Genomic DNA, 68,032 nt, shown 5'->3' with positions numbered 1-68,032 from the left:
CCTTCCCCGATAGATCCAGTTCGGGATACCGAAGCCCCATAAGTAGCCAGACCCCATTCCCCCATTCAGGTCTTTCTTAAAAATCCCTCTCAAGTAATAACCCAAACTCAGTATACCCTGACCACAGAATCCTGACAAGGACTTGAACCAATAATCTCCAGACTGCTCAAAGCTGGCCTTTTGCGGCCTATCTGTTCTCTTTATAATACCCCTATATTGGCACTCAAAAAGGGACCCAACTTCTGGTGTCTAGTCCAAGATCTTTGCAAGATCAATGAGGCCATAATACCTGTACAACCTGTGGTTACTAATCCCTACACCCTTCTCTCACATATTCCCCGACACACTATATTAGACCTCAAAAATGCTTTGTTTACTATACCTCTATACCACTCCTGACCGCCCCTATCTGCCCTCACCTGGACAGATCCAGACACATATCAATCTCACAATTAACTTGGACAGTTTTAGCACAAGGGTTTAGGAGATAGCCCCTCATTTTTTGGTCAAGCCCTTCAAAGAGACCTACAAACTTTAGACCTAGGCTCTACTACCTTACTCCAAAATGTACATAATCTATTGTTATGTAGTTCCTCTTGCCATAACTGTGTACTCCACACTGCGAGAGTATGAAATGCCCTAGGCAACTGGGGTTACAAAGTCTCACTCTCCAAAGCAACAATTGCTTCCACCACTGTCAATTACATGACATTACTTCTCATTCCCGGATAATTATGATGGTGTGATCACTTATCTAGAGCCAGACATCCTGGAATGTGAAGTCAAGTGGGCCTTAGAAAGCATCACTACGAACAAAGCTAGTGGAGGTGATGGAATTCCAGTTGAGCTATTTCAAATCCTGAAAGATGATGCTGTGAAAGTGCTGCACTCAATATGCCAGCAAATTTGAAAAACTCAGCAGTGGCCACAGGACTCAAAAAGGTCAGTTTTCATTCCAATCCCAAAGAAAGGTAATGCCAAGAATGCTCAAACTACTTGCACAATTGCACTCATCTCACATGCTAGTAAAGTAATGCTCAAACTTCTCCAAGCCAGGCATCAGCAATACATGAACCGTGAACTTCCTGATGCTCAAGCTGGTTTTAGAAAAGGTAGAGGAAACAACTCAAATTGCCAACATCCACTGGATCATGGAAAAAGGAAGAGAGTTCCAGAAAAACACCTACTTCTGCTTTATTGACTATGCCAAAGCCTTTGACTGTGTGGATCAAAATAAACTGTGGAAAATTCTGAGAGAAATGGGAATACCAGACCACCTGACCTACCTCTTGAGAAATCTGTATGCAGGTCAGGAAGCAACAGTTAGAACTGGACATGGAACAACGGACTGGTTCCAAACAGGAAAAGGAGTACGTCAAGGCTGTATATCATCACCCTGCTTATTTAACTTATATGCAGAGTGCATCATGAAAAACGCTGGGCTGGAAGAAACACAAGCTGGAATCAAGATTGCCGGGAGAAATATCAATAACCTCAGATTTGCAGATGACACCACCCTTATGGCAGAAAGTGAAGAGGAACTAAAAAGCCTCTTGATGAAAGTGAAAGAGGAGAGTGAAAAAGTTGGCTTAAAGCTAAACGTTCAGAAAACAAAGATCATGGCATTTGGTCTCATCACTTCATGGGAAATAGATGGGGAAACAGTGGAAACAGTGTCAGACTTTATTCTGGGGGGCTCCAAAATCACTGCAGAGGGTGACTGCAGCCATGAAATTAAAAGACGCTTACTCCTTGAAAGAAAAGCTATGACCAACCTAGACAGGATATTCAAAAGCAGAGACATTACTTTGCCGACTAAGGTCCGTCTAGTCAAGGCTATGGTTTTTCCTGTGGTCATGTATGGATGTGAGAGTTGGACTGTGAAGAAGGCTGAGCACCAAAGAATTGATGCTTTTGAACTGTGGTGCTGGGAGGACTCTTGAGAGTCCCTTGGACTGCAAGGAGATCCAACCAGTCCATTCTGAAGATCAGCCATGGGATTTCTTTGGAGGGAATGATGCTAAAGCTGAAACTCCAATACTTTGGCCACCTCATGTGAAGAACTGACTCACTGGAAGAATTATTTAACTTATATTCAGAGTACATGCTGGGAGGGATTTGGGGCAGGAGGAGAAGGGGACAACAGAGGATGAGATGGCTGGATGGCATCACTGACTCGATGGACGTGAGTCTAAGTGAACTCCGGGAGCTGGTGATGGACAGGGAGGCCTGGCGTGCTGAAATTTATGGGGTCACAAAGAGTCGGACACGACTCAGTGACTGAACTGAACTGAACTTCTCATTCCCAAATCCAAAATCATCCTAGATCAGAGACTTTGAGTCTTGACATAGACCCCCAGGCCCCAAACCAAGGGGGCCTATTTAAACTCTTCTGAACATAGGTCCAAATTTTGCCCTCCACACAAAACCTCTCTACCAAGCTACTCAAAAAAACTTAGATGAACCCTTATTGGCCCCCACCTCTCTCCACACCCCAATTCAGACACTTATCAAACATTTACTGCAGGCCCCTTCTCTTTACTTACCTGATTATGCCAAGTCTTTTTTCCTTTTTGTACATTCTCAACAAGGACATGCCTTAGGGAGTCTGTGCCAAAAGAGGCAGGGGGAATATGGGGCCCTTTAGTTTACTGATCTAAACAACTCAATCTCATCACACTTGGATGGCCACCTTGTCCCCAGGCCTTAGCTGCAACCACCCTCTTAATACCTGAAGCCCCAAAACTAACCCAAAATGCTCCTGTAAATGTATGCTTGGCTCATTCCTTCAAAGATTTACTCTGTCATTGGGCTTTCCATTCTCTGCCCCGTCAACTACAAATCCTCCTCAACCCATCCCTTTCTTTTATGCCTTGTAAACATCTTAATCCTGTTAGCTTACTCCCTACACCAGATCCAGAAACAGAACACCTGTCTCATGACTGTGTTCAGACCTTAGATATGACACTTAATCCCTTCGAACATATAACTGATCAACCTCTTTCTGACCCCAAAGTCCCATCATGGTTCACAGATGGCAGTGCCCAGAAGCAAGCCCTATTCGGGGCTGGATATGCTATAGTCCAGGGACAGCCCGACAAAGTTATCCCCCTCACCTCATCAAGTCAGCCACACTCCCAGCTCACACATCCTCCTAACAGACTTACACAATATTTGACCCTAGCCAAAGACCAAAACATAAACATTTAAGGTGACTGCAAGTATGTCTATACCATATTACATTCTAACATTATAATCTGGGGAGAGAGGGGATTCCTCACTCAGAAGGGGATACCTATTCTCAATGCTTCTTTTATTTCTGAACTCCTCCATGCGGCTCAGCTACCAAAACAAGCTGCTGTAATACACTGCAAGGGACATCAGCAACATAGTCCTGTCTCCTTTTATAATATAGCAGATCATAAAGCAAAGTGGCAGGCTGCCTCTATTAGTCCTGTCTACTATAGCCTAGATGGATGAGCCTAACATTCGCATATTACTTTTATATTTACTTTCCCTTTTCCACTCCTCTAAAAAAGTACTTAAGACTTTCCTTTAGAACTTTATTGAGCTGAAGATGCGACTTATTTAAATAATCTGACCCAAACTTGTACCATTTGTCAGCAGACAAATCCTAACATTCACCCCCCTCCTTTCCCCACCCAACAAATTCACGGACATCTTCCTGCACAAGAGACTGGCAGGTAGATTTCACCCACATGCCACCTATAAAAAGGGTTAAATTTCTCTTAGTCTTCATAGATACATTTTCTGGATGGATTGAAGCTTTCCCGACTAACAAACGAGCCCCTACTGTGGCTCGCCTTCTTCTTAACTGAAATTCTCCTCAGGTTTGGAATGCCTTCCTTCCTCCCATCTGACAATGGGCCTGAATTCACATCCCAAATCACCCATACTACTGCAGGAGCCTTCCAGTTCCTTGGAGGTTTCTTGTTCCTTATCATCCCTGGTCTTCCGGTAAGGTTGAGAGCCAACTAAGTCCTAAAAAAAAACCCTGACCAAATTAACGATCGAACTTCATCAAGACTGGACTATACTCCCTTTAGCCCTCTTAAAGGCCCAGGCCTTAGCAAAAGAACCCTTAAATATCAGTCCATTCGAGGCCGTGGATGGGAGGCCCATAATACCTTTAGGTCTCTCGCCTCCCAGGACAGTCCCAAACTGCCTTCCCACCTTCTTTTCCTTTACTTGCCCAGATAAGAGATGCCCTTTGGCAACATATGGATAACTTACTTTCTTGACCACACCCCTATCTTCCATACCCATCCCTTCAAATAGGAGACAAAGTCTATATGACAGTGCAGTCCCATGCAGATCTAACCCCAAAATGGCCAACGATCCTACACGGTAATTCTGCTGACCCCTACCACTGCAAAAAATTAAAAGAAATCACCCCTTGGGTATACATCACCTGGCTAAAATAGGTTATGCAGCCCAGTGATAAAAATGCTTGCCAAACTAATACTTATAAAGTTTCTCACACAGGCCCTACAACTCTAAAGTTCTCACGGCTTCCACCAGCTCCAACTGGTGACGGATGAGCCTGTTGGTTTCACGGCTGCAATTATTCCTGGAACAACTTCTGGCAGATATCTGGGTCTCGAGTCCTTAAGGATCCATGCTCAAATACATTAACTATTACATCTCCACCCTGTGGCTACAGGGAACCTTTTATAAATTTTACCCCTTTGAAATCCAATTATTTTCCATAGTAATCTATCTTATACTCATGTCCCCAAATGTTAACATCTTCTTCTTATCCTCCTTTCTTCCTCTGGCCCACAGACTCCTTCAAAATCCTAACCTCAACTATTTATTCATTCCAGACCCTTAATTTAACCCATACCCTTTTCAATGCTTCTAACCCACAACTGGCTAAAGACTGCTAGATATGTTTATCTGTAACCCCTTTGGGAGATTCAGCCCTCCCCACATCCATCCTCGACTGGACCACTGGTAACATATCCCTACACCACTCATACCGTGGGGAGCCTTTATTCGTCTCATGTCTTAAATATCTTCAGTGCTGCTGCTGCTGCTAAGTTGCATCAGTCATGTCCGACTCTGTGCGACCCCACAGATGGCAGCCCACCAGGCTACTTTGTCCCTGGGTTTCTACAGGCAAAAATAAAGGAGATTGGGAGAGGGTTGCCATTTCCTTCTCCAATGCATGAAAGTGAAAAGTCAAAGTGAAGCCGCTCAGTCGTGTCCAACTCTTTGCGACCCCATGAACTGTAGAGCCTACCAGGCTTCTCCATCCATGGGACTTTCCAGGCAAGAGCACTGGAGTGGATTGCTGTTGCTATCTCCAAATATCTTCACACTAGTGACCAAATCAGAAATTCAGACATACTCTTAAAATTTTTACTCAGCAAACTTCCCTCCTTCAACAAAAAACCTAATAGGAAGCCCTGTCACCCAGAAAGTAACACTGTTATAACCAGCTCATTTTTGCATATCCAAAAATTCCCCAAACAGTTCATATGAACAACCCGTGGGCACAATCCCTAAGCCCATGAACAACCATAACTCCACCTTACTCTTTGCCACTGGAAAGGCTATATATAATGTTTCTTGTTCTGCAAGACACTCTTTAACCTTTACAGGGCAGTTTCGCTCAACATATTCCTCCACCTCTCCTATCGTTGGAGCCACCTTAGTGGGGTCTCTGAGAGTCCTTGAAAACACAATCAAAACCCTCCCTCGACTCCTCTTCATCATCAACTTCAGCTGTTGTATTAGGACACCTGGCCTATTTTTCCTGTGTGGGACGTCTACATACCTCTGTCTACCTACTAACTGGACCAGAACCTGCACCTTCATACACTCCAGTCCAAACATTTTAACAGCCCCCAATGATCAATTCTTGCCTATTCTTCTCATCCACAAGTGAATGAGCCATACATTTCATTCCCCTCTTAGCAGGCCTAAGAATAGCGGCTGGAATCGGAACCACCAGCTTAACCACCTCCATTCAAAACTATCAGACACTATCTAAAGACCTATCACACAGCCTCCATGAAATAGCTCAAGGCCTAATAACTATCCAAAATCAACTTTATTCCTTGGCAGCCATAGTATTACAAAACAGAAGGGGATTAGATCTACTCACTGCAGAGAAGAGAGGTATGCCTTTTTCTGGACGAATCTGCTGTTTCTATGCCAACCAGTCAGGTATAGTCCAAGGAGCTGCAAAAAACCTTACAGATCGAGCCTCGTGAATGAGCCAGAGATGAAGCTGCCCCTGGCAGTCATGGTTAACAAATTGGAACTGGATGCCTTGGGTTTCACCCCTTCTTGGATCATGCATTTTTATCATCCTTCTACTCACCTTTGGGACTTGTTTGCTTAATCTTTTCCAGTGATTCCAAGACTGCCTCCTAGCCATTTCCAGAGACCAAGTCAAGACTGTTCTTTTGCTTGAGACCCTAGGCTAGAATAGAAAATCAACTACAGGTCTTAGACTTCCTTCCTCCCAGACCACAAATCCCTGACCCTCATTTACCAACACAAAGAAGCCCTGAATATTAAGGACACCCACCTCTGTTTTCTCTTTTTATATATATTCCTTAGGTTTTGGAATGAAGAAAAGTTACCCAGCTCAAAACAGCCTGGAGTTAAAACTCCCCTCCAAATTCTCCCCACCATTCTATGCAAAACAAAGAACTCACTCACCCAAAGAAAAAATGGACATTAAGGTTGATTACACCCAGCGATCTCCAGAATTCCTTGTACCAGCCGTTTAACTAATTCAACAACCTTGGAGAAGAACTGGCCCCCTTGAGGCGGCAGATTTACACATATATGCCTATATACACTAACTCTTTTCTTGGATTAGTGCAGCAGCTCATTAATCTGACTGATGCCCCTTCTTACCTCATTAAAGGTGATCTGTTCCTATAAAGTGCCAGTCTCATTCTTTTTCCAAATCTTGCCTTCTCTAACTCCCTTACCCTACAAATGTAGTGTTTTTATCTCTTCCAAAAGTTTAGTCAAACTAGGGCGAATTGCTGAAAATTTTTCAGTTTCTCAGTAAATTGCTAAGTATTCATTTTCTGTTAAATGTAGTTGTTTGTTGTAAGCACAGACAAGATAATGGAGATTTGATTTTCATATACTTTGTTAAAAAAAAAGTGGATCTTGTGTTACTCAAGACTTTTATCTATTTTCAATAAATGCCACTTTTAGGACTCTTGAATATTTTTTAGTGTACAGGTAAGATTACAGGTATTAAAAAATAACAACTTGAGGGTCTTCTGCCCACGTCTGCGGGAGCCTGTTCTTGTTGACTGACCAGAGTCTGTGAATTCAATGCTTTGAGTCAGTCTGGAAAGCCTAATCCCAGCTTTCTATCCTTTGAAAACACTAACAATAATGTCCCTGCATCAGTTTTTACTGGAGCCAATCACCTGTCATGCCTGGAAGAGGGTTCATACCCAGATCACCCTTACCTCTAGTAATCATGAAGTCCACATCTATAAGAATGGGGGGGGGGGCAGTGTTCATGAGCTCAAGGAACACAATGGACACATCACAGGTGCCCACACCATCACTTGCGGGCCGACTGCAACGCCTAAGTCTGGAGTCAGAAGGATGGTGTCTAGAAGCTAATCCTGGTGATCCTGAGAATTAATCAGGCCACCACTTTTGTCAAGTGGTCCTCGATAGAGAACAAATTTCCCAGGGATAGCGGAACATGACTCATCTCCTTTTGCTACTTCAAGTCTGAAAATGACTGGTGCGTGACCAAGCACATTAAAAAGCCAATTCGCTCCACAGTCCTCAGCTTGGATTCAAATCCCCAACGACGTCATGCTGGCAGGGGATCCTGTGCATCCAAATGCAGTGTTTTCTGCCTACATTAAAGAAGTGGATGAGAAGCCAGTCAGTACGTCCTAGGTTGGCATGATGCCTTTCAGTCACCTGATGTCACAATTCAGTCGCAGTGGCACCAGCGGCTGGGTACACAGGGTCAGTGTCTTAGCCAGCAGCAGCCGCCTGGCCTGGGTCAGCTACCACCCCAACGTGCTACAACAAAAAGTGTGCAGGTCTCAACTCTGAATCCCTCCAGACAGAGTCATTTGTCTCAGAGAACAACGTCGTGGCTGCTGGTCATGACTGCTGCCCCATGCTCTTTAACTATGACGATGTGGCTGTTTGATCTTCATCTCTAGACGACCCCAAACAGAGCATCCAGCACATGTCAGCTGTGGAGCGCTTCCATGACGTGAACAAGTGGGTTACTACTGAGGACCACAACACGGCCCTGAAGATGCTGCACCAGAACAACATTATTCATTATGAGGTTGACAAGGCAGCCTGTGGCATATTTTGCGCTACTGGCACCAACGGAACCATGACCATTTGGGATTTCAAGACCTTAGGCTTCCATCCAGCATCTTCAGATAATGTGAAGCTGAGCGAGGCTCCAAACCCAGCATGAGCATGGGCAGGCTGCACCATGGCAGCTCCGCTATTGCCATCTGGAGGGGAGCCAGCACCTGGAAACACTGAAGATGCACACAGCACAACCCTCACAGTGTATTTTGTTTGAATACAACTGGGTAAAGTGTTGGTTTTTAAAAAGCAGCAGTGATTTGGGTTTTGTTTTGGGGTTGTTTTGTTTTGCAATTTCATTCCATTCTTGACAAAAGCTTCCCTTTAAGTAGTTTATTATGGAAAATTGTCAACACTAACTTGAAGGAAGGGGTGGGAAGGTACGTAAATTGCCTGCTAAAAAAATTAAAACCCTGAATATTAAATATATAATATATAAATTAATTCCTTCCACCTACTTTTCCACCTTCTGCAATTCTTTCTAGTTTAAGTGCTGACACAATCACTAAAATTAACTGTATCTGCAAAAATAACTGCCTCATTGGTATAAAACCAAAACCTAGGTATTCATGATACCTATTAGTACAGGTATTACAAATACAAAATACTGTACAGTGAGATACGTAAGGAAGATCACTATATTAAAATCCCACTGAAAATTGTAAGATTATAGAGCCCATGAGAACTGTTCATTGAGAACAGCCATTAGGGTCATTTGCAAATGGAATTTCTAACTTATAAACGGTTATTATAAGTGAGGCAATTTACAATAAACATTTTCAAGATAACATGCCCACTTATTTTTTTAAATATAGTTCTGTGGGGGAAGCACACTGATTGAAACCGCCCACCCTGGTCAGGCCTTTTAGTAACTATTTGCATGAGCTGTTTTATGACAGGAGATCCTGATAAGGAATACGGAAATAACAAGCCACCACCAACCAGAAGAGCTCGGGAAAGGTCAAAAGGAGACACCAGTTGTCCATTCACTTCCCAGAATCCCTCTTGCTAGCATCCATCTTGACTGAGCAATGAGTGTGCCACCAGCAAAGACTCTGAAATACAATGATTGGCCAAAGACCACCCAGAAACTAATCCTATCACCATAAAACCCAAGACTGCGAGCCACGCGGCAGAGCAGTTCTCCTGGGTTCCCTTACCCTACTGCTCTCCACCCGGGTGCCCTTTCCCAATAAAATCTCGTTTCGTCAGCACATGTCTCCTCGGACAATTAATTTCCGAGTGTTAGACAAGAGCCCAGTTTCAGGCCCTGGAAGGGGTTCTCCCTTCCTGCAACAGTTCCTTCCAAGTACACCCCCTCGGGACCTCTCATTGCTCTATATAAAATCTATATTTGAAGGTATGCACTGTAATTAAGACAGCCTATGACTAAGGCACCATGAAACCTATGCAGGGGAAAACAGAAAAAAAGATTCCTGTGGCCAACCAGTGACTCATCTTTTGACAACTCCCTTAATAAGAAAGGCTCTCTTTAGGATGGCTCAGAAGTAAGTCCTGCTGCTGTGGTTAGTCAATTCAGTCGTGTCCAGCTCTGTGTGACCTCATAGATGGCAACCTGCCCCATCCCTGGGATTCTCCAGGCAAGAATACTGGAGTGGGTTGCCATTTCCTTCTCCAATGCATGAAAAGTGAAAGGTGAAAATGAAGTCGCTCAGTCGTGTCTGACTCTTGGCGACCCCATGGACTTACAAATCATAGAGAAGAGAGATGAAAAGTAGCAGAGAAGATAAGTCGAGGAATCTGCCTCAAAGGCAGAGGCCACAGAAGAGTGGGTTCAGTGTTTTGTTTGAACCAATATGTGCCTCACATAACAGGAAACTGTCTGTGTGAATGCTCTGAGAGTGTGGTCTGTTTTGCAATCTGCTTATCCTTTCAAAGGATTCCTCAAGAGGCAGGTGCCCTACTGGCTTTTTAACTGTCTGAGCTGTGCTCGCACAACTTTAACTGGCCTGATCCCCAGCTGAAGGGAAAAGAGGAAAAAGAGGAAAGGAGAGGCCTCATCAGCTTTCGTGGCAACTACTAGAGTGCAGGGCTATGGCGCCTTTGGAACACAGCAGAGCATAACCATGGCCAGAGATCAACTGCTTCTGTTGTAGGAAATGGGACCCCTTCCACGGCCTGAAACTGGGCTCTTGTCTAATACTCGGAAATTAATTGTCTGAGGAGACACATGTGCTGACAAAACAGGAGATTTTATTGGGAAAAGGCCCCCGGGTGGAGACCAGTAGGGTAAGGAAACCCAGGAGAACTGCTCTGCCACGTGGCTTGCAGTCTCAAGTTTTATGGTGATGGGATTAGCTTCTGGGTGGTCTTTGGCCAATCATTCTAATTCAGAGTCTTTGCTGGTGGCACACTCGTGGCTCAGTCAAGATGGATGCTAGTGAGAGGGATTCTGGGAAATAGAAAGAAATGTGGTGTCTCCTTTTGACCTTTCCCTAACTCTTCCGGTCGGTGGTGGCTTATTAGTTCTATATTCCTTACGAGGATCTCCTGTCATAAAACAACTCATGCAAATGGTTACTAAAGGGCCTGACCGGGGTGGGTGGTTTCAGTCAGTGTGCTTCACCTAACACTTCCACAGCCACTTGTTCATCACAGATCAGTGGAGGGAAGGGGAAGAAGCCCCTGTAGGCTCCCAGTTGTGGGCTGTGTGTGGGTTGGAAAAGAAATCTCCACTGGAAAGGATGCAGAATGAAAGAAGAACAGAGTTCACTAAAGCAGTTCACTAAAGCATTTGCTCTTAGGAAGGAAAGCTAGGACAAACCTAGACAGCGTATTAAAAAGCAGAGACATCACTTTGCCAACAAAGATCCTTATAGTCAAAGTTATAGTTTTCCCAGTAGTCATGTATGAAAGAGCTGGACCATTAAGAAGGTTGAGCAAAAAAAATTTTTTAATTAAAAACAAAAAGAAGGCTGAGCATGAAAGAATTAATGCTTTCAAAATGCGGTGCTGGAGAAGACTCTTGGGAGTCCCTTGGACAACAAGATCAAACCAGTCAATCCTAAAAGAAATCAGTTCTGAATATTCATTGGAAGGACTGATACTGAAGCTGAAACTGCAATACTTTGGCCACCTGATGCGAAGAACTGAGTCACTGAAAAAGACCTGGATCCTGGGAAAGATAGAAGGCAGGAGGAGAAGGGGATGACAGAGGATGAGATGGTTGGATGGCATCACCGATTCAATGGACATGAGTGTGAGTAAGCTCCGGGAGACAGTGAAGGACAGGGAAGCCTGGCGTGCTGCAATCCAGGGGGTCACAGAGAGTCAGATATGACTCAGCAACTGAACAACGTAATAGGGTATACAATCACTGAAGAACACAGTGACGAAGTAAGTTAAAGTGATAAAGGAAGTTTATTTGGATTTGTGGCTCTGAAACATTCAGTCTCTGCTCCCTGACCTCTTCCCACCGTGGCTCATGGACCTGGAGGAGCTCTGGCTGCTGCTCCTGTCGCTGTGGTCCCTTTTCCTTCTGCTGCTTTGGGAACTGTGCCTTCCCCGGCTTCTAGACCCATGTTTGTGAGATTTCTCACCCTCGTGACTACTCCTCCTCTTCCTGTCAGCCTTCTCTTTCCTCTTGTAGGAGTGGGCCTGCACAGGGCTCCTCCTCCTCCTTTGTCGGTTATAGTAGTCATCACGGCGGTCCAGCCTCACTCTCCTCACTGAGCTCTTTCCAAAGGAGGAGCCAGTCCAAACTGGAGATAGGTAGATGTCTCCCTTTGCCTCGCAAAACTCATTGTTTGGATTTCTGAACACGTGAAGAAAGTTGCAGTGTTTTCCTCTGGGACACTGCTGTATTTCAAATAAACCTGCAAGGGCACAGGGAGGAAACAGCATTTACTGCTGGCACTTCATCCTTTTCACAAGGTACAGTGCTGGTGTACCAGTGTGATAAGACTATTTTCTCTCATGTATTTAAAATGGCTTGTCCAAACTGATTTCACAGTTCAGACTCACAGATTTCAAAAACATTCAAATGTTCTAACAAACTATCATTACAAAAGGTAAAGTTTCACAACTTAGTAAGAACATCCCACTTCCCCACTGGATGACACAACCAAACAAATTGTGACCACACTTTCCCAGAGTTTCACCATCCCACACAGTGACAGTGAAGAACTCAAGTTAATAGTGAAGAACACACTCCTTGAAGTCTAGGTGGCAGTGTGATTTGAGAGCAGAGTGGTAGTAGTAAGAGAATTACTAGTGAAATGGTAGCACTCTCTGTAGGTACAAGAACATATATTTTCCTTGTATTTTAAAATAAGATGATAAATATTAGCATACTAGTTTCAAATTTACCAAGGTCTCTTAACACAAAACATTCTTTTCAAACTAAATCTGTTTTAATAATTCCACTGGGGCTTAGTAAAATAGCAGTAAATTCCTCAAATACATAGAACAGTTAAAAGTGAAACAGATACCATCCTCCTAGACACTATATACAAAAGCTAACTAAGATAGACCCTCAACTTAAACTATAAAATTATTTTAAAATAGATGAAGTAAATTTCATCAAAATTAAGAACTGTGTCTCAAAGTACACCAGCAAAAAAGTGTACTGTATTATTTGCACAGCATACATGTGTAATACAGGGCCTCTATCTACATTATCTAAAGAACACTTACAACTCAATAATAAAACAAGTAACCCAGTAAAAAACAGACAACTGACTTCTCATTCTTTCAGAAGATTATAAACATGGTAAGTCCATAAAAAGATGTTCAACATAACTGGCCATTACAGAAAGGCAAATGAAAACCACAATGAGATAGTATGTCACACTTGACAGGATGGGTAAAATATAAAGAAAATTAACTGTATTATGGGTATATGGAAATCATATTCTGCTGGTGTAATTATAAAATAATTCAGTTGCTTTAGAAAACTGTTAAGCAGTTTTTGAAAATATTAAACCTAGAATTACCATGAAAGTGAGAGTGAAGTCACTCAGTTGTGTCTGACTCTCAGTGACCCCATGAACTGCACCCTACCAGGCTTCTCCGTCCACAGGATATTCCAGGCAAGAGTACTGGAGTGGGGTGCCATTTCCTTCTCTGTAAGAATTACCATATGATCTTGCAATTATGCTATGAATCATGTGCACAAGAGAAACATACATAAAAATCTGTAGGTGAACTTTCACAGTACCATTATATATAACAGCCAAAAGGTGGAAACAACCTAAGAGTCAATCAACTAACAAATAAAATTAAAATGTTATCAACATTATTGCTTCTGAACTGCAGTACTGGAGAAAACTCTTGACAATCCCTTGGAAAGGAAAGAGATCAAACCAGTTCATTTTAAAGAAAATCAATCCTGAATATTCACTGGAAGGACTAATGTTGAAGTTGAAGCTCTAAGACTCTGGCCACCTGATGTGTAGAGCCAACCCACTGAAAAGACCTGATGCTGGGAAACAGTGAAGGAAGGAGAAGGCGATGACAGAGGATGAGATGGTTGGATGGCACCACTGACTCAAAGCACATGAGTTTGAGCAAACTGTGGGAAATGGTGAAGGACAGGGAAGCCTGGCGTGCTGCAGTCCATGCGATTGCAAAGAGTCAAGACACAAGTTGGTGACTGAACAAGAACAACAAATCAACAGTATACCATAGAAAGCAGTATAATTCATATGCAAAAAGGACAGAGTTCTCATATATTCTATTGATACAATATGGATGTATCTTGCAAATGTGCTAAGCCACGAAGTTAAGACACAAAAGGTCAATGTTATATGATTCCATTTATGTAAAATGTCCAAAATAGGCAAATATATAGAGAAGAAACGGGGAAGCAGAGAATGGCGAGTGGCTGTTACCAGATGTCAGATTTCTTTGAAAGTGAAGAAAATGTTCCAGAATTAGAGGTGATCATCACAAAGTTGTGAACATGATAAAAAAAAAAAACAAAGACTGAACTGTGCACTTTAAAAGGGTGTGTTTTGTTTTTTGCAGAAAAGCAGAATAGCTTCTTGTTTCAGGGGAAGTCAAATGGGGTATATATGAACTGAGAAAACTACTGAACTTTAGAGAGAAAACTATTTTTACCCTTTCATGTTACAAGTCTTAAAACTTATGCTGAATTTGGTCTTTTAGTTTTCCTTCTAAAAGCTACTCCCACCCCACTTTACTATGCTTTAAAACTAGCAGCATCAATGAACAGCAAGCTGACAAAGAGCAGGCTTAGAAAAAACCGCTTTTGTGATTCAGAATTTTTAAGCTACTTTTTAAATAAGAGATTTTAAGAAGCGAATACAAAGCAAACAAAGAACAGTAATGGGAAAGAGAAGTGTTCCCCAAAGGCATTAACAGCATCTTTTTTCAACCTAAGGTACTTACATTTGGGCTAAGCCCATCTGAGAGGAATAAACTTAAAAATAAGAAGGCCAGAGAACTGCTAGACAGTCTCAGTAAAGTCCATGTATTCATGAATTAGTCTCAAGTGTCCATAAATTAGTCTGACTGGACCCTTAACACACTCCACACAGCTATTATCAATCTCTAATTTACAAAACTGTGTTTCATGGAAGGCAGAAAATATGACAGGATTACATAACAGAAAACAACAGAAGGTTCATTAACGATAAAAGATGGAGAGAAAAAAAACACTCAAGTGAGAAGAGCCAAAGAACAGAAAACATCTCTAAAATTCTAATAAGTAAAATGCAACTTCTTAACGTTGTACACAAAATGCAGAATTAAATATTAGATAACCTGATTCTGCCACCAATGCACTATGAACTCATTTTTCATAGTGTAACATGACCCACATGGCCTATTGCAGATCTAAAATGTTACGTCCTTTATATAATTTACATGTGTGGAAAGATAAGAACTGTGGAAACTGTTATTCAGTTTTTAAAAAATTCTCTTTAAAGCTTGTATTTTTCCCTGCTAAGAATCTCCTTTTATATAACTGGAACAATCAAGGGAAAAAAATCATCATGTTGTATTTTACCACAAATTGCCATTTTCCATTGGGTCACTGGGCAGAATTCACATTGAAGCTGTCGTCCTGCATACCATCGTCCATTAAACAGAGAAAGGGCTGCCTGGCATTCTTTTTCCCTTTAAACCACAAATTAACAGATGAACCTTAATGTTCTAATATATACATATAACTGCATCATCTATTAAAAAACCCTTTTGTTAATTTACCACAGGACCACCTAAAGTTACTACTGACAGTCTTTATTAGAGCTTCTAAAACTCAACATTTACTAGGCATCCTTTTTACTGTCCCTCCAAAATGTTCTGAAGGATGCAAACCAGGTCTTAATCCGATAGAGCTGATTATTAAAAATGCAGTGTTTTCATTGTTAGAAAATGTTCTTTTTCGGCTACAATTTATATTGCTCTACAGTCGTTTATGTAATCAGGTATGTAATGGCTGAAGCAAATATCAAGACAAAACAATGATACATTAATTTTTTCTTAGCTGGTAAAATATACTTAAGATCTGTATTGGCTTTAATTTCAATTTATACTTGTAAATTCTCCATTCTATTATCCTTGTTTCCAAGCTTTGTATTTTAATTACTAAATTAATAAATAATAGCTACTGAGAATCTTTTAAAACCATATAAATATACAAAAAATGTAACACATTTCCTGTATCAGCTATTGATATATACATTTTAAATGTATATAAAAGAGATACAGTCAGTGGGATAATCCCAGAAGTCAACATAAACAAAACAGATGTACCAGGAAATATGTATATATTTATGTTCAGAATACTTACGATTGATACTGAACATATACATTGCCCCTCAGATGAGGTTCCAGGTTGCAACTGACCTAAAGAGTAATGAAGTCTATTATAGAAAATAACTTAGGGGAAAAAAAAATTCAGCTATCAAATACACTTTGTCTAACAGCTATCAAATACACAAATACATTAGTATTACACAATGTGCTTACCAACAAAAATTCCCAAACTGAGATAATACTCTCAGTTTTACTAAAACTTTCTTAAAAATTAATATTTTCTTTTGCTGCACCATCGAAACATGTGAAACTTCCCCAACCAGGGATCGAACTTCTGCCTTCTGCAGCAGAAACTCAGTCTCAACAACCCAACCACCAGGATGTCCCAAAGGCATCTTTATCACACAGCAGCACTGCAGGCCTCCACTATTAGATCTCTGTAGATCAGTTTCAGTATTCAATAAATATAAAATGTTTCCATATGCATGAGACTATAGGAAAGGTAAATCAGTTATAACATAAGCCATAAAATTCAAATTTTCATTTTGACTAACATTGTAAAATATGTACAATGTTAGTTTTACTTTGTTGAAATGTTGAAGCCATTTCTTTTTATTCTTTTCTCTCTTGCTCACATCTTGGAATTCCAGACACAGATGCACATATATATTTATTTATATAACAGTAGAAACATTTTCTAACATTCATAGTAAACTTTAGATTTTTTTCCCCAAAATACTTTTCAAACTTAACCAAACTTGTTAGAGTTTATTAGAGCACACCCCTCCCCAAAAGGTGGGGGGCAGAGGGGGGAGTCGACATCAGTAATGAACTACACTGTATATAATAGTACTCCTACAGGAAGAGTGAAAGGCCTTAAAACATTGATCAAGAAAACATAAAAGTAATTAAACCAGTTATACCAAAAATCTTTTTTAAATTTCCATAACATATTTATAAATCTTTCATAGTAAAAACTTACTAATTGCTTTCCATTTATGAATTACCAGCCTGATAAGTATAAGCTTGGCAAATAACACACACATATCTCAAGAGATATCTTGGTTTGCTTCTAGACAACTGCAGTAAAATACCACAATAAAATGTGTTACCCAAATTTTTTGGTTTCTCAAAGCATGTAATAATAATGTTTACACTATACTGAAGTTTATTAAGATTGGGTGCAAAAGCATTGTTATCTAAAAAAACAAAAAACAAATGCACATACCTTAAAATACTTCATTGCTAAAAAAAAAAAAGGCTATCATCTGCACCTTCAGCAAGTCAAAATCTTTTCGGATTATTAACATCAAAGGTCACTGATCAGGAAAATCATAAGAAATACAATAAATGAAAAAGTTTGAAATTCTGCAAGAACTACAAAAATGCAGCTGCAAAAACAATGCCAGCAGATCTGCTCAATATAGAACTGCTATTTACCTTCAAATTCTAAAAAAACCTCAGTTTTATCTATGAATTGCAAAAGAAGTATGTGCGTAAAGTAGTCAGGGCTTCTGTGGTGACTCAGTGGTAAAGAAACTGCCTGTAATGCAGGAGATGTGGGTTCCAAAGGCCTGTGTAGCCAAAGCTAGGTTTTTCCAGTATTCATGTATGGAGGTAAGAGTTGGACCATAAAGAAGGCTGAACACTAAAAACCTGATGCTTTTGAACTGCGGTGTTGGAGAAGACTTTTGAGAGTCCCTTGGACTGCAAGGAGATCCAAAGGATATCAGTCCACCCAAAAGGAAATCAACTCTGAATGATCATTGGAAGGACTGATACTTAAGCTGAAGCTCTAATACTTCAGCCACCTGATGAGAACAGCTGACTCATTTGAAAAGACCCTGGTGCTGAGAAAGACTGACGGCAGGAAAAGGGGATGACAGAGGATGGTTGAATGGCACCATCGACTCAATGGACATGAGTATGAGCAAGCTTCTGGAGATGGTAATGGACAGGGAAGCCTGGAATGCTGTAGTCCATGCGGTGGCAAGGAGTAGAATATGACTGAGTAACTCAACAACAAAAGAAAAGTGAAGGTCTGGACCTCCCTGGTGGCTCAGTGGATAAGTATCTACTTCCCAGTGCATGACACTGATCCAGGAAGTTCTTGATCCCTGATCCAGGAAGATCCCACATGCCTCGGGGCAACTAAGGCTGTGCGCCACAACTACTGAGGTAACAAGCTGCAACTACGGAGCCCATGCTCAAAAGGAGAAGCCACTGCAATGAGAAGCCCACACACTGCAACTGGAAGAGTAGTCCCTGCTCACCACAATTAGAGAAAAGCCTGGATACAGTAATGAAGACCAGTACACCTTTTCCTGTCCCCGAAAAAGTCATCTTATGGTCTTTGGTAGTTCCAAAAACAAAATACTATAATGTATACTTTGGGCAGAAAGTGCAAGCTGGAACCATCACTATAATACGACCAGAAAGCTGTGTTACAAGTATGGAGATACATTCCCTACTATATGTAGTCCATAAGCAAACTCTTAAGACAGCTATCTGTATAAGACCGTATGCAGAGAACTCAAAGGCTGGAAAAGATTTGGTCCATAATGGTACTGAATGGATGAAAAGATCTCTTTTCATCAAAAGCTTAGAACCTAGCACCATGTCGGTACTTATTTACGACTGCATGTAGCACCTCTACTTTATTGGCAACAAAGCTCGGTGGAGAGGAAGAGAGAAGGAATAAAGGTTTCCTTGCAACGTGATGCAGGACCTACAGCATGGCACACATCCCACCTATGTAAACAACATATGCTCTCGCTTTCCCATCCCAGCCAGTACTTCAGAGGTAGGCAAACCAGTTCCTCCTCTCGACACACTGCTTGTGCCCACCTTAAACTGGATCACTTTCCCTACATTCTTGAACTCAGGGAGCACATCATCATAAAAATCCAGGAACTGCTGGTAGATTTCTTCTTCACTGTACTCTAGGTTTGCATCAGGGTCGTAGTCATCCCTTCCACACTGCTCCATCCCAAACGTTGTAAACATGCTTTTAATAAGCAGCGTGGGACTTGATGTTGGGAAACTGTGTTTACGTGAACACCTGCACATGAAGGGAAAAGTTCAGTAGTCCAGTGGTGAGAAATTACACATAGAGAAACTTGATTTAAAACATGAGTTAAAGGCTCAAGCAACTTAGCTGTTTCAAGTGAACTGTAAGACAACATACATCACTCAAACTTTGAATTTCAACACAACGAAACTATTAAAGGCTGACCAATAAAGTGAATCTCATTGAAATGTAAAGGTGGGAACTATTTCCAAGTTTAAATGCTATTCACTTGCTTTTTACTCAAGTTCAGGAAGTCTGTTATGTAAAAGCATATAGTAAAAGATGGTCCACTTGCATGAAAGGTCACAGTGACAGTGTGACACAAACGTACCATATGAGACACTCAGGAGAAAGGTGAGATGGTTTTATACAATCTCCGATTAAACCAATGCTTACATAATAGTGTGGTTTAAGAGTTTCCAAGGAATATCCTAGTGGTCCAGTGATTAGGATTCTAAGTGGAGCAGTTCTGATCCCTGGCTGGTGACCTAAGACCCTCCATGCTGCATAACCAAAATCAAGTTTCCAGTTAAGGGCTGTATAATGCTGATAATGTTCATGATGCCAGCAGTCTTGCTGTTCACACTACTGGCTCAACCCAGCACAGGCAAAATGTAACTGAGAGGGTGGAAAGGGACTCAAGCAGCCATAAGAGAACCTCTCTCCTGGATGACACAGCAGACATAATGTAGCCATAAGATAACCTCATAAAACATAACCTTGATATTCTTCCAATGTAGCCCTGATGCAGCAGGAGCAAGGTCTTTCATGGTGAAGCTCATAGAGGCATACTGCACAAAGCAACCTGTGACCAAGGGACTATCACTTGCTGCAAATGCACAGTGCTACAAGTGACCTCAACTGTTAAATAACCTTTCTGATGTCCATGCACAGTGATACAAATGAGTTCAACTGTTACATGACAGTGCAAAGTCACTGCTTACAGTACAAGGGGTGAAAAGGAGTGAAGCGTGGGTTAAGTATGCTTGACTTGCACCAACTTGTTAGTTTCCCCACGATGATATGTTTCAGTCTTACTGTATGCAAAAAGCTTCTTTAAAGGGTTTATTTTTCCATCTGATCCTTCACTAGGACAATCATATCTTTATTTCCCTCACTTTGTAAAGAAATGACCTCACACCCAGAGAAGCTCAGTTGAGAAATGATCAAGGAGACCTGACCTACCTTATAGTCTAGTATGGGTTTGTTATATGGCATAATATATACATACACACACACACACACACACATACACATACAAGGATACTTTCTGCAATTAATACTGGATCAAGGCTGAAGGGACTCAACTATACTTCAATAATCCATAAAATATGACCTTTATTATATAATCTGGTTTCATGTCCTAAGATAAAATGAGGAAAACTTCTTTTAGCTCAGTCAGTTCAGTCACTCAGTTATGTTCGACTTTTTGCGACCCCATGAATTGCAGGACGCCAGGCCTCCTTGTTCATCACCAACTCCTGGAGTTCACTTAGACTCACGTCCATCAAGTCAGTGATGGCATCCAGCCATCTCCTCCTCTGTCGTCCCCTTTTCCTCCTGCACCCAATCCCTCCCAGCATCAGAGTCTTCTCCAATGAGTCAACTCTTCGCATAAGGTGGCCAAAGTACTGGAGTTTCAGCTTTAGCGTCATTCCCTCCAAAGAAATCCCAGGGCTGATTTCCCTCAGAATGGACTGGTTGGATCTCCTTGCAGTCCAAGGGACTCTCAAGAGTCTTCTCCAACACCACAGTCCAAAAGCATCAAATTTTCAGCGCTCAGCTTTTTTCATAGTCCAACTCTCACATCCATACACGATCACTGAAAAAACCATAGCCTTGACTAGACAGACCTTTGTTGGCAAAGTAATGTCTCTGCTTTTGAATATGCTATCTATGTTGGTCATAACTTTCCTTCCAAGGAGTAAGCATCTTTTAATTTCATGGCTGCAGTCACCATCTGCAGTGATTTTGGAGCCCCAAAATATAAAGTCTGACACTGTTTTCCCATCTACTTCCCATGAAGTGATGGAATGAGATGCCATGAACTTTGTTTTCTGAATGTTGAGCTTTAAGCCAACTTTTTCACTCTCCTCTTTCACTTTCCTCAAGGCTTTTTAGCTCCACTTCCCTTTCTGCCATAAGGGTGGTGTCATCTGCATATCTGAGGTCACTGATATTTCTCCCGGCAATCTTGATTCCAGCTTGTGTTTCTTCTGGCCCAGGGTTTCTCATGATGTACTCTGCATATAAGTTAAATAAGCAGGGTGACAATATACAGCCTGACGTACTCCTTTTCCTATGTGGAACCAGCCTGTTGTTCCATGTCCAGTTCTAACTGTTGCCTCCTGACCTGCAGATAGGTTTCTCAAGAGGCAGCTCAGGTGCTCTGGTATTCCCATCTCTTTCAGAATTTTCCACAGTTTACTGTGATCTACACAGTCAAAGGCTTTGGCATAGTCAATAAAGGAGAACTAGATGTTTTTCTGGAACTCTTGCTTTTTCGATGATCCAGCGGATGTTGGCAAGTTGACCTCTGGTTCCTCTGCCTTTTCTAAAACCAGCTTGAACATCTGGAAATTCATGGTTCACGTATTGCTGAAGCCTGGCTTGGAGAATTTTAAGCATTACTTTACTAGCGTGTGAGATGAGGTTCCAACTATTAAAAAATAATATATTCTAGTTAAAAACTGGTCAGCTGTAGATGCCAGCAGTTCAAGGAGTGAGAACAGTGAGTTGCTTCATGGATTCAGTAGTTTAAGATGAAAAGGTATACAGAGATTATACATTTATGTACCTACCAATACAATAAATATGCCCATATTTATCATGCATACCTCTGAAATGTTGAATGTTACTCTCCAAATGACCTCCTAGATTATTCAGCTTGCAGTCTGATATATTCCAAAGTAGCTACTAACAGAATTCAAAGGATTTACCTCAGCTGACATTGTTAACTCTAAACGGAAATATTATTGGTTTAAATAAATATAGCAGTAAACAAGGACTTTAATAAACAAATTTAAAATTCTGTTCACAGGTTGTAACTCAGCTCTAGCTCCCTGGGTGTCAAATATGCATCTATGAATTTTGGAACCAATCAAGTCACTAGGTTTAGGGAAAATTCCCATTGAACCAGGAAGCATCCATACAAGCTTGAGTATATTAAAAAATGAAGTTAGGTAAGAGAAGGCAACCCTCTGTGAATCCCAAAAGCACTTTAAAAGCACACTGTCCTAACACGTGAACCATCACTGGAGTCCCAAGGATATTTTCATTTTAAAAACTTATGTATTTTGGCCATATTGCATCTCTGTTCCTACATGAGCTTTTCTCTAGCTGCTACTGGAGGCACTAGCTGTGGTGCACTGGCTTCTGATTGCTGGCTTCTCTCGTTGTAGAGCATGGGCTGCAGAGTGCCCATGTTTAGTTTCTCTGCAGCATGTGGGATCTTCCTAGACCAGGGGTCAAATTGCTGTCCCCTGCACTGCAAGGCAGATTCTTAACCACTGAACCACCCGGGAAGCCCTCAAGGATAGCTTTAAACAACCAAGGAAATATTAGTGATAGAGTAAAAACAAGGGGTGAGGCAGCTAAAAACTTGAAAGGGAACTTCAACTTTGGTTCAACTTCCCATACAAATGTGTCTCAGTTGTCTATCAAAAATAATCCACTAAAAATTTTTTTGAGGTTTAGTATATTAAACCAATGAATTACTTTTTTTATGAGATTAAACCTACAGTTAGTTGCATTCTAACAGTTACAAAAAGGAGTAAAATCCTTCATCTTAGTTTCTGATTCCTCAAAGGGACTCTTTCACTGCTTACCAGTCTTTATGAATACCTTCATAAATACTATCAGCAAATATAATCCCAACTATAGAATATAAAAGCAGTTAAATATTCTATATGAATGGTTCTCAATCCCAGACACTTTAAAATATCCAAGACTTACACATAATTTGAGATGACCCTGAAGAACATGCTTTTAAAGTTTTTCAATGCCACATGGCAATTAAGTCTATGTGACACAACCAAGTGTAACCCCTGCTCATAGTAACTACAGAAAGCCTGTGAGCAGCAACAAATAAAAGACCCATTGCAGCCAAAAATAAAAATTAAAGAAAAAAAAAGTTTTTCAGATGATCCTGATGTAATTCACCATTCAGGATTATTATTTTTAGAAACGTTTAAAGGTGAAGACAAGTTTAGGTGAAAAATAAAAATCTTTTTTGAAGGAAAAAACACATCAAGGATAATATTATGAATAAATATATAAAAGAATGAGAGTTTCATGGATTTTTCTATTCATTTTTGTTTTGGGGATTAATAGAATGTTATGAGATGGCACTAGTGGTAAAGAACTGCCAATGCAGCAGATGAGGGTTCAATCCCTGGGTCTATAATATCCCCTGCAGTACGGCAAGGCAAACCACCTCAGTCTTCTTGCCTGACAATCCCATGGACAAGAGGAGCCTGATGGTCTCACAAACCAGATACAACTTGGTGACTAAACTAAAAACAACAAAGATGATGATGAGATCTTCTCCTCATGAAAGTGAAGTCACTCAGTCATATCTGACTCTCTGCAACGCCTTGGACTGTATCCCCCCAGTCTCCTCCATCCATAGAATTTTCCAGGCAATCCACTAGAGTGGGTTGCCATTTCCTTCTCCAGGGTATCTTCCTGACCCAGGGATCAAACTCAGGTTTTCTGCATTGCAGGCAGACCTTTACCATCTGAGCCACCAGGGAATCCTCTCCCCAGTATATTATATATTACAACACACATACAAAAAAACCCCCCACATATTGTAATAATTATACTCCTCAGTATATAAACTAAAATAGTTAATTTGCTGAATTATTTACTACAAATATATGTACTGAATTATTTACTACAAATATATGTATTATTCTATTAATGTCCCCCTTACCTGTTGTTTTAATAACTCTTGGTCAACCAGAATCTTAATACAGTAAGTGGATAATTCTGGAAATAACAATTTGTAAGTTTTACATTGTGTGCTGTTCTGAGCAATGTAATGAAATACTATGCTATCTTGTGCTGTCCTGTCAGGAACTCCATCCAGTGACAACCACCTGCTGTAAGAATCAACATCAAACCACCATTACAGTTTAAGGATCACCAAAGCAGATGATTTTCCTTATGACAACATCATAAGAAGGCTAACTGAAGCGTAAGACATTCACCTCACTTCTTTTCATCATGTTACAACTGTTTCATATCATTATTGTTATTAATACTACTGTATTTTAGTATTATTAGCGTACTAGCACAGAAGCCCAATTATTAGTATTACTAACATTAATAAATACAGTTACTAAGTTAGTAGTAATATTCTTACTGTGCCTATTTTAAAAATTGTCTTTGTTATAGGTATGCATGTGTAGGAAAAAATGGTATACAGTGAGTTTGGTGACTCAGGCATGGAGGGTGCTTGAAACACATTCCCTATAGACAGGGGTGAATTACTCTGGGCTGTTTACTGATATGAGTCAAATCATAAAAATCACAAGGACATGGAATACAAATGTTCAAATATTTGTTAAATGATTGAAGAGATCAACAGTTAGATTTCCACATGCTCTGACTCAGAAAGACTGACCCCCAAAGAAATGTGGAACAAGAATGGCTCAGAGAACAATGGGAACATTGATCATAATGAAAATATAACCAGACACTGACTGCTTGACCTGTGCTTGCGCTCTTCTCTGTACTTTTCATGTAGTCACTCACATCAGTCTCATAACCCCCTTATAAGAGTGATGCTATTTTTAATCTGTTTTATAGATAAGGAAACTAAGGCACAGAAAACTCAATTTCCCCAAAATGACAATCACTGAAGCTAGTTTTTGAACCCAGAGCTCTATTCCTGAGGCTGACTATAATAAGAGTTGTTAATGAGTCTACTTTATGTCTATTTACTCTGATTTTGTCCTGCACACTCATTTAAAGCAAAGCAGATTTTAAAAGCTCACTTTGTAGAAGTGATTTCCACTGGAAAAACAAAGGCAGGATTTTACGGTTCCTTGAAAGAGTACAAATGTTCTATATTGCCCTTTATGTGTCCATATGGACAAATGGAAGCACAGGGTAGAAAACAAAAAAAGACCTTTTTAAGGGATGGGAGGAAGGTAAAGGAAGCATCATCTGAGAAGTAGGTTAAGTCCAACAAACAGTAGCATACAGTGAACTGGAAAAGCACCAAGAAAAAAATAGATGCCCTATGATTTATAATTAAAACTAAAGATGTGTCTGTCCCAAAAGAGAATTCAAGAACTTCAATGTTTTGACTCTCTTTAATTCTGACACAATAAAACAAATTTATTTACCTATCTCCAAATCTGCAAGCTCCTGTTTTACTGTAGAATGGACAATTAGCTCGATCTCTCTCCATTATTCTTATTTCCACGGGTGGTTCTGGGTTATGCCATGTGGCACCACTTTCCAACTGTTGAAAATAACCATGACTTTATTGGTGGTTTTAAAAATCCATCAGAATTAAAGATTTAAAGTGTACCTAGAATATTTTATTTAAAAATAAAAGAATTTCTATAAGAATATACATTTAAGTTGTACCACACAACTGACACTCTACAAACAACTGTCATGAGACAGGGGCTATGTGTCTCTCATGGCTCTTTGGCACTGCCCAACATCAGGTACTGCCCTGACTACCAGTATTTGTCATCTAGGTTTCCCTTCTGTCCATCCATTCTGATAAGGGTCTAAGAACTTGTTCAGGGAACCACCCCTTTGATTTACTCTGATTCAAATTAAAGCATCCATTTGGGGCTAAAAATGTATGAGGCTGGCTACACATACTTAAAGGACTATAAACAAGTCCAGTCCACGGGGGTGATTTTTGCTTTTGTTCATCAGCTCATTTTTGTTGTTGTATAAATCACAGAGCCTCAGATGTGAATCCCACATTCAGACAGGATCTAAGAAACTTAACCACAAAATTAACATTACTGGCAATATTGTTTTTAAAGAAGTGTTCTTTGGTCTCAAAATTTTAATGAAAGTTTAAAAAAATACCTCATTTTCAGCCTGTTTCAGCATCTTCTGCACAGCTTCCTACAAATGCAAACATGGGATGAATAAAAATCTGAAAATCCAGTAAGTCACAACTAGTTTCTGCGTAAATTAAGATTTAAAAAACCCTATACATGCAAGGCTTCAGGTTCTTATTTGTCTTCTACAGCACAGATCTTCTGAAAAGCTTTCAAAAGAATATAGGTGGAAATTTTTATATAAATAGAAAAAGGAATAAAGCATTATAGAAGGACTTTTAAAATACCCCTATAAATTTCAGAAACAAGTTATTATGTTTACTCATACACACTACATACTAGTTTTTAACATGAGGTATCTGAGTATTATAAAATACAGTGCTAGACACTACATCATAACATTTGATAAAAGCTAAAACTATTACATGAAAAGTAGCATTGCAGATGTATGAGAGACTTCAAACTTTTTCATAAGGAAAAGTAAGTTCTCCAAAACTTTAATACATTTCTAAGTAACTGACATCTGAATATATTTTAATCACATTAGACTTCTCTAATTACATAAAAGAATTATGCAAAATAATTACATAACAGACATAATAAATCTAGATGGCATTTAAGCGTCCTCTATGCTTGACAGGAAATTGTGTCTCAGCTGGTAAGGAATCCACCTGCAATGTAAGAAACTTGGGTTTGATCCCTGGGTTAAGAAGATTCACTGGAGAAGGGAAAGGCTACCCACTCCAGCATTCTGGCCTGGAGAATTTCATGGACTATATAGTCCATGGGGTCCCACAGAGTCAGACACAACTGAGTGACTTTCACTTTCATTTGGGCTTCCCTGGTGGCTCACAGAGTAAAGCATCTGCCTGCAATGTGGGACACCTGGGTTCGATCCCTAGGTCGGGAAGATCTCCTGGAGAAGGAAATGGCAACCCACTCCACTATTCTTGCCTGGAGAATCCCACAGATGGAGCAGCCTTGCAGGGTACAGTCCACCAGGTCACAAAGAGTCAGACATGACTGAGCAACTTCACTTCACTTCTTCACTTTATGCTTGACCAGAACATTTGTTGACCCTCTAAGTATCCTAACTCAGTAACTGATGTTGCCATTTTCTTTGTTTACTCATTAAAACTCCTGAGAGCATTACTTAGACTCTCACTTTGCCTTCCACACAACTCCCCTCAGTTAACCATGAGATACCCCAGATTTGTGTACTTATCTTTGTAAAGCACAATCCTCATACTGGACATGTGTGCTCAATCATATCAGACTCCGTGGGACCCCATGGACTGTAGCATGCCAGACTCCTCCTGTCCATGTGATTTCCCAGGCAAGAATACTGGAGTGGGTTGCCATATCCTCCTCCAGGGGATCTTCCTGCCCAAGAATAAATGCCCAGGTCTCGCACATTGGCACCCTGGTTCTTTGTCACTGAGCTACAAGGAAGAGCCTCATACAAATCACAAATACATCATATCCTACTTGAAACAGCAGCCTTATCTTGACTCTATCCTTTTTGGTCACTGTTCCCTACCCCCAATTCTTTAAATAAAAATGATGAACAATTTATTAAACGTTAAGACAATAAATTTCCATTATACTAACATGAAGTCCGAACTCCTTCGAATCCAGGAGGCTTTAAATGATCTGACCCTGTCTAGCCCTCTGACCTGCTGCCTTCCTCTGCCACTCTGTCCTTTGGTCTCTGGGATTTAAAGACCATCACCTCCATTCAACTCCATACTCGAGTCCTTCTCTAACCCGAAACCTTTCCCCCTGAGATCTCTGCACCCAAAAAACAGCTGAAAACACTGGCTTCTCAGAGAAAATTTCCATGATGATTTATCTAAGTATACCATTATTCCCAACACTCTATCACATCATCTTGTTCTATTTCTTTGCAACACTTAACCTCACTGCAAATTCTCTTTCTCAGTAACATCATATAGCTCCCCTATCTAGCAAAGTAACAGCAGGGACTTTATCTTTTTCACTTTGCTTTTCCTCTCATTTTATCCTTCTCATTTCACTTTATCTTTTCACTTTGCTCTTACCATCAACAAGACGACTATCAACAAGACAACTGTCCAGCATGCAGCAGAATGTATTTCTTAAATCTTCTTAAAATCTATAGTTTGTCCTCTGTATCTCCAGGTTCCACAGTTCAAAATATTTTAGAAAAACCCTACAAATTTCAAAAAAGCAAAACCTGATTTTGCCGTGTACTGGCACCTATTTTTGTACCTTTTACACTATACTGGGTATTATAAAAATCTAAAGATGATTTGAAGTATTAGGGATGACTATACTATATGCTTTCTGCTTAATGTCTTCTATATTTCCTTAAAAAAGAAAAAAATCCATTTAAAAAAGCCATAACTTTTGTCTGAACCCTGGACAGCTCAAGTGAAAAATGCTCTACAGTTAAAATGAGAATGGATTCTTCCCTATAAACAAATTAAAAAGCTCCAAACATCCTGTCGCCTGAAAACCCAGTGTCTTATACCTCATATCTGCTCCAAAAAGTAGTACTCAAAGTGGTTAAAATTTGCACTGGAATCAATGGCCTGAGATACAAAAAACAAAGGTTGTAAAGACTAGTTCTACCCCATTATGACCCAGAGACAAGCAAATCCATTTTTCCCACTAAAAGATGGTTAAAACTCAATATTATGTAATTCAGGATTAGAAATACAACGGAAAAAAAATCTACTTAATTCATTCAAGCAAAGTTGGGCTGTGAATTTTTCAAATATAGCATTAAAGACAGGATGTCAAATGTATTAAGTCAATTGCTTGAGCTACACATTAATCAAGTAAAGATTTAATAATAGTAACAAAAAAATCTACTAACTCTTAAATATTCAATAACTGCTTTCTTAAAATTAAATACTTCTTGGTGGCAGGACATAAGGAATGAAATAAACATGACAAACATATATAAAATCTCTTTAAAATGAGTCAACACACGTGACAGAACCTGAGAATCACATCATTCACTGGAAAGATACAAAGGCTGTCTGCTTCTATGTAAAATTTCATTAGAGCACAGTCACAGCTATATGTTTACATTCTGCCATGGCTGCTTTATAACACATGTAATGGGCTGCACACACTGAAACTTTCACTACTTCTCTTCTAAACAAAAAGTTTCTGGCCATTATACACTGTGTTTCACACTGGGTAAAGGTGAAGAAAAACATTAAATTAAGATAGTCTTAACTGCTATTGCATGAACATAAAGAAAAACATTTTAAGAAAACTCTCTAGTGTGTGTCTGTACAAATATATATATATATATATATTTGTCATATATATATATGACTTTTAAACAGCAAACAAAAACTTCCCTCATGTTCCATTTCTTAGGAATTTGCTTCCCAATGCAGGGAACATCCATCCCTGGTCCAGAAAAATCCCACATGCCACAGGGCAACTAAGCCTGCAACCCGCAACTATGAGCCCAGGCCTTACACTGCAACTGCTGAAACTTGTGTGCTAGAGAGAGAGTGACCACCGCCACAGATACTGAGGCCTTGTAACCTACTACAGATGGGGCTCTGCAATTAGAGAAGACAATGAAGAACAGCCCCTCCACACCACAACCAGACAGAGCACAAGCTCAGCAATGAAGACCCAATGCACCCCAAAATAAGTAAACCAAAATAAATAAATAAATAAATAACAAAACCTCCAAGCCCTCACATGGCTTACAGCTTCAAATCCATCATATTTATGTTAAATTAACATTTATGTTAAATTGCTTCAGTTGTGTCCAACTCTTTGCAGCCCTACGAACTATAGCTTGCCAGGCTCCTCTGTCCATGGGATTCTCCAGCAAGAATACTGGAGTAGGGTGCTATTTCTTCCTCCAGGGTCTTCCATGTAATTATCCTCTAATGACAGGAATCACCTCTTCTTCTCTTTTCCCCTGCTGTTTCTGCTCCTCCTCTTCTCTCTCTCTTCTCTGATGTTCTTCCCATTTTTCCTTTAAGTTTGTCTTTAAAGAGAAAAGAGAGATCTAATTTTAAAAACCTTTACCACACAGGAAAAGTAAATTTTAAAAATTAAGTATATATTAGTCAAACAAAGAATCCAGCTTTTTAAAGGTTTTTCTACTGTTATTCTTGTTCAAGACACGTATTTGTTAATGTGAAAAAATCTTTAATTAGAAGTTATTTTAACTGTTTAGCTAGCTGATTAATTTGACTAAAAGCATACCTCTTGTTCTTCCTCCTGTTTCCTAGCTGTCTCTTCCTTTTCTTTCTTTATTCTGAATTCCTCTTGTGCCTTCTGCTCCCTTAATAACCATTCATCATGTAAGTTTTGCCTATTGATATAATTATGAAATCAAAAGAACTGGCATAATTCTACAAATACACACACATTTACATTGCATATATTATAGCAAATAAAACATTTGGGGGATGATTAGAATGTAATGAAAGATTAATTTTATATAAAACCTAGAGCAAGTGCCAATAAAGCAAATAACAAGATTCAAACTAAGACTTAGGCTTTCACACTGAGAAGGTATAATCCTTCAACTTCTATGCATTTTCAGAGCGGCAACTGGAGGACTGCAGAACTAGTAAACCTGCTACTTCCCATAAACTTATGCATTAAGTTGAAACAGTTAAGAGACTCTTGAGTTTTTGTATGACTAAAAGAAAAAAAATAAGTCAGACACCAAGCCAGATACTGGATATCAAATTATAAAAATGGCATGAAAATCAAATTGTAACTAATGTTGTGAACCAAACTGAGATCAATGATAAATGAGAAAAGTATATGTCATACATATAAGACAGAAGATTAACACCCTTGGTTAGTAATCATTTTTCCTACAATAAATAAACAAATAAAATTTCTATTTTTAATGTGAATCTCAAAATTCTCCAAGCCAGACTTCAGTAATACGTGAACCGTGAACTTCCAGATATTCAAGCTAGTTTTAGGAAAGGCAGAGGAACCAGAGATCAAATTGCCAACATCTGCTGAATCACTGAAAAAGCAAGAGAGCTCCAGAAAAACATCTGTTACTAATTTATTGACTATGCCAAAACCTTTGACTTTGTGGATCACAATAAACTGTGGAAAATTCTGAAGGAGATGGAAATATCAGACCACCTGAGCTGCCTCTTGAGAAACCTATATGCAGGTCAGGAAGCGACAGTTATAACTGGACATGAACAACAGACTGGTTCCAAATAGGAAAAGGAGTATGTCATGCCTATATATTATTTAACTTATATGCAGAATACATCATGAGAAACACTGGGCTAGATGAAGCACAAGCTGGAAACAAAATTACTGGAAGAAATATCAATAACCTCAGATATTCAGGCGACACCACCCTTATGGTAGAATGTGAAGAACTAGAGTCTCGAAAGTGAAAAAGAAGAGTGAAGAAGCTGGCTTAAAGCTCAACATTCAGAAAACGAAGATCATGGCATCCGGTCCCATCAATTCATGGCAAATAGATGGGGTAACAGTGGAAACAATATCAGACATTATTTTGGGGGGCTCCAAAATCACTGCAGATGGTGACTGCAGCCATGAAATTAAAAGACACTTACTTCTTGGAAAAAGAGTTATGACCAACCTAGATAGCATATTCAAAAGCAGACACACTACTTTTGCAACAAAGGTCCATCTAGTCAAGGCTATTGTTTTTCCAGTGGTCATGTATGGATATGAAAATTGGACTATAAAGGAAGTTGAGTGCTAAAGAATTGATGCTTCTGGACTGTGGTGTTGGAGAAGACTCTTGAGAGTCCCTTGGACTGCAAGGAGATCCAACCAGTCCATCCTAAAGCAGATAGTCCTGGGTGTTCATTGGAAGGACTAATGTTGAAGCTGAAACTCCAAAACTCTGGCCACCTGATATGAAGAACTGACTCACTGGAAAAAACCCTGATGCTAGAAAAGATTGAAGGCAAGAGAAAAAGGGGACCACAGAGGATAAGATGGTTGGATGGCATCACCGATTCAATGGACATGAGTTTGAGCAAGCTCCAGGAGTTGGTGATGGACAGGGAGGCCTGGCGTGCTGCAGTTCATGGAGTCACAAAGAGCTGGACATGACTGAGAGACTTAACTAAACTGAACTGAACTGAACTGAACTAAACATATGGGAAAAATGGGCACTTTTTTTCAATGCTGGAGAACCTACAAACACAGAGCCCCTTTTTCTCCAGTTACGTATACATATTCTTTGATCACAGGCATTTCTAGGCATTTTCCTAGGAAATAATAGAGAAATTATGAAAATTATATAAGCACAGATGTACCTTAAAGGTCTGTATAACAATAAAAGGGTAATCTTCTTTTTAAGGTACTATGATCTTAATGTACATCAGTAGAGAACAATACACAGGTAAAGTATGCTATACCTATACAATGAACAGCATGTTGGTTTTAAAACGGGTGGATTAGACTTCTGATTGATACTGAAAGATGTATTACATAACAAGCAAAATATGTAAAGATATGTGTAACTACATGTGTAACTATCTTTGTACTCAGACATTTGCATTCAACTTTTTGTAACAAAGGCTCTCTATGAGTATGAGGTTATTTATTGATGCTATTTTGCTTCTTATCTTCTTGTTTGAATTAGTTGTTCTTTTGCATAGAAAATGAATCAACAAAAGCAGTGAAAAATACTTTGCTTAAAATTTTTTTATACAGGTTTCATGAGAGGGAGTTTCAAAAGGGAGGGGATATATGTATACCTATAGCTGATTCATGTTGAGGTTTGAAAGAAAACAGCAGAATTCTGTAAAGCAATTATCCTTCAATAAAAAATAATTTTTAAAAGTAAAAAAATGTTACACAGGTTTTAAAAATACCATATATTATTTAAAGATACCATATACATTAAACAGAAAGACATGATTATTATTAATTAGTAACTAAATAAGAAAACCCCAATAGGAGAAAATAAATATGTCCTACGTTAGTAATTTAAATAAGCAATAAACACATTAAAAACATTTAATGAAACAAATTATATAATAATTCTTTCATTTAACAGATGAGGAAAATGGAACAAAAAGATTAAATCCAATATATAAATAAACGCAAAGAATCACCTGCAGGACTCTGCATTAGACTTCACAACCTATGTCACACTGACAACTGAAACAAAGGCAAGTTCTCACCTTTAAATGATTTCTCTTGGCTTGCCCTTATATTTACTTTTTTGAAAAAATAATGTGGCATATCTTCCCTTCTCTGAAAACTAGAACTCCAGACTTCATTCATGCAGAAGTCTTAAATTTATAGCAAAATTAAGGGGAAAATACAGAATTCCCTCTCACACACCCTTTACTCCATAAATGTATATCATCCTATCAGAGATGTACATATTTTTATAAAGAAAAATCTGTATTAATAAAGTTTTTATCATTTCAAGTAAAATAACTGAATACACTTCAAGTTTTTAAATCAGTGCTGACCTCTCTAACTCCAACAGCTTCTCTTCTTTTAACTGTTTTTCAATAATAGCAGGATCCTCCTCTTCTTTTTGTGACAGTCCTGAAGGAATTTAAATGTATATTAAACTGAATACGAATAATAATATGGTCAAAGATGCAGGAAAATCTTTAAACATGAAAATTTTTAATGTTTACAATAATGGCACACACCAGTCTTTCTAAACTTGCTAATAATAAAGGCTTTAGAGAGCAAAGTTTTGGACAACTGAAGCATCAGAAAATTAATGTAAATAGTGGCTAACACACTGTATTTTTTTTTTAATCCATGGTTCAGAATACTCATAAAGGTGTTGGGAGAATGGGATGGAACACAGACATTCACAAAAGAAAGCAACTAAAATATTCAGAAATCATTTTTTAAACACTCGCTACAAAAACGTATTTAGATAAACAACCAAAAGCACTGGAAGAAGTTATTAGGCACAGGATGTTTATATTATCCTAATGCCATGAAATTAAAAGACGCTTACTCCTTGGAAGGAAAGTTATGACCAACCTAGATAGCATATTCAAAAGCAGAGACATTACTTTGCCAACAAAGGCTATGGTTTTTCAAGTGGTCATGTATGGATATCAGAGTTAGACTGTGAAGAAAGCTGAGCACCGAACAATTGATGCTTTTGAACTATGGTGTTGGAGAAGACTTTTGAGAGTCCCTTAGACTGCAAGGAGATCCAACCAGTCTATTCTAAAGGAAATCAGTCCTGGTTGCTCACTGGAAGGACTGATGTTAAAGCTGAAACTCCAGTCCTTTGGCCACCTCATGCGAAGTGTTGACTCACTGGAAAAGACCCTGATGCTGGGAGGGATTGGGGGCAGGATGAGAAGGGGATGACAGAGGATGAGACGGCTGGATGGCATCACCAACTCGATGGACGTGAGTTTAAGTAAACTCCAGGAGTTGGTGATGGACAGGGAGGCCTGGTGTGCTGCGATTCATGGGATCGCGAAGAGCTGGACACAACTGAGCGACTGAACTGAACTAATACCATCTTATATCATCCCAGGGACAAGTATTTAACTTAAAGGGGAAAAATGTACTGTTACATTGGCGCAATGTAACAAGCAACACCTCTGTGTTATACATGAATTTACAAAGAGATATAAGTATCTAGACCACAGGATTTCATCTGTAGCTCCCCTCTTCTGCTTGCTCATTCATATCTCACACATCAACTAAAAAGTCGACTGTAAGTCCAGAGTCTCATGTAACTATCTGCAAATTTAAGAATGTTGCATGCCATTCCAATAAACAATGAATGTTGCTCACCGTCTAATCAGTGGCTACTGCAGCTGCCCCCACAGTCAACAATATTTTAGTTGACAACTGAAGAACATCACTGGCCACCTGCTTCTATGAGGACTGCATCACTACCCACTTCAATTACTGAGTTTCAACACTCATGGAAGACTTTAGGATGCAAAGCAGAAATAACAGGTATGGTTTTTCTAGTAGTCACATAATGATGTGAGAGTTGGACCACAAAGAAGCTGAGCAATGAGAAACTGATGCTTTTGAACTGAGGAGCTGGATTAGACTATTGAGAACATTTCACTGGCAAGGAGGTCAAACCAGTCAGACCTAAAGGAAATCAACTGAGAATATCCATTGGAAGGACTGGTGCTGAAGATAAATCTGCAATACTTTGGCCTCCAGATGGGAAAGAGCCGACTCACTGGAAAAGACCCTGATGCTGGGAAAGACTGAAGGTAAAAGGGCCGGAAAATGAAATGGTTAGATGGAAACAACACCTTTATGGACATTAGTTTCAGCACAACCTGGGAGACAGCAAAGGACAGGGCAGCCTAGTATATGGCACTCCATGGGGTCACAGTCAGACACAACTTACTGACTAAATGAAACAAATGTTGTGGGGACAAGGGTGAGTGAACAAGTTTTCAGATGGCTAGATGTTTTCAGGAGAAGATTTTATGAGCCCAATTCTTCTGTCTTCTCATATCTAAAGACCAGAATCTGGGGATTCCCTGGTAGTTCAGACAGTAAAGAATGTGTCTGCAACGCAGGAGACCCAGGTTCCATCTCTGGCTCAGGAAGTGCCACTGAAGAAGGAAATGGAAACCCGCTCCAGTATCCTTGCCTGGAGAATTCCACAGACAGCAGAGCCTGGAAGGCTACAGTCCATGGGATAACGAAGAGTCAGACATGACTGAGTCTAACATTTTCACTTTTCACTGTCCAATGGGGAGAACACAAAGGATCTGGCCTAATCTTTTAAGCAGACTATTATGTATCCAGTATCTCAAGAGAATCTTAGAACTAATCTATAGATTGAGAGTAAGGCCAAGAAATATTATCCAAACAGTGGAAGAATGATCCTGAGGGCATTTTATAAATTATGGGAGCTGCCCTTTCATCACAAGCCCAATGTGTTTGGCCAGAAGGATTTAACTGTATCAAAGGAGGCTCTTCAGTGAAAAGATTCTGCTAAAGCAACAGCACGACCTGAACACAGTTTCTTCTGAGCCCAATTTCTTGCATCTTGTCATACTGAAGAGGCAAAGTAAAAATTTTACATAACATCCTGCTCGTTCTGCCTCTATAACTCAGCTTGCTCCTTGCTAAGTCTGGATCATGTAGGTCACACAGTCTCAGAAAATGGGGACTTCATGGAGAATACTAGAAACTGGAGCTTATCTCACTCAGCCTTGTCCTGTTCTTTGCAATTGTCCAGCCCCTGCAAAGCTGCTTAATCATGTCTATCCAAGTCAGACATCCCCCTCCTCATCTTGATAGCTGTTCCCGTGCATGCAAAACCCCTTAGTTTAAACCAGCCTATTAACAGCTAGTGTTGCCCACCACAGTCTGTCTATAAAAACTCTATAACACCTTTGTTCAGGGCTCAGAGCTTAGAGTGTTAACTCCTCTGGGCCGGCCAGCATAATAAACCTGAATTCTTCAACTCTCTGCGCGTGGTGCTTGGGTTTCTTGATTATTGGTTTCTGCAACAATATCTAATGAGTATCTGCTCCTCATGACTAGTTGTAAACTTCTATCAAAATGGATGTCCCCTTCACTAAAGTCATATACCCTCCCTCTGTAGAGCAGTTCCGTGGAGAGATCTTCTGAGAAGAGTGTCTCCCAGAGTACAGTACTTATTTGCCCCAAATAAGACTGAACTCATTGCTGTCCTACTGTCTTTCTTTCCCCAGTTGATGTCCCAAATTCTTGCATATTCCCAAACACAGAAAAGCACTAAAATGATTAACTTTAGACATCCACTTTCATAAATTTTTGTAATTTAGACATCTGCTTCTTTGCAACCCTGTGGACTACACATGGACTACCAGTCCATGGAATTCTCCAGGCCAGAATACTGGAGTGGGTAGCCATTCCCTACTCCAGGGAAATCTTCCCAACCCAAGGATCAAACCCAGGTATCCCACATTGAAGGCGGATTCTTTACCAGCTGAGCCATCAGGGAAGCCCAAGAATACTGGAGTGGGTAGCCTATCCCTTCTCCAGTGGATCTTCCAGACCCAAAGATCAAACCCAGGTATCCCGCATTGAAGGTGGATTCTTTACCAGCTGAGCCAACAGGGAAGCCCAAAAATACTGGAGTGGGTAGCCTAACCCTTCTCCAGTGGATCTTCCCAGCCCAGGGATCGAACTGGAGTCTCCTGTATTGCAGACAAATTCTTTACCAGCTGAGCTACCAAGGAAGAGCTCCTATTATTAAAAACAACATTTTGAATTTTAACTGTATTTTTCTTTCTTCCCAGAGAAAACTCTACATATTCTGTATTCTTCCTTAGCTCACTTTCTTCAACGAGATCTAAGATATTGTATTCTAGGTTACAATCCTCAGTAAGGTCATCCGATAAAACTTAACTGCAAACTTTTAGGTCGTATGCTTTCTTCACTTGACATATCTAAGTTAGTTATGGCTAAGTCACAAGGTACGAGTCATTTAATGCATATTCCTCTCCAGTTATAAATCTATGATACCAAACAAGTCATGTACTTCTGAAATACAATGGTGGGACAGGTACAAGTTCCACATTCCAGTTACAAAAGAGAAGTTAGAGGTAACAGTTCAGTTCAGTCACTCAATCGTGTCCAACTCTGCAATCCCACGGATTACACCACAAAAGGCTTCCCTGTTTATCATCAACTCCCAGACTCTGATCAGACTCAAGTATATTGAGATGGTGGTGCTATCCAACTATCTCATCCTCTGTCATCCACTTATCCTCCTGCCTTTAATGTTGCCCAGCATCAGGGTCTTTTCCAGTGAGTCAGTTCACATCAGGTGGCCAAAGTATTGGAGTTTCAGCTTCAGTATCAGTCTTTCCAATGAATATTCAGGACTGATTTCCTTTAGGATTGATTGGTTTGATCTCCTTGCAGTCCAAGTGACTCTCAAGAGTCTTCTCCAACACCACAGTTCAAAAGCATGACTTCTTCGGTGCTCAGTTTTCTTTATGGTCCAACTCTCACATACATACATGACTATTGGAAAAAGATGGACTATTGTCAGGAAAGTAATATGCTTTTTCATATGCTGTCTAGGCTGGTCACAGCTTTTCTTCCAAGGAGTAAGCATCTTTTAATCTCATAACTGCACTCACCATCTGCAGTGATCTTGGAGCCCCCCAAAATAAAGTCTCTCACTGTTTCCATTCTTTCCCTATCTGCCATGAACTGATTGGACCAGATGCCATGATCATTTTCTGAATGTTGAGCTTTAAGCTAACTTTTTCACTCTCCTCTTTCATTTTCATCAAGAGGCTGTTTAGTTCCTCTTCACTTTCTGCCGTAAGTGTGATATCACCTGCATATCTGAGGTTATTGATATTTCTCCTGTCAATCTTGACTTCAGTTCGGGTTTCATAAAGCCCAGCATTTCCCATGATGTATTCTGCATATAAGTTAAATAAGCAGGGTGACAATATACAGCCTTGATGCACTCCTTTCCCAATTTTGAACAGTCCATTGTTCCACGTCCAGCTCTGTTTAGATTTCTCATGAGGCAGGTAAGGCGGTCTGGTATCCCCATATCTTTAAGAATTTTGCAGTTTGCTGTGATCTAGAAAGACAAAGGTTTTGGTATAGTCAATAAAGCAGAAATAGATGTTTTTCTGGAACTCTCCTGCTTTTTCTACAATCCAACAGATGTTGGCAATTCGATCTCTGGTTCCTCTGCCTTTTCTAAATCCAGCTTCAGTGGCTGGAAGTTGTTCGTTCACATACTGTTGAAGCCTGGCTTGGAAAATTTTAACCATTACTTTGCTAGCATGTGAGATGAGTGCAACTGGGTTGTAATTTGAACATTCTTGGTACTGCCTTTCTCCTTTCTTAGGAATGAAAACTGACCTCTTCCAGTCCTGTGGCCACTGCTGAGTTTTCCAAATTTGTTGGCATATTGAATACAGCACTTTAACAGCATCATCTTTAGGACTTGAAATAGCTCAGCTGGAATTCTATCATCTCCATTAACTCTGTTCGTAGTGATGCTTCCTAAGGCCCCCTTGATTTCACATTCCAGGATGTATGGCTCTAGGTGAGTGATCACACCACTGTGATTATCTGGGTAGTGAACATCTTTTCTGTATAGTTCTTCTGTGTATTGTTGCCACCTCTTCTTAGTATCTTCTGCTTCTGTTAGGTCCATAAGATTTGTGCCCTTAATTGTGCCCATCTAGGCATGAAATGTTCCCTTGGTATCTCACACTTTCCTGAAGAGATCTCTAGAGATCTCTTTCCCATTCTATTGTTTTTCTCTATTTCTTTGTATTGACCCACTGAGGAAGACTTTCTTATCTCTCCCTGCTATTTTCTGGAACTCTGCATTCAGATGGTTATATCTTTCCTTTTTTCCTTTGCCTTTAGCTTCTTTTCTTTTCTCAGATATTTGTAAGGCCTCCTCAGACAATCATTTTGCCTTTTTGCATTTCTTCTTTCTTGGGGATGGTCTTGATCACTGCCTCCTCTACAATATCATGAACCTCTGTCCATAGTTCTTCAGGTACTGTCTATCAGATCTAACCCCTTGAATCTATCTGTTGCTTCCACTTGATAATTGTAAGGGGTTTGATCTAGGTAATACTTGAATGGTCCAGTGGTTTTCCCTACTTTTTCAATTTAAGTCTGAATTCTGTAATAAGGAATTCATGATCTGAGCCACAGTCAGCTTCTGGTCTTGTTTTTTCTAACTGTATAAAGTTTCTCCACTTTGAGCTGCAAAGAATATAATCAATCTGATTTCGATATTGACCATCTGGGGACATCCATGCGTACGATCGTCCCCTTTTGTGGGAAAAGGGTGCCTTCTATGACTAGTGCTTTCTCTTGCCAAAACTCTATTAGCCTTTGCTTGCTTCATGTTTTACTCCAAGGCCAAACTTGCCTGTTACTCCAAGTATCTCTTGAATTCCTATTTTTGCATTCCAGTCTCCTGTGATGAAAAGGACATCTTTTTTGTGTGTTAGTTCTAGAAAGTCTTGCAGGTCATCATAGAACCGTTCAGCTTGTTTGTCATTAGTGGGTGGGGCACAGACTGTGATTGGGTTACTGTGATACCAAATGGTTTGCCTTGGAAATAGAGATCATTCAGTCATTTTTGAGACTGCACCCAAGTACTGCATTTCAGACTCTCTTGTTGACTATGAGGGCTAACTCACTTCTTAACAAGTCTGTAACAAACCGAAAATTTTTCAGGCCCAGATTCCTCACAGTGAAGGCACATGGCTCTTGATGACCCTATCTCCATGACTTTGCCTGGTACAGCTCTTATTAAAGCTCTTGGATTTGCTATCCTATGTCTTCTGGGATGAAATCATATATGTGTGTACTGGTTTGGGCTTACGGGTCCACCACCATGAATTTGTGTACTACTGCCTTAGCAGGATCTCTTTGCTGAACAGCCTTCTTTGATACAGTTATATCCTTCACACCTTACACACTGGGTTTGTGATCAAAGGGCCACTCCCATAATAAACAAAATGCCCTCAGGTTCATTCTTCCACTGTTTCAGAGAATAGTTCCTGGTTTTAGTCTAGACTTAATCTCCCATTTTTTGATGAATAGCTCTTGGATTCTGGAGGCATCTCAGTTGAGATGCTGGGGGCAAAATAATCTCATAATATTACATCACCTCTTTTGTGATCTCTCAATTGTCCCAGACAATAGGGCCTTGTTTATGACGGTTGACCAGTCCCACAACTGCCTTCATGAACAGTTTCAAGCTACTGCTCAGATGGTGATTCACACCAATCTTCTTATCAATGCCAGCCAAACTCTCAGGTTCCCTCTCAAACACATTTTATTTCTTTTAATATGGTTAGGCTGAGAACTTTCAAATTTTAACTTGTCATTTCTTTTTGAATAACAATCCCACCAAATCCCATCAAATCATTTCTTTTTTAAAGGATACGAGGCCACCATCACTGCACTACAAAACATGCCAGAAAAAAAAAGAAACTTACAGGCAATATATATCACTGATTAACATAGATGCAAAAATCCTCAACAAAATTCTAGCAGAGAGAATCTGACACCACCATCAAAGAATCATACACCACAACCAACTGAGATTTATCCCAGGAATGTAAGAACCTTCAATATATGCAAATCAGTCAATGTGATACACCACACAAATAAATTAAAGAATAAAACCCAGAAGACCAGCTCAATAGATGCAGAAAAAACTTCGGACATAATCCTACTTCCATTTATGACAGAAACTCTCCAGAAAGTAGGCACAGAAAGAAACTATGCCAACATAATAAAAAGCCATGTACAACAAACCCACAGCAAACATTACTCTCAACTGAGAAAAAGTGAAAGCATTTTCTCTAAGATCAGGAATAAGAGGTACATGCAAGATGACAGTGAGAGAAGGCACAGAGTCCGTGTCTCCCCATGCCTAGGATGGCTTCCAGGTGCTGGTGGGGGACCTCCTGAGGACAGGCTGATGGGTGGAGCCCCAGAGGAAACCAGGTACCAGACAGAGGAGTGTGGAGAAAGGTCAACACCTAGGGACCATCAATTGAGGGTCTGTTGTAGAGGAAAGGAGTTTTGATGCCTTTGTGCTGGGAGCAGCAGTACTTGCTCCATCAGGAAGGGGAGGGATCTATGAGGAGATAGAAAGATCCACTAGGGAACCCCCTGGGGTTCTGCCTTCACTTGATCCTGGGGAGTTTTCTGGGCCCCAGGGCCCCTGGGCCTCGGTTCTCTGGGGCCTCTCCTCCCTCGGATGGAGTCTGCTTCCCTCTGGGGCACCCTAGCTCTTCAAGGATCCCTCTGAGAGGGCCTTGTGGATGAGAGAAGGAGGGAAGGCTCCTGCTGGCATAGAAAGAGACCAGCTGGGCTTTAGGAGGCACCCAAACACTGCACACTGCCTACTGTCCCCTTCTTATCCCCACTCGGCCCTGGGGATCGTCCTAAGGTGCCCAGGCCAAGCCCTCCATCCTTAAGGAACACTTCCTACCTTTGGAACCCCCTCCACCCTCCAAGGCACCCATCTAAGCCCCCATTCCCTGCTCCTCCCTCCAAGTTGAGGCCTCTGTCATCCCAAAGCCAGCTTCTAACCTCCAGGGTTCTCCTACACTCTCTCATTTCCTCCTCCCTCCAGGGTCCACATCCTATACATGGCTCCTCACGCCTCCATGGGCTCTGACCTCTGGACCTGGCTCTCTGGGATTCAGGAGCCCCCTCTACCTTCTCTTCTCCTTCCACGGGCCCCTTCTACCCTCCAGCAACTCCCCTTGCCCTCCTCTGTCCTCCAGAGCCACCTCCGAGGGCACCTCAGCCTATGCAGGTGCTACAGATGCAAGAGGGAGGGGAGACAGAGCAGGGCTGTCCAGGGAGGAGTTCCTCCAGGTGTGGAGGAGCAGGGAATCCTTCTGGTGTTCTTCCATCCAGGGCCCAAGGGAGCTTCCTGGGGGCCTGGCTTTATCCTCATACCCCAAAGCCGGAGACACTGCAGAGACCCTCTTAGCTGGGTGGAGCATGGCTCGCCCCCACCCCCACCCAGGACCCTCTCTGAAGGCTTGCGTCCTGGGTCAGAAACCCACCCCTACCTAAACACTCCTAGCACCTAAGTCATTCCCCACCTAAATCCCACCCTTCACAGCCTAATTTTTTCAGCCTTTTGGTGTTTGGGGTTTCTTTCGGAGTTTTTACTACTGGTGGAGTTCCATTTTCCCTCCAGAAGTTGCTTCATACATAGTCTTATTTTTTGTACTATTTCTGTTAGTTTTCTAAAATTATTCGATTATTTTTAAATCTTCATTATTATTCTGCTTCCTGGTAAAGAATCTGCCTGCAATGCAGGAGACCCCAGTTCAAACCCTGGGATGGGAAGATCCCTGGAGATGGGACTGGCTACCCATTCCAATATTCCTGGCCTTCCTTAGTGGCTCAGCTGGTAAAGAATCCAAATCAATGCGGGAGACCTGGGTTCAATCCCTGGGTTGGGAAGATCCCCCAGAGAATACCCACTCCAGTGTTCTGACCTGGAGAATTCCATGGACTGTATAGTTCATTCGGTCACAAAGAGTCAGACACAATTGAGCAACTTTCACTCATTTTTATTTTTAATTCATATATATATTTTTTTCTCTCTCTTTGCTGTTAAGTCTGGTGTTACCCTTCAAGGGTTATCTTTTATTCACTTACTATAGCTGTTCTGCCTTTTTTTTTTTTTTTTCCCCTGTATCTTCAATGTTCTCTCTTTTTTTTTTCTTTTTCTGCATCCCATGGCTCATAGGATCTGGCTTCACATGCTACAGACCTGGCCCAAGCCCCTGAGGTAGGAGTGCTGAGTCTGAAATGCTGGAAAACAAAAAACCTCAGACCTCAAGGAATATTAACAGAAGTAAGCTCTCCCAGAAGTCCACGTGTGAACACCAAGACCCAGCTCTAACCAACAGTCTATAAACTCCACTGCTGGAAACCTCAGGCCAAACGACTAGTAAGACAGTTTGTTCAGTAAACTGAACATAGTCCCTCCCATCTAAAAAACAAGAAATAACAAAAAATAAGTTAAAGATGAAGATGCAAGATAAACATCTATCAAGAAAAAGACAAGGGTGCCCAATCTCACTACTATTATTCAACATAGTTTTGAAAGTCCTAGTCACAGCAATCAGAAGAAACAGAAATAAAAGCAATCTAGACTAGAAAAGAAGTAAAATGTTCACTGTTTGCACATGACATAATACTATACATAGAAAAGCCTAAAGATGCCATTAGGAAATTACTAGATCTAATCAATGAATATAGTAAATTCACACAATAAAAAACACACAGAAATGCCTTGCCTTCCAATACACCAACAATGAAAACTGGAAAGAGAAATTAACGAAATCATCCTGCAACAAAAAGAATACAATGCATAGGAATAAATCTACTTCAGAGCCAAAAAGCCCTTAGGCATAAAACTGTAAGACACTGATGAAAGAAATAAAAAAACAATATAAACAGAGGGACAGATATACCATGTTCTTGGATTGGAAGAATCAGTATTATGAAAATGACTCTACTGTCCAAGGCAACCTACAGATTCAACACAAAACCTATCAAGCTACCAACGGTAGTTTTCATAGAACCAGAACAAAAAAATTTTACAATCCGTATGGAAAAACAAAAGATCCCAAATAGCCAAAGCTATCTTGAGAAAGAATGGAGCTGGAGGAAATGGAGCTGAAGTAACAGACTTCAGACTATAAAGCTAGAGTTATCAAGACAGTCTGGTACTGGCACAAAAACAGAAATAGGCCAATAAAACATGATAGAGAGTTCAGAGGTAAACCCACACATCTATGAGCACCTTATCTTTGACAAAAAAGGCAAGAATATACAATGGAGAAAAGACAGCTGTTTTAATAACTGTTATTGAGGAAACTAGACAGCTATATGTTAAAGAATGAACTAAAACAATTTCTAATAGCATACACAAAAATAAACTCAAAATGGATTAAAAATCTCAATTTAAGGTCAGATACTATAAAATGCTCAGAGTAAAACATAAGCAGCACACTCCCTAACATAAATTTTGGCAAGTCCTCTATGACCCACTTCCTAGTGTAAAAGAATGAAAACAAACAAACAAAAAACATAAGTAGGACCTATTAAACTTAAAGCTTTGCACAGCAGAGGATACTATAAACAAAGTGAAAACTGTGAGAATGAGAGAAAATAATTGAAAATGAATCAATTGACAAAGGATTAATCTCCAAAATACATAAGAAGCTCATGTAGATAAATATCAGGAAAACAAGACAGCTCAATCAAAAAGCGGTCAAAACACTTAAGCAGACATCTCTCCAAAGAAAATAGAGATGGCCAACAAACATATGAAAAAATGTTCAACATCATTAATTATCAGAAAAACGCAAATCAAATTCACAATGAGGTATCATCTCACTCTGGTTAGAATGACCATCATCAAAAAGTCTACAAATAAATGCTGGCGAGGACATGGAGAAAGGGGAACTCTCTTGCACTATTAGTGGGAATGTAAACTGATACAGTCAGTATGGAGATACCTTAAAAAATGAGCAATAAAACTGCCACAGTTCACTTCAGTCACGTAGTCATGTCCAACTCTTTGTGACCCCACTAATCGCAGCATACCAGGCCTCCCTGTCCATCACCAACTCCTGGAGTTCACTCAGACTCACATCCATCTAGTCAATGATGCCATCCAATCATCTCATCCTCTGTCATCCCCTTGTCCTCCTGCTTCCAATCCCTCCCAGCATCAGAGTCTTTTCCAAGGAGTCAACTCTTCGCATGAGGTGGACAAAGTACTGGAGTTTAAGCTTTAGCGTCATTCCCTCCAAAGAAATCCCAGAGCGGATCTCCTTCGGAATGGACTGGGTGGATCTCCCTGCAGTCCAAGGGACTCTCAAGAGTCTTCTCCAACACCACAGTTCAAAAGCATCAACTCTTTGGTGCTCAGCTTTCTTCACAGTCCAACTCTTACATCCATACATGACCACTGGAAAAACCATAGCCTTGACTAGACGGACCTTTGTTGGCAAATGTCTCTGCTTTTCAATATGTTATCTAGGTAGGTCATAACTTTCCTTTCAAGGAGTAAGCGTCTTTTAATTTCATGGCTGCAGTCACTACCTGCAGTGATTTTGGAGCCCCCCAAAATAAAGTCTGACACTGTTTCCACTGTATCCCCATCTATTTCCCATGAACTGATGGGACCAGATGCCATGGTTTCATTTTCTGAATGTTGAGCTTTAAGCCAACTTCTTCACTCTCCTCTTTCACTTTCATCAAGAAGCTTTTTAGTTCCTCTTCACTTTCTACCATAAGGGTGGTATCTGCCACATGACCCAGCAATATCACTACTAGGCATATATCCTGAGAAAATCACAATTCTAAAAGACACAGGTACCCCAATGTTCACTGCAGCACTATCCACAACAGCCAGGACATGGAAGCAACCTAAATGTCCATCAGCAGAGGAATGAATAAATAAGATGTGGTCCATATATACAATGGAACATTACTCAGACATAAAGAAGAATGAATTTCAGTCAGTTCCAGTGAGGATATGAACCTAGAGCCTCTTACACAGAGTGAAGTAAGTCTTAAAAAAATAATTATTTACTAACACATATTTGTGAACTCTAGGAAAATGGTACTGATGAACCTATCTCATGGAAGGAAGGGAGATGCTGACATACATAAATGAGAATGGACTTGTGCACACCATGGGGAAAGGAGAAAGTGGGATGAACAGAGATATCATTAATAACATCACTATTATTTTCACTCTCCTCTTTCACTTTCATCAAGAGGCTTTTTAGTTCCTCTTCACTTTCTGCCATAAGGGTGGTGTCATCTGCATATCTGAGGTTATTGATATTTCTCCTGGCAATCTTGATTCCAGCTTGTGCTTCATCCAGCCCAGCGTTTCTCACGATGTAGTCTGCATATAAGTGAAATAAGCAAGGACAATATACAGCCTTGACATGCTCCTTTCCTGATTTGGAACCAATATGTTGTTCCATGTCCAGTTCTAACTGTTGCTTCCTGACCTGCACATAGCTTTTTCAAGAGGCAGGTCAGGTCGTCTGGTATTACTATCTATTTCAGAATTGTCAACAGTTTATTGTGATCCACAGAAATAGATGTTTTTCTGGAACTCTCTTGCTTTTTCCATGATCCAGCAGATGCTGGCAAGTTGACCTCTGGTTCCTCTGCCTTTTCTAAAACCAGCTTGAACATCTGGAATTTCACGGTTCACGTTATTGCTGAAGCCTGGCTTGGACAATTTTGAGCATCACTTTACTAGCGTGTGAGATGAGTGCAATTGTGCGGCAGTTTGAGCATTCTTTGGCATTGTCTTTCTTTGGGATTGGAATGAAAACTGACTTTTTCCAGTCCTGTGGCCACTGCTGAGTTTTCCAAATTTGCTGGCATATTGAGTGCAGCACTTTCACAGCATCATCTTTCAGGATTTGAAACTGCTCAACTGGAATTCCATCACCTCCACTAGCTTTGTTCGTAGTGATGCTTTCTAAGGCCCACTTGACTTCACATTCTAGGATGTCTGGCTCTAGGTGAGTGATTACACAATTATGATCATCTTGGTCATGAAGATCTTTTTTTGTACAATTTTTCTGTGTATTCTTGCCACCTCTTCTTAATATCTTCTGCTTCTGTTAGGTCCCTACCATTTCTGTCCTTTATCAAGCCCATCTTTGCATGAAATGTTCCCTTGGTATCTCTAATTTTCTTGAAGAGATCTCTAGTCTTTCCCATTCTGTTGTTTGCCTCTATTTCTTTGCACTGATTGCTGAGGAAGGCTTTCTTGTCTCTTCTTGCTATTCTCTAGAACTCTGGATTCAGATGCTTATATCTTTCCTTTTCTCCTTGGCTTTTCGCTTCTCTTCTTTTCACAGCTATTTGTAAGGCCTCCCCAGACAGCCCTTTTGCTTTTTCGCATTTCTTTTCCATGGGGATGGTCTTGATCCCTGTCTCCTGTACAATGTCACAAACCTCATTCCATAGTTCATCAGGCACTCTATCTATCAGATCTAGTCCCTTAAATCTATACCCCGCGTCCAAGATTAGGGGCAGCGCCCGAGAGGAGCTACCCTGCGTCCAAGGTCAGGTGCCATGAGTGCCAGGCTGCCATGGCGCAGAAGCGGCCAAGAGGAGCTACCCCCCAGCCTGAGGTCAGGGACAGAGGCCAGGAGGAGCTACCCCACTTCCGAGGTCATGGGTGGTGGCCGAGAGGAGCTACCTCGCGTCCGAGATCAGGCGTGGTGGCCATGAGTGCCAGGCTGTGACAGCGCAGAAGCAGCCGGGAGGAGCTACCCCAAGTCCAAAGCCAGGGGCAGTGGCCAGGAAGAGCTACTGGACACCGAGGCCAGGGGTGGTGGCCGAGAGGAGCAACCCCACATCCAAGGAGCAGTGGCTGCTGGCGCAGGAGGGCCGAGAGGAGTTACTCCACATTCAAGATCAGGAGGGACGGCAGTGAGGAGATACCCCTTGTCCAAGGTAAGGAACAGGGGCTGCGCTTTGCTGGAGCAGCCGTGAAGATATACCCCATGACCAAGGTAAAAGAAACCCAAGTAAGATGGTAGGTGTTGCAAGAGGGCATCAGAGGGCAGACACACTGAAACCATAATCACAGAAAACTAATCAATCTAATCACAACCAGTCCATTCTGAAGATTAGTTCAGTTCAGTTCAGTCGCTCAGTCGTGTCCAACTGTTTGCGACCCCATGAATCGTAGCACGCCAGGCTTCCCTGTTCATCACCATCTCTTGGAGTTCACTCAGACTCACGTCCATCGAGTCCGTGATGCTATCCAGCCATCTCATCCTCAGGGATTTCTTTGGAGGGAATGATGCTGAAGCTGAAACTCCAGTACTTTGGCCACCTCATGCGAAGAGTTGACTCCTTGGAAAAGACTCTGATGCTGGGAGGGATTGGGGGCAGAAGGAGAAGGGGACGACAGAGGATGAGATGGCTGGATGGCATCACTGACTCAATGGACGTGAGTCTGAGTGAACTCCAGGAGTTGGAGATGGACAGGGAGGCCTGGTGTGCTGTGATTCATGGGGTTGCAAAGAGTCGGACATGACTGAATGACTGAATTGAACTGAGGTGAATCACACTAGGACCACAGCCTTGTCTAACTAAATGAAACTAAGCCATGCTATGTGGGGCCCTCCAAGATGGGTGGGTCATGGAGAGGTCTGACAAAATGTGGTCCGCTGGAGAAGGGAATGGCAAACCACTTCAGTATTCTTGCCTTGAGAACCCCACGAACAATATGAAAAGGCAGAATGATAGGATACTGAAAGAGGAACTCCCCAGGTCGGTAGGTGCCCAATATGCTATTGGAGATCAGTGGAGAAATAACTCTAGAAAAACTGAAGGGATGGAGCCAAAGCAAACACAATATCCACCTGTGGATGTGACTAGTGATAGAAGCAAGGTCCGATGCTGTAAAGAGCAATATTGCATAGGAACCTGGAATGTTAGGTCCATGAATCAAGGCAAATTGGAAGTGGTCAAATAAGAGGTGGCAAGGGTGAGCGTTGACATTCTAGGAATCAGCGAACTAAAATGGACTGGAATGGGTGAATTTAGCTCAGATGACCATTATATCTACTACTGCGGGCAGGAATCCCTGAGAAGAAATGGAGTAGCCACCATGGTCAACAAAAGAGTCCGAAATGCAGTCCTTGGATGCAGTCTCAAAAACGACAGAATGATCTCTGTTCATTTCCAAGGCAAACCACTCGATATCACAGTAATCCAAGCCTATGCCCCAACCAGTAATGCTGAAGAAGTGGAAGTTGAATGGTTCTATGAAGACCTACAAGACTTTTTAGAACTAACACCCAAAAAAGATGTTCTTTTCATTACAGGTGACTGGAATGCAAAAGTAGGAAGTCAAGAAACACCTGGAGTAACAGGCAAACTTGGCCTTGGAGTACGGAATGTAGCAGGGCAAAGGCTAAAGGAGTTTTGCCAAGAGAACGCACTGGTCATAGCAAACACCCTCTTACAACAATACAAGAGAAGACTCTACACACGGACATCACCAGATGGTCAACACCGAAATCTGACTGATTACATTCTTTGCATTCAAAGATGGAGTAGCTCTATACAGTCAGCAAAAACAAGACTGGAAGCTGACTGTGGCTCAGATCATGAACTCCTTATTGCCAAATTCAGACTTAAATTGAAGAAAGTAGGGAAAACCGCTAGAACATTCAGGTATGACCTAAATCAAATCCCTTATGATTATACCTGATGCTACCGACCCTCTAATATGTGTAGTAAGAACATACAATATTTTCTTTCTAGTATTTTGCAATAAACAGAGTAACATTAGACTAACAAACTCATAAGGCATTTTAGAACATTCCACAAGGTATCATTTTTTAAAAAACAATCAATACTAGCTGTAGTATATATATATACACGATGTATATTTTAAATGTACATCTGGTTATATACAAAGCTCAATCCTGGATAATATATACAGCTATTTGTGTATCATAAAACTGAATTCCTTTCATTTACATAAGCATAAAGTTGTTATGTTCTGTAGAAAAATGTCCATATACTTTAGAGATGCAAACTGAATTATTTAGGTGTGAAGCACCATATATCTGCAACTTATATGTCAATTATCAGGGTAAAAAAATTCTACACATGAATGTGCAAATATCTTTACACACATACATATCTGCTGCTGCTAAGTCACTTCAGTGGTGTCCAACTCTGTATGGCCCCAGAGATGGCAGCCCACCAGACTCCTCCACCCCTGGGATTCTCCAGGCAAAAATACTGGAATGGGTTGCTACTTCCTTCTCTAATACATGAAAGTGAAAAGTGAAAGTAAAGTCGCTCAGTCGTGTCTGAGTGGTTTGCAACTCCATGGACTGTAGACTACCAGGCTCCTCTATCCATGGGATTCTCCAGGCAAGAGTACTGGAGTGGGTTGCCATTTCCTTCTCCAGTATATATATATTTTCACATATTAATATATATAGAAATATACATATAGAGAGAGAGAAAAGAGAAGACAGAAATGTTCATTAGATACTGAGTTCACAGATGCTTATTGTACTATTTCTTTCCAATTTTCTGTATACTGGAATACTTTTCAAATTAAAAATATAAGAATATAATTTTTCCTATAATAAAAACTATATTCTCTTCAATTTAAAATTTAAATTTGAGAGAAAAATGCACCAAGAGATGAACACACAGGGAAAACTGAGGCCACTTAAGGAAATGGAACAGAAGCTTTCCAACATTCAAGGTTAAGAGAAAAAAAGATTTTTAACAGTGATACATGTATTATAAGTCAAAAAAAAGGCTTACCCAGTTCTATTTTAAACTGCCTTTCTAACCAAGTAAACCTTTCTATTTCAGATTTCTAAATTAAAAGAAAATAGGCCCACATATGCACACAAATGGTGGTAACTTCTGATACAATTATCAGATAGATAAATAACGTTTCTGGTAGAGGATATGATTCTGAATTACTTACAGAGGTTATTTCCACTAAGTAGACATTGCTTGCACCTGCTAATACTCAAAAATAACTGCTGACTCACTTAAACCTCTAACCCCTCCAAAACCAAGTTCACACAGTGCAAAAAAATTATTATGAACAATTCAAGTGAGGTATTTTCTCTACAAGTATAATCAAATATTTCCCAGCATACATTAGCAAGTATTTAATTGTATTATACATGTAATTCTTTCAAACAAAAACGGAATCATACTTCAGTTTTGTAACTTGCTTTTTACATTTTACCTTAATTTGTGACAAGACAGTTTATTTCATGCTATCCAAGATTAAACTAGATGCCGAAAAGATTACCTACAACTGGAAGATCAATGTTCGAGAAATTTCTAGAAATCATTAGCCAATTCACTCTTATATAACACTTTCTATATTTTAGAGAATATGTTTGCTCATTCAATGTGTACTACAATGAATGAACAGAAGTGTTTTTTATTCTATACATTCATTACATCTCTCTAGATTAAGAACTGTGAGTCAGAATATGCAGAACTAGGAGCAAAGCTGTTAACTGACAGACAACTGCTTGGTTTTGGATATGGCACTAGCTATATAAGAAAAAGAAAAGTAGTGACCTACTTATACTAAATCTGTTTACAGGAAGGAAGATTTCAAATGACTACCTACGAAAATTTGCTGTGAGTGTATTTTGTAAAGTGAAAAGGAGTAAGTAACTCCAACCTATCCTACCTACTTTTCCTGATATTTTCTTCTGCCTCTAATGGACTAATTTCAAATTAATAATATAAACAAGTCACCTGTTGTGCGTGAATATAATGATTCTTCCATGCCAAATATGCCACATATTGCTACTAGAATCACTGCCTGGGAACATCAATGGTAAACGAAATCTCTATGGCCATTTCCCAAGTGCAAAAATCCTGTTTACTTGAGGCCACAGTCTCTAGAGTCCAAGAATTGTCTTGGACAACTTAATAAGCAAGTTCTAGAAAATGGGGATGACAAACATTAAAAGCCGATACTGTTGTGTGATAGCAGTGGATCCATCTGAATTTTTAAGCATGTTGGCTAAGCAGTACTAAGTTTACTGCATTACACACACAAATTTACGGTAAAATGTTAGGATCTGCCATTTTAAGCCAAATACGTATTATTACTGGACAAATTAAGGTTCCACTATTTTTCCCAACAGAAAAGAAGTGTTCTACAACTAAAAGGCAACAATAATAAAGCACTACAAACACCACATTATCCAGTAACAGCTATCAGTACAAATATTTCTTAAGACTTTGTTCTATATAATCCCTAGTATTACATTTATGTAAACATGAATGGGCTGCGTGATTTTATTTGGTTTTAAGTATGTATGTTTACAGTCAAGTTAAGTTCCACGACTAGTTTTATGCTTGTAAATAGTTAAAGAAAAACAAGTTTCCGTTATCATTTGGCTCAATATAGGCACCTTATTCTATTCCAGTTTGAGAAAAATCTGAACAATGTCTTATTAATATACTCGACCAGTACATGGGAAAACATCGACTGAGTAGTTAACACTTACTAGCTGCTGAAATTCACAATTCTTACAGTTGTGACATCAAGTTCTTTACGAATATTTACAAACAGTAGTGATTCACCGTACCTTACTCTGTCTTATTTAAAACGTCAGTATTTTCTCTAATATGGTTATAATATAACTTAATTTCGAGAGAACCAGACCCTGCATGTCATCAGATACACACCTCTCTTTTGACACTGGGGCTTCAGTTTTGGGCCGCAGTATGGATAACAAGTTCATACAAACAAAACAAGATGAGTCCATTACCTGAGTCTCTTAGTCTAGCCAGCTCCCGGCGACGTTTCTTTCGTTTTTCCTTCTTCAAGGCGGCTCTGTATTTTTTGTGGCTGGGAAACAGAAACATACACCATCACTGGTCACACCTCCAATACGGTCTGGCGGCCCCCTTTCCACTGAGTCAAGTGCAGGAAAGTCTCTCTAGTACTCGGTAATGAAATCTTGGTTTTTATATTTCGGTTACAAAACCGTCTCGCCTATCTACCCTAAGCCATTAAGTCTCCATTCGCAGTTTTGATTCTCGCCTTCCTGAGCCCATGGACGCCAGTTAACAGTGCCAGGAAGGCGCCGGCTTGTTTGTCCCACGCTGCGTGCGCAGCCTAGGCTCTTCCTGGTTGGTTGGCTTGTTTGTTTGTTTCTTTTCAGTCACGTCTCCCAGTCAGCTTACCTCTGTGTCTTGGGAAATAGCTCCAACGTCGCCACCTCATCCATGCCTGACCGACCGCACCACTAAGCCGAGAGGCGGGCCTAACGGCGGAAACGACCATGCGCAAGCGCAGGCAAAAGCGGAAGTCTGAAGCTTTCTTCCCTTGGTTCACTTTCTGGTGAACTATTGAACGGGTCTTTCCGGAAGAACAACCGTTACTGTGCGGTTGTTTCCACACTCTGGAGTTAATATGTCTCTACTAAGCACTTCACTGATTATTTGTTCTGAGGCTATCGTGGGTGTCTTGTGGCCAACACGCGAAAATGATCTGTCGAGTGCCAGTTCACTCTTACTATGCAGTACTACTTCAGCTTCCACTTGAGCCTCAACTCCTTCCGCCGCTCCACTTATCGGCGCCTCATAAAAAGCTTCAGATTCCGTCCCCTTCGGTTCAACCCGTTACAAAAGGAACGTAATTCTTTGGGCAGGAAATGCAAACTCGGCTTGCGGTTCTGTTTATGGCCTCAGAACGAAAAATATGTACGTAATGTTATAGGCTATTGATACAGACAAACATGTTTAGGTAGTATGAGTGTCTCTGCCTGAGTAGAACAATTTTTGGTCTGAGAAAATAAAATAGAAATAAAGATTAAAAAAAAATTTAATACCTTTGACGTATAATGTGTAAAATTAAGCCGTGCAACATTTTACTAAATTACGTATTCTGAAATGATTGCAGTTGTAGCAACAAGTTAATACCTCTTCGCTTATGTAATTCGTTCTAATTAAATTGTCCCTTAGGAACTTTGATGATTGCCAATACAAAATTGTCTATATTCATTATATTGTAAACTAGATTTCTAGAACTTTTTTTAATTGTTGACAGTACCTTTAAAAAAAATCTCCTAGTTGAGTTTCGGAGGGAAAGAGTTACCCAGGTAGAGAAGATTCACAGTTGTAGGTCAGCGTAAGCCAAAACACTGCGCGCTGAAATATGTAGAATTTACCTTTCCCAGGTGAAATAGAGGTAAAGAATCCACCTGCCAATGCAGGACGTTCAAGGGATGAGGGTTCCATCCCTGGGTTGGGACAATTCCCTGGAGTAGGAAGTAGCAACCCACTCCAATATTCTTACCTGTGAAATCCCTTATACAGAGAAGGCTGGTGGTGGACAAAGTGGGACATGGGCCGCTAAGGAGTCAGGTGGGACTGAGCATACAGATTTTGGCCATTACATTTAAAATGTTATTCCAGAATGTGAGGTAACATAATAATAGATGTAGGCTGCACTGGGTTTTAGAGGAGAAACTCTCAAGTCACAATAAGATGCTTTAATTATGTTCTGTAGGCACTGAAATTGCTGGAAGATTTTAAAGAAAGACAGTGTTGTGGAGGACAGGGAAGCCTGGAGCGCTGCGGTTTATGGGGTCGCAAAGCCTCAGACAGGACTGAGAAACTGAACTACGAATAAAGTATAGCCAAGTTGAGGATATGGGAAGTTTTGAGGGCATGGAAAGCTCTGGGGCGGTCAAGGACCAAAGCTTAGTACTTCAGAGGATATCACTAGCTATCCAATGGTGCCCTTTGATCTCCACAATTTCTCATACTTGATGAGGGGTCTGGAATTCCAGTGTCTGCCCAAAGGTAAGCTTGTTAACTTCTACCAGTAAAGCTGTGTCAGCTTCTGCCTGGAGCCAGGAAGATGACCTTTGAGCGCCAGAATCTAATCGTGGGAAACAGCCTGTAGGATAAGGAACATTTCCTAGCTTTTGTGCAAGTCCTGTTTTTCTGCTGAGTGCGTGCCTGTTCTGTTGCTCAGTTATGTCTGACTCTTTGAGACCCAGTGTGTTAGGTAAAAGACGACCAGGTACACCAAAAGAATGTCTTACAGGCTTTAATGGCGAAGCACTCCCTGGGGCGGGATTCCCGGACCCAAACGGGGCAGGTCGAGGAAATCCGCACGCCCCGGCCACGTTAGAAGTTTGTTTATATAGGCACGCTGCGAGGGATGGCAGGATTTAGTGGATGGGGGTTTGAATAGGTTGCCGCTTCGCAGCGGCGAGGGCTGATAGGTCTTTCTATGCGGCTGGGGCGGGGCGGCTTTAGCGGTGAAGTGTGCTGTGATTGTTCCCCGGGACCCGGGAGCCTCTCTCCGTTAGGGACTTCCACAGGCGGGGGAGAGGAGGGGCAGCTCTCATGGCAGCCGTTGAAGTGCACTATCATTGGTCCCCGGGATCTGGGAGGATCCTTCCGTTAGGGACCGTCTCGCTGGCGGGAGGGAGAGGAGGGGCGGCCCATCATGGCCCGCGGGGTCCGACCTTACACAGTGGACTGCAGCTTGCCAGGCTCCTCTGGCCATGGGGATTCTCCAGGCAAGAATACTGGAATGGGTTGCCTCTCCCTTCTCCAGGGTATCTTCCTGACCCAGGGATTGAACCCACATCTCCTGCATTGGCTGACAGATTTTTTGCCATCGAGCCACCAAAGAAGCCCAGTCTCTGTTTCCTTTGGTCTAAAATGTTTTTAAGTGAAGGACACATGCACTTTACCATTACCAATGGTAATGTCCCTGTACCATTTGGCACTTCCCTAACAAGGTACATTTTTCCTGATCCTAGGTAATAGGAAGTTCCACTATGAGGTACTTGTACCCTCTGCCTTTTCTTGCATATCAGAGGGTACAAGTGGACATAGGGAGGTAGAGTTAGGAATCAGTCAGAGGGATCCAATTTCAGGCTATTTTCTTTATCCCACCATCAAGTTATGTAACAGCCAGACCATGTTACAATAACATTTAACTTCTTCCTTTCTCAGGCCATCTATTTTTTTTCAAATTTCCTGTTTTTAAGTATATACTTCAGAAGTTTTTTGTTTTTCTGTTTTTCTCTGGCTTAAAAGAGGAGTCTCTCATGTTGACCAACCTGCAATTAAAAAAATAGTTTTCTTAGAAATGAGTTTTGACATTCCAGAGATTTTTCCTAGGAGTCTTTAACATGTTGATTTTTAACCAGACATCCCAGGTTGAAATTAACTTTTTAAACAAAGTACTCCCTCATGTGGCAGTGCTACTGTTGTGAAGTCCAGAGTTACAAAATACACCTTGGAGGACACTCAAGACAGTGGGAGTGGTTAGTACAATAGTGTATGGCCCTTTCCAGGTGGGGATAACATCTGCTATTTCCAATCCTTTATTCATACTAAATCTGCTGGGGAGTATGGGTGTATAGTAGTACCTAAAGAAAAGGGAATTCTTGAACATAAGAGGTGATATCACAGAATACCTTCTCCAGCTGTTCCAGCTGCCCCCAAACCGCCATCCCTCCTCTGTGTAATAAATTTACCTTTACTTCCTGAATAACTGGGGGAGGCTCCCAAACATTATCTCATAGGGAGGGAGAATACTCATCTGACTGGGTGTTGGGGGTGTAGAGGGGGTGGGAGGTGGTCATTCTGATCCTCATTTAACGCTAATAACAGCATGTTCATCCAGGGGGTGCCAGTTTCTTGCACCCATTTTGCTAAAGTCACCTTGATGGTCTGGTTCATTCTCTCAGCCATTCCTGAACTTTGTGACCTATTCACTGTATGTAGTTTCCATTTAATATTTACTGCTTTGCAGACCAGTTGGAGTAATTCAGCCACAAATGCGGGCCCATTATCTGATCCTATACTCAGAGGGAACGCACACCTTGGAATAATGTCTCTCAGCGAGAATCAGGCCACTTTCTTCACTTTTTCAGTCTTGGTGAGGTAAGCTTCTACCTATCCTGTAAAAGGACATTCCATCACCAGCAAATATTTGTATCCTCGGCATGGCTTTACCTCACTGAAGTCCACTTCTAGATGTTCAAATGGAGCAGCGCCCTTAAGTTGTATTACAGGAGGTGCTGTCTCCTTCGGGGCTTGGTTATTCTTAGCACAGGTTACACATTGGTGGCTTGCATCTGCACGCAAAGTTGTTAGACCTGGTGTGACAAAATAGTGGGCAAAAATTTCCACAAATCTTTGTTTTCCCTAAATGGAAATATGTAACCAGCTGAAATGCCAAGCTAGAGAGGACAAAGAGTCTCCCATCTGAGAGTTCGCATCATCCATCCTCCCACAGTGTTCCTTGCTCATTTCATGACCAGGTGATTTCTTCCTTGTCCTAGACTGGGGCCACTTCGGTGGTTAGTAGGCTAGACACCACAGGTGTTACCAAAAGTTTGGTTGCTATATTGTGTTGGGCAGCTGCTTGATCAGCCAGACAGTTCCCTTTCACCTGAAGTGCATCCACCCTCTGGTGGCTCCTACAGTGCATTACTGCCACTGTAGCAGGTTCCCATGCTGCTTCCAACAGCAGCAGAATTTCCTTTTTATTTTGTATTTCTTTGCTAGTTGTAGTTAATAGCCCCCTTTCTTTATATATGGCCCCATGTATGTGTAAGGTAGCAAAGACATACTGTGAGTTTACCCGCTTACCTTTAGCCAGTTTTAAGTCTTCTATAAGTGCCCAGAGCTCTGCTTGTTGATCTGACCAGTCTGTGGGGAGCTGTTCTGCCTTGGGGGTTGTATCTGTTCTGGTCACGCCTATCCAGTTTTTCTGTTTCAAGTAGCTGGTCCCATCTGTGTAGTAAGTGTCATCTGGTTGACTTAAAGAGACATCTCTAAAGTCCAGATGGCTAGAGTAGACTGTCTCTAGCATCTCCTCACAGTTATGGCTGGGAGGGCCTTGACTCATCAGCAAATAAGTTGCTGGGAGCCTGACAGGATTCCACCTTTATTCAGGGATTTTCACATAAAAGTCGTTGATAATGTAACATCTGAGTGGAAAGCCATTTTGCCCCAGGCCCCATTAGGAGAGTGATGATGGCATATAGTACTTTTACTCTAATAGTCTGTCTCATAGTCAGTATGTCAGCCTCTCTTGTTAAAATGGTGTCAGCTGCCACTGCTCTTAGACAATGGAGGCCATCCAGAGGCTACAGGATCCAGCCTCTTGGGTAATGTACCACAGGTCACTGCCATGAACCTATTCTTTGTGCCAGCACCCCCAGTGCTACTTGCTCTTTCTCATGGACGTACAGAGTGAAAGGTCTGGTCAAATCAGGGAGGCCTAATGCAGGGGCCTCTGTCATGGCTCTCTTATGGTTCAAAAGCATGATTCTATTCTGGTCTCCAAGTTAGAGAGTCATTTCCGGGGCCCATAGTGGTGGCATATAAGGGTTTAGCTATTTGTGAAAAGCCAGGTATCCAAATCTGGCAGAAATCCATGGCTCCCCAAAATTTTCTCACTTGCGTTTTGGTAGTAGTCTGGCTTATTCAATTGAATACATGTTTTTGTTCTAAGCCTAGAGCACGCCTCCCCTCGCTTATAACAAATACTAAACCTCAGTCTGGCAGATTTGGGCCTTTTTTTCTTGACACCTTATATCTGGCCTGTTCCAACAGGCCAAGGAAAGTCTTAGTTCTTTCCCAGCACTAAGTATGAGGCTCTACTGTGAGAAGTAGGCCATCCACATATTGCAGGATTTGGCACTTGGTAACATCCGATGGGAAGAAGAGGAAGTCTGTTACTAGAGCTTCCCCAAATATAGTAGGGGAATTTTTAAATCCTTGTGGTAGCTGATGCCACATCATCTGGGTCTTTCAACCCATTTCAGGGTCCTCCCATTCTAAAACAAAAATCCTCCAATTACCCAATTGGAGCCACTCTTACACAAAGGAAAGCATCTTTGAAGTCCAAATAAGTAAAATACTGGGCATTAGGAGACATTAGGCTTAGCAAGGTATTGGGATTAGGGACAGTTTTGTGTAAAGTCACCATCACCTCATTTGCTAACCTTGGGTCCTGAACTGGCTGATAATCCTTTCCCTCATCCTTCCTTTGGGGCTTCCCTAGTGGCTCAGATGGTAAAGCATCTGCCTGCAACATGGGAGACCAAGGTTTGATCCCTGGGTCAGGAAGATCCCCTGGAGAAGGAAAAGGCAACCCACTCCAGTACTCATCCTTCTTTACTGGAAGGATAGGGGTGTTCCGTGGAGAGAGGCATTCCACCAGTATGCCTGCCTCCTTCAGCCTATCAATGTGAAGCTTGGTTCCCTCCCTGGCAGGCAGCGGTATAGGATATTTTTTTTGTCTTATGGGCTAGGCCCCTGCCTGTAAGTCTGTTACCACCAGTGGGTGGTTTTTCTCAGGTCCAGGGGGGTTGTTTTCACACTATACTTCAGGAAACAGCTTTGTTAGGACTTCTGGGTGACTGACAGAGCTTCCATTCATCTTCCCTCAGTACTGTCACAGATAGAAGGAAAGTTTCTGTTCCCACCTATAATTTTGGCTCTTTTTGTGAAAAGGATATTTCAGCTCCCAGTTTAGTCAACAAGTCTCTTCCCAATAATGGGACCAGACATTCAGAAATATACAAAAATTCATGCACAACTTGGTGAACCCCTATCTGGCATAATCTTGGACTATCAAAGACCTGCTGTATCTTCCCTCCAGTAGCCCCGGCAATTGTGATAGATTTATTAGTCAAGGGGGCCACTGGAGTTGTTACCACAAAAAAACTGAGCTCCTGTGTCCACTATAAAGTCTATAGAACAGTCTCCCACTTCTAAAGTCACCATCGGCTCCTAGGGACCTTGTTCACTGGAACCTCGGTCGCCCTATTCAGAGTCCATGCCCACCACCTCAATCAGTGCATCTGCCAGCTCAGAGGCCATTGGCTTAGTCTTGTTTAAGGGGCAATCATTTTTCCAGTGCCCAAACCCACGACATCTAGCACACTGGTCTTGCTGAAGGGACGTTCAGGGGCCTGGTTTCCTAGGGTTTTGCTGGGGTGGGACAGCTGGCTGTTTACTGGGATCTGGACAGCCCAGCACAGTGGCCAGGAGAGATATCTTTTGATGAACCTTTTGTCATTTTCCTTTTGTGTTTTCTCAGCCTCCTTTATAGCCTCCTGGTCCCAGTTGACAAAAACCTTGTCAGCAATTTCTATAGCTTGGTGCTGGTAAGAGCTGAGAATCCCTCCATTTTTTTTGAGTTTTCTCCTAATGTTGGGATATGACCACAAAAGCAGCATTTATAAGCCTTTGGTTCTCAGAGGGCCTCTGGATCAAAGAGGGTGTACTCTCGGAAGGCCTCACACAGTCTCTCATAGAATTCTGTTCGAGTCTCATCTGATTTTTGGATCATGGTGTTAGTTTTATGTTAGTAGTCTTGAGAGCCCCCACTTTTGAGGCCTTGTATAATAACACTCAATATTTTTCCAAGGACTGTTTACCTTGGTCAGTGTTGAAGTCCCAATCTGGTCTTCTATCAGGAGTAGCTTCCCAGGCTCAAGTTTCAGGATCCATTTGGCCCTCTGGTGCATTTTCTCAGCACCATTTTCATGTCTCTGTAAGGATCTGGGTCTCTCTTCTGTACTGAAAAGGGTAAGGAGAAGTTGGACTATATCATCCCACACCAGCCTGTGGGTCCTAAAAATAGTCTCCATTAGGTGAATCATGCCCTGCAGCTTCTCAGAATAGGGAGGAGTGTGCCTCTGCCACTTTAAGAGAACTGTGGTTGAGAATGGCTGATAGTAAAGAGAAGTGGGGCCATGATGGATGTGCCCATCTGGCACACATCGGTGGCATTGCGTGGACCTCACTGAGAGGCATTTGCAAAACTCCTTTTTCTTGCAACTTCTTTGTGGACCTCCGTTGTTTCCAAACACTTCATTCCCTGCTCTATTCTCCTTCTAGACTAGGGAAGGGAGGATATAATGCCAGCACAGTCACTCCTACTGTCCCTGGTGGTGCATTAGCAGGGAGGAGAGCTGCCTCCACTGAGGTAGGTGGGGGAGGAAAATCTTCTCCTATTCCCTCTCCCTTTTCTGAGGGCCTCTGCTGTGTTCTCCAGTATGGGGAAGGAAGCAAAAATTCTTCTTCTGGACCATAACATATTTTCTTTGTCTTTTGTTGCTGGAGCTCTGCCAGAGCCAGCAGATTCTTGCTTTCCCTTCTTCTAAGATAATATACTCAGGCTTAAGGGGTTGGGTTTTGCATAATCAATAGCCATGAGTCGACATACGGTAACTGATCTGGGTGGTCTGGCTGCCCGGTTACTACAGAGTACATAGTCCAAACTTTGTTCAGTTCTAGGGTTCCCTCTAAGGGCCATCCTACCCCAAAGGATGGCCAGTCTATCTCACAAAAGGTCCTAAGTTTGTTTGGGGTTAACTTTATGCCATAGTCTCCTCCAAAGCCCTTTCTAAAGTTGTTAATCATACATTTAAGAATGATTGGCTTGGATTCTCTATCACCCATCCTGCTTTTACTTTCCTTCTATCACTTACGGCAGGTCCAACTTCTATTTTGTCAGTCTTTTGCCAGGGTCTTACATCCTAGCCACCACCGATGTCTCCACGCAAAGAAGCAAGACAACTGCCACTTTACCTCAGGCATGCTGCTGCTGCTGCTGCTGCTAAGTTGCTTCAGTCGTGTCTGACTCTGCGACTCCATAGGTGGCAGCCCACCAGGCTCCACCATCCCTGGGATTCTCCAGGCAAGAACACTGGAGTTGGTTGCCATTTCCTTCTCCAGTGCATGAAAGTGGAAAGTGAAGTCTCTCAGTTGTGTCTGATTTTTAGCAACCCCATGGACTGCAGCCTACCTGGCTCCTCCATCCATGGGATTTTCCAGGTGAGAGTACTGGAGTGGGTTGCCATTGCCTTCTCCCTGAATTTGTCCTGATTTCTTTAATAATTTTTCCTTTTTTCCTCCCTGCTTTATTTATTTCCACCATTCTATCTTCCACCTTACTTATCCTCTCTTCTGCTTCAGTTATTCTACTGTTGGTTTCCTCCAGAGTGTTTTTTATCTCAGTTATTACATTATTCATTATTAATTTATTCTTTATTTCTTCTAGGTCCTTGTTAAACATTTCTTGCATCTTTTCAATTCTTGTCTCTAGTCTATATTTCTATAACTCCATTTTGTTTTCAAGATTTTGGATCATCTCTTTACTATCACTACCTGAATTCTTTTCAGGTTGCTTTCCTATCACCTCCTCTTTTGTTTAGTCTGTGGTTATTTATCATGTTCCTTTACCTGCTGAATATTTCTCTGCCTTTCCGTCTTGGTTTAGATTGCTGTTTGGGGTCCCCTTTCTGCATGCTGGAAGTTCGTGGTTCCTCTTTAGTGTGGGGCCTGCTCCCTATGGGTGAGGTTGGCCTAGTGGCTTGTTAAGCTTTCCTTGTTGAGGGAGCATGCATCTGTGTTCTGGTGGGTGGAGCTGAATCTTTTCTCTGGAGTGTAATGAAGTGTCCAGTAATGAGTTTTGGGGTGTCTGTGGGTTTGGCATTTCTTTGGACAGCCTGTCTTTTAATGTGTTCTTGCTTTGCTCAGGTTTTAGCATGGTATGTCTTGCAGTGGAACCTGTTGGCTTCTGGGTAGAGCTTGATTTCAGAATGCATTTGGAGGCTTTGGGATGAGCTCTTGTGTATTAATATTCCCTGGAATCAGGAGTTCTCTGAAGTTCTCAAGTTTTGCAGTCAAGTCTCCTGCCTCTGGTTTTCAGTCCTTCTTTTACAGTTGCCTCAAGGCTTGTTCATTCTTACAGCACAAATGATAAAACATCTAGGTTAATGGTGAAACGATTCTTCACAGAAAGGGACCACAAAAGATTCACAGAGTTACACAGAGAAGAGAAGAGGGAGGAGGGAGATGGAGATGACCAGGAGGAGAAACGGGGAGTCAAAAGCAAAAAGAGCAACCAGTAATGAGTTCCCTCAGTGCTCTCCACAATCCAGAACACCCAGAGTCATTCATAGAGCTATATAGAGAATAGAAGAGGGAGGAGGGAGATAGATGTGACCTGGTGGAGAAAAGGGAGAGACAAAAAGGGAGTGAGTAATCAAGCCAGGAGTCACATCCCTAAGTGAAAATGGGTACTGAAGATTAGATTCTTAAAGGTGCTAAATTGAAATCAAGTATCAAAACACAAAGATTAAAAATCTAGAATAAAGGTTAGACTCTAAAAAATACAATATAAAAAATACAAAACAAAATCAACCACAAAATTAAAAAAATATATATATGAAATTTGCTTTTAAAATAGGGTCTTTTTTTTGGCAAGGTAATAGTAGGTTATAAGAATGAAAATTAAAGGCGTAATAAAGAACTTAAATTTTTTAAGAAAATTAAAAAGTGATAATAGTAAAAATATATCTAGGAATTTCTCTGGAGTTATTGTGGGCAGTGTAGGGTCAGTTCAGTTTCAGATAGTTCCTTGTTCCATCTGTACTGCTTCTGAAGATCTATAGGTCCCCTGCAATGCACAGTCATTGTTAACTACAGAGTTTTAATCTGTTTCACCTGTCACTTTCAGAACGGTTCCCTCTTTGTTTATTTTGCCTTCTGTTTGCAAGTCTGTTCAGTGTCTAATTTCCTCCCTGACACAAGGGGGTGAAGGTGGTCACTTATTTAGGCTCACTTGTTCAGTTGTTTGTGGGGAGGCAGGGACGCTGCAAACAAATATTGTTGGTGTGTGTGGGGAGTGCTCACAGTGTATGGACCACCCCAGGTTTGCCACAGCCCAAGGCAGTGTGTCCTTCCAGGGTCTACACTGCTCAGACTACAGGGTGCTCTGCAGGGGCATTGTCCCAAGTGGGCCCTGACTTTCTTGCACTTTCCAGGTCTAGGCCACTGTGGTTCTCAGTTACTCTGCAAGGGCACAGATCCAGTTGGGCATTTGTTTTCTAGCCTTCCCAGATCCGAGCAACTCAGGCAACCAGGTGCTTGGCAAGTGCACTGTCCCAGGTGGGCTGTGCAACTTAATCACTTCACCGGTCCTGGCTGCTTGATTTCCTGGTTGTGCCATGAGAAAACTTTCTCAGGTGTGCCTTGTGTCTCCTCTGGACAGCTAATCTTGGGCTGCTACTCTCCTGGTGGATGTCAACCACCCAGAATCCCAGGAAGACATGGTTGGCAACTGGGAACCTGCTCACAGTTTGGTGGAAGATGCCATCTCTGGATCTGAGACTGCAGCAGCCCCTTCCCTTCCTGCTCTGGCTGTCACATGCCTGCCTCTCTACCTCTGGGAGTGGAGGGGCCAATACACAGCTAGCTAGCTCTCCTTTGGTATTTGCTCAATACTTTGTTCTGTGAACACTCCAGGCTGTGGGTTAGAGTCTTTCCAGGGAAAGTTCTTTTTTTTGCTCTCTGGAAATCCCACCGTTTAGGTTGCTATCTCACGTTTGCTCCCTCAGATTGTGCTCAGGACATTCAGGCCTGATCATTAGGGTCAGTGATGCAGCCCGCGCCTCCCTACCCAGCTCCTGCTCACTGGTGGTGGACATGAACATCTGAGCTACTTCTCCACTGGTAGTTGCTGTTAGGGACTATTCTGTGGGTTTGTTTTTTTTTTTTCCCTCTCCCAATTATGTTGCCTCTGAGATTACAAAACTCCCCACAGAGGTGTCTGTGAGAGGGTTTCCTACTGTGTGGAAACTTCTCCTTCACAACTCCCACTGGAGGACAGGTCTCCATCCCTAAATCTTTTGTCTCTCTTTTTGTCTTTTATATTTTGTCCTACCTCCTTTCAAAGAGAATGGGCTGCCTTTCTGGGTGCCTGGTGACCTCTGCCAGCATTCAGAAGTTGTTTTGAGGAAGTTGCTCATCATTCAAATGATGTTTTGATGAATTTGTGGGGGAGAAAGTGTACTCCCTACCCTATTCCTCCACCATCTTGGGACCACTCCAAAGAACTTCTAGAAGTGGATTTAAAGTGTTAGCTCCTCACAGTATTTTTTTCTTCTTAAAGAAACTACAGTGTACAAAGTACTCTAGACTTCATAGAAAGCAATAGGAATATGTGTCCCTACCTAGGCAATAATTGTATTGGCTGAATCCCTCTGATGTAACTATTTTAGCACTCTGGATCCTGTTTAAGGAATACAGTTTGCAGAGGAAAGCTTGAAGGATTAATTTTGTTCAATTTCAGCTGTTAAATTGGAAGAAATTCTAATTATAGTAAAGTAGTTTTCATATCTTAAATGTATTCTTTTTGGTTACCACAGTGAAATTAACACTATACACAAAAAGAGAATGTTCCACTACAAAAATTAACTGAACACAATAGAAGACAGTAATATGAGAAATAAGAGAGAAAACACCTATAAGATTTACATATAGAAAAAATACAAAATGTACAAAGTCACTCCTTAGCAGTTTTACTTGAAATATAAATGGATTAAACTCTACAATTAAAAGGCTGAGTCTGAAAAAATGTGTAAAAACTACATGATCAACTAAATGTGGCCTACAAGACACTCATTTTAAACCCAAAGATGGAGAAAAGGTGAAGGAAGAGGGGAGGTAATATTCCATGCAAAGAGTAACCGAAGAGCCATGCAAAGAGCAGGAGTGGCTACATGAACAGTATGCAAAGTAATCTTTAAATCTGAAAAGTTTAAAAGAGATGAAAAGGGTATTATTATATATTGATGAAAGATTCAAGAAACCGAGAAGATAAAACAATTATAAACATTACTTAGCAATACCAACAATAGATAATCATGTATGAAATAAAATTAGATAAACTTGAAGGGACAAACAGACATTTCTACAACCCCATACAGATAGTAAGGAAACAGAAGAATAGAATAACAATAATTCAACTGAGCTACCAGAGATATGCAAGACATTTTACCCAACAAGAGCATGAAATCTTCTCAAGTGCTCATGGACATATTCCAGGATAGATTATATATTAGACCACATATTAAGTGTTAATGGAAATGTACATCATACATATCCAACTCCAACAAAATGAATTTAGATACCAATAACAAAAGGAGAATGGAAAATTAAGAAATTTATCACAATTAATTTAACACAATAACAGTACAGTTTTTAACTGTAAAAAACTTATGGGATGCAGTGATACGGAAGAAATTTAAAAGTTCAAATTCTTATGCCAACAAGTATGCATCTCAAATTGACAGCCTAACTTTATAACCTAAGGAATTAGAAAAAAAAAGAATAAACTAAAAACTAGCAGAAGGAAGGAAGTCATAAGGATTAGTGGTCATATAATAAAATAGAAGGTGGAAAAATAATAGAAGAATCAACATACTAAAAGTTGGTTCTTTGAAAACATTAACATAATTGACAAACTTTTAAGTAAATGAACTAAGAAAAAGGACAGAGGGACTCTTTCTGGGGCAAATTCCTAGAAACACAAGATTAACCAGGGTTAAGTGAAGAGGAACTAAAAAGCCTCTTGATGAAAATGAAAGAGGAGAGTGAAAAAGTTGGCTTAAAGCTCAACATTCAGAAAACAAAGATCATGGCATCTCGTCCCATCATTCCATGGGAAATACATGGGGAAACAGTGTCAGACTTTATTTTGGGGGGGGCTCCAAAATCACTGCAGGTGGTGACTGCAGCCATGAAATTAAAAGACACTTACTCCTTGGAAGGAAAGTTATGACCAACCTAGATAGCATATTGAAAAGCAGAGACATTACTTTGCCAACAAAGCTCCATCTAGTCAAGGCTATGGTTTTTCCAGTGGTCATGTATGGATGCGAGAGTTGGACTGTGAAGAAAGCTGAGCGCTGAAGGATTAATGCATTTGAACTGTGGTGTTGGAGAAGACTCTTGAGAGTCCCTTGGACTGCAAGGAGATCAGTCCTGGGTGTTCATTGGAAGGACTGATGCTAAAGCTGAAACTCCAATACTTTGGCCACCTCATGCGAAGAGCTGACTCATTTGAAAAGACTCTGATGCTAGGAGGGATTCGGGATAGGAGGAGAAGGGGATGACAAAGGATGAGATGGCTGGATGGCATCACTGACTCGGTGGACATGGGTTTGGGTGAACTCTGGGAGTTGGTGATGGACAGGGAGGCCTGGCGTGCTGCAGTCCATGCGGTCGCAAAGAGTCAGACAGGTCTGAGTGACCGAACTGAAGTGAACTAAAACCAAAAGAAAAAAGAATATTTGAACATACTTATAATCAATACGAAGATTGAACCTGTAATAAAGATCTCTTAAAAAAGAAAAGTCCTTAGTGAATCAGCAAGATAGTGGAGGATTTGGTGGATTGGAGTACTTCTGTTCCCACAGATGCATGAGGAATACCCCATCAGACACAGAAGATCTTGCAGAACACCAGCTGAGAGCAGGCAGGAGTCCATGACCACCAGAAAGGAATATATAGATCCACACAAAACTCAGAAGAATGAAAGAAGAAAGGGAAAAAGGGGAAAGTGAATAGAACTGGACCTGCTATGGGAACTGAAGCAAGTGTGAGATCTCCACATAGGAGCAATACTTTGAGACAGAGGGAAGGTGTTTGAGGCTGTTAAGAAAGTGAAGCAGCTAGCTGATCTGTGAGAGTCTGAATGTAGTGATAACCACACAGAGAATCCATGCCACAGTCCTGCATGCCACAGTGAGGGACACTAGTCCCTGGGAACCTGCAGCAGCTGGACTGTAGGGATTGGAGAACAATCACATGGTGAGGTCTGCTGTTGAATGTGGGGAAATGACCTGTAGGGATATGAGAGAGATCACAGTGGGAAATGCCTCTGGAGGACAGATTAACAGCCATGGAT

The 68,032-nt window shown here is 41.1% G+C and overlaps 1 protein-coding gene and 1 pseudogene across 2 annotated transcripts; one reads left to right on the top strand and one right to left on the bottom strand.

Moving 5' to 3' along the window:
* The first annotated feature begins 7,364 nt into the window (after positions 1–7,364).
* On the top strand, positions 7,365–8,435 carry LOC108634618 (annotated as a pseudogene).
* A 3,285-nt stretch (positions 8,436–11,720) lies between these two features.
* LOC108634621 (U2 small nuclear ribonucleoprotein auxiliary factor 35 kDa subunit-related protein 2-like) lies at positions 11,721–53,554 on the bottom strand. 2 transcript variants are annotated; one of them, XM_018044672.1, is made up of 11 exons: positions 53,470–53,554; positions 53,052–53,131; positions 33,681–33,759; positions 30,439–30,547; positions 30,131–30,217; positions 26,237–26,275; positions 25,528–25,646; positions 18,949–19,162; positions 16,136–16,191; positions 15,350–15,459; positions 11,721–12,194 (listed from the first exon to the last, which is right to left on the bottom strand). In XM_018044672.1, the coding sequence occupies exons 1-11, from the start codon at positions 53,511–53,513 to the stop codon at positions 11,767–11,769; spliced, it is 1,365 nt and encodes a 454-aa protein (XP_017900161.1). In that variant the 5' UTR covers positions 53,514–53,554; the 3' UTR covers positions 11,721–11,766. The 2 variants fall into 2 exon arrangements, with proteins under 2 accessions (XP_017900161.1, XP_017900162.1); XM_018044673.1 differs by lacking the exons at positions 15,350–15,459; positions 16,136–16,191.
* Between the last annotated feature and the right edge of the window lie 14,478 nt (positions 53,555–68,032).

This window comes from Capra hircus, unplaced genomic scaffold, assembly GCF_001704415.2.
Source record: "Capra hircus breed San Clemente unplaced genomic scaffold, ASM170441v1, whole genome shotgun sequence".
NCBI classification, from domain to species: domain Eukaryota; kingdom Metazoa; phylum Chordata; class Mammalia; order Artiodactyla; family Bovidae; genus Capra; species Capra hircus.
This window is presented reverse-complemented; position numbering and strand designations above follow the sequence as displayed.

Excerpts from the sequence above, each read along its gene's own strand:
- LOC108634621 (XM_018044672.1), bottom strand. The coding sequence starts at position 53,513 with ATGGATGAGGTGGCGACGTTGGAGCTATTTCCCAAGACACAGAG. Across the intron at positions 30,218-30,438 it reads AACAGGAGGAAGAACAAGAG|ACAAACTTAAAGGAAAAATG; the intron begins GTATGCTTTTAG and ends TTCTCTTTAAAG. Across the intron at positions 25,647-26,236 it reads TGAAACAGGCTGAAAATGAG|TTGGAAAGTGGTGCCACATG; the intron begins GTATTTTTTTAA and ends TATTTTCAACAG.